This window comes from Paramisgurnus dabryanus, chromosome 10 (genome assembly GCF_030506205.2).
Source record: "Paramisgurnus dabryanus chromosome 10, PD_genome_1.1, whole genome shotgun sequence".
Classification (NCBI taxonomy): Eukaryota; Metazoa; Chordata; class Actinopteri; order Cypriniformes; family Cobitidae; genus Paramisgurnus; species Paramisgurnus dabryanus.
Genome location: NC_133346.1, coordinates 26,122,000 through 26,194,088, shown reverse-complemented (window position 1 = coordinate 26,194,088; position 72,089 = coordinate 26,122,000). Strand labels below are relative to the sequence as shown.

Sequence of the window (72,089 nt, the reverse complement as noted above, 5' to 3'; positions counted from 1 at the left end):
TGCCGACTGGGTCTGTTTGTCTCGTTGTCCTCGGGGTCGGGGACGAGACAGGGAGAGAAAAACAAAATCGTATTAGCGTAGCGGCCGTTCATATGTATTGAAGTGTCACACAGTGATGTGGTTTAACTCAGCTTAGTTCCAGACAGACTAACTATTGCGGCATAATTATATTATCCACAGTTGAGGATTTAGCAAATTGGGGGCCCAATGCGAAGGTATATATGGTAAATAAGGGTCACCTTCCGATCTTTAAGAGAAAATGAAACCTGACGACCCGTTTGACTAAGGCCTAAAGCCCCACTGTCGTCGTTAATGCAGGTTCAGTGGCAAACGGGTCTATATTGTATACCATTTACAGGACCACGAGAAAACGCCAAACATAGCAACCCAACCATACATACAACCCGTTTGACTAAGGCTGGAGGCCCCACTGTCGTCGTTAATGCAGGTTCAGTGGCAAACGGGTCTGTATGGCATACTATTCACAAGACTTACGATAGCGCCAAAATCGCAACCCGACCATACGTGCCAACCCGTTTGACTAAGGCTGGAGGCCCCACTGTTGTCGTTAATGCAGGTTCAGTGGCAAACGGGTCGGTATGGCATACTATTCACAAGACACACGAAAGCACCAAAATCGCAACCCAACCATACGTGCCAAACCGTTTGACTAAGGCCGGAGGCCCCACTGTCGTCGTTAATGCAGGTTCAGTGGCAAACGGTGGCAACTATTTAATGCAATTCATTTTAAGTGTTCATGCAGAAAAGGTTTTTATTTATTTATTTGGTTGGTCTGTGTTATGACCGTGAGTGCTTTGTTCCGTAAAATAACTATTGCGAGTTAAGTACCTTTACTAGACAAATTATGCGAATGCTTTGTTGAAGAGAAAAGTTTTAAGTCTAGATTTAAAATGATCGACTGTGTCTGATTCTCGGACATCGGTTGGTAAATCATTCCAGAGCTTAGGGGCTAAGTAGGAAAAGGATCTTCCACTTTTAGACACTTTTGATAGTCTAGGGATAATCAATAGGCCAGAATTTTGCGACCGTAGTGTGCGTGATGGATTGTATTCTGATAGTAATTCTCTAAAATATGAGGGTGCTAAGCCATTTAAAGCTTTGTAGGTGATTAGTGATATTTTAAATTGTATGCGATATTTAACTGGTAGCCAGTGTAAAGATGCCAGAATTGGGCTTATGTGGTCACACTTCTTAGATCGAGTTAGTACCCTTGCAGAAGCGTTTTGAACTAGCTGAAGCTTGTTGACCTGATTTGAATGGCATCCCCCGAGTAGCGAGTTACAATAGTCTATTCCAGAGGTCATAAAAGCATGAATAAGCTTCTCTGCGTCAGATGTAGACAGTATATGGCGTATTTTTGAGATATTTCTAAGATGGAAGAATGCTGTGCGGCAGACGTTGGCGATATGACTATCAAAGGATAAGTTGCTGTCGAACATCACACCTAAGTTCCTAACCGTGGAAGATGGCACCACAGTACAGCCATCTATGTGCAATTTGTAATCTGACATATTATGTTTGTAGCGATTTGGTTCAATAATAAGTATCTCTGTCTTATTGGAGTTGAGCTTAAGAAAGTTATGTGCCATCCAGTCACTAACATCGCTAATGCAGTCTTTTAGCTTAGAAAACGTGTGTGTTTCGCTGGGATGCGAGGAGATGTAAAGCTGGGTATCATCCGCATAGCAGTGAAAACTTATGTTATGTTTCCTGATAATGTCTCCTAGGGGTAACATGTATAACGAGAACAGGATAGGACCTAAAACTGACCCCTGCGGTACACCGTATTTAACCAGGGAGTGATATGACTCTTCCTCATTTACATAAACAAAGTGATAACGATTGGTTAGATATGACCTAAACCAGGCTAGCGCCTGACCAATGATACAAACATAGTTCCCTTTCAGTCGGTCACTAAGACGTCACGTCGTGACCGACGAATTGGGAACTCGCTTAGAGAGACCAATCTGCTTCGAATACTACTAAAACGCCAATGAACTTGGCATTGAGATATTTGCATAATGCTGGCGCCGCCCCGCCAGGTGCGTATATAAGCAGCAGGTGCAAATAGGGAAATTAGCTTTTTATCGCTTCGAAAGCCGGCAGTATCTGCTACTGAGAAGCTACTTTACTCTGTTGGGATTCGATTGCTGAAGTTGGTTGGACTAGCAGTACCACAGCGGACGCTTCGCTTAATTCCACGGCTCTACACCTGTTTGTTGTTTTGAGTTTAGTGTGTGCGTTGCCTTCCCTGTGCGCATCATCAACTGAGCATCTGAGTGAATTTCCCTAAAAGAGTGATACGAGAGAGCTTTGTGCCTTGTTAAAGGCAGCCACTCTCTCGTATATCCGGACATCAGCGTCCTTTTCAGGATGGCTTTTCGTCCGTGCGATCTTGGGTGCGGCAAATACATGGGTCCGAAGGACGGTCATGAGCGTTGTCTTTCGTGTTTGGGCATCGAGCACGCAGAGGCAGCGTTCGCTGGGGGTAAGTGTTCTCACTGCGAGAACATGTCCCTTGTGGATTTGCGCAGACGGTTGTCTTTCCTCCGGGAAAAGCGCAACCCTCGTCATGCGAGTGCTGAACGCCGCCACGGTGCGGCCGTGAAGCTCTCAAAGGACGACCTGCGCATCACTGTGCTGAGCCGGGCGGGGGATTCGTCCTCATGCTCTCAGCCTCCTCATCCACAGCCAGTTGATGTGCCGATGGAGACTTCAGCGTCGTGTTCTACGATGTCTCTAGAATCCATCGTGCCGCCCTCCGGGTCCACCGACGCCGCAGCATCCGAGGGTGGGCCTCCTCCCCCTGACGTGGACCCCGACGCCCTTCCTCCCTCTGGTCGGGTTGGGACGCCGGAGTTCGATCCAGAGATGGTGGCCGTGCTCGCTCGAGCGGCGGAGACCGTAGGGTTAGAGTGGGTTCCCCCCCCTCAGCCCGAGCCGTCCCGCCTGGATGATTGGTTCTTTGGAGCTGCCCGGGTGTCACAACCCTCTCCACCGGTGCCTTTCTTCCCCGAGGTGCACGAGGAGCTGACTAGAACCTGGAAGTCGCCGTTTTCTACGAGATTACGGCCGTTTCTGCCCTTCCCCCTCACCTCCCTCACCGGCGGAGCCGCTAAGGGTTACACGGGGATCCCTCCCGTGGAGCGCGCTGTCGCGATGCAGCTGTGTCCGGCTCACGCTCCCTCTTGGAAGGACCGCCCAACCCTCCCCTCTCGTGCCTGCAGACAGTCCTCCGGTTTAACGGGCGCTGCCCACCAGGCATGTGGAGAGGCGGCTTCAGCCCTGCACGCTATGGCGTTGCTGCAGGTTCACCAAGCGAAGGCCTTGAGGGATCTGCACGAGGGAGGACACGACTCGCCTGTCCTTTCGGAGCTCCGGGCTGCCACTGACCTGGCTCTTCGCGCTACGAAGGTGACAGCGCAGGCGATTGGTCGTGCCATGTCCACGATGGTGGTCCAGGAACGCCACTTATGGCTATGTCTGGCGGACATGTCGGATGCGGAGAAGAATAAGTTCTTGGACGCTCCAGTGTCCCAGGCTGGCCTCTTCGGTGAGTCGGTGGAGTCCTTCGCCCAGCAGTTCTCCGCCGCCCAGAAGCAGACGGAGGCGATCGATCAGATCATGCCCCGGCGCAAGCGACCTGCATCTCGCCCTCCAGCGCCGGCGGGCCCGTCTGCTCCTCGCCGAGGGCGCCCTGCGGCGGCTGCCTCCACCCCCCCCACTAGAACATCTTCCAGGCCACGGAGGGGGAACAGCCGTCGGAAGCCAGCCCCGCCCGCCCCACCCGCTTCCCGTGGTAAACGGAAATCGAAGCGGCCCTGAGACGGGCGACCTGGAATTGGATGGGATCACTCTTCGGGAGACGGTGACGGCATCGCTCCCTCCACCGGTAGAGGGCCGGATGGAGAATCCTTGGTTTCGTTTTGTTTCTGTTCCGCCGGCTTCTCAGCCGGCACCCACAAAACCACAAAAAGAGTGCATTCCTATTCCTTCTCCAGGTCTTCAGAGGATCGAGAGAGATGTGAGCGGGCATTCACATGCTCTTCCTCCCTCTCCTCTATCGCCAGCGGGTGTCCTGAGGAGTTCCAGCTCTCCGCTGAGGAGACGGGACCACCAGCACCCTCATCGGAGTCTGTGCTCTCCGCTGAGGAGACCAGACGACCGTCACCCTCAGCGGGCTCAGGTCAGTGTCACACACACACATACTGTAGATACTTATGCTGTCTCAGCAGACGTACCGGCAGTACCACCTGTCCCGCTCCGCCGCGCCCCCGCGGGTCCCCCGGTAGTGCCGTTAATTCCCCTCGTACGGTCCCTGGGGGCTTGGCTTCAGCTTCCCAGCCCGTCTCGTTGGGTTTTACGCACTGTCCGCCTCGGTTACGAAATACAATTCAGCCAGCACACACCCAAATTCTCGGGCATTCGTTTCACCACGGTGAAAGCGTCCGATGCACATGTACTGCGTGCAGAGGTCGAAGTCCTGCTGGCGAAAGACGCGATCGAGCCGGTCCCTCCAACCGAGATGAGGTCGGGCTTCTACAGCCCGTATTTTATAGTACCCAAAAAGGGCGGGGGGTTGCGACCGATCTTGGATTTGCGCGTTCTGAACAAATCTCTGCAGAGGAGGTCTTTCAGGATGATAACACCGAAGCAAATATTCAATTCAATTCGCCCCCAAGATTGGTTTGCGGCAATAGACCTGAAAGACGCGTACTTTCATGTGTCCATTCTCCCTCGTCACAGACCGTTTCTCCGGTTTGCATTCGAGGGACGGGCATACCAGTACAAAGTTTTACCGTTCGGGCTATCCCTCTCTCCCCGTGTGTTCACGAAAGTAGTGGAGGCGGCGTTAAAACCCCTCAGAGAGAGCGGCGTTCGCATATTGGCTTACCTCGACGATTGGCTTATAATAGCGCATTCTCGACGGACGCTTTGCGAGCACAGAGATTTAACGCTTCGGCATCTCGCCCGTTTGGGTCTTCGGGTCAACTGGGAAAAGAGCAAACTCTGCCCCACGCAGAGGATCTCTTTTCTCGGGATGGAACTGGACTCGATCGATTTATCGGCGCGTTTGACAGAAGAGCGCGTCCAGTCAACTCTGACTTGCCTCGGTTCATTTCGAGGGAAGAATGCGGTCCCGCTGAAACAATTTCAAAAGCTCCTGGGGCATATGGCAGCAGCAGCGGCTGTGACACCGCTCGGGCTGCTCCATATGAGATCGCTTCAGCGTTGGCTTCACGATCGAGTCCCGAGGAGAGCGTGGCGCGCCGGCATCCATCGTGTAACTATTACACCTGCATGTCGCCTAACATTTCTCGTTCTCGCGTTTCTCAGGTCCGGTGTGTCCATGAGACAGATCGCTCGGCATGCTGTTGTACATACAGATGCGTCCGACACGGGCTGGGGTGCCACGTACGACGAGCTTACAGCTTCAGGGGTGTGGACAGCACCCCAGTTGCACTGGCATATCAATTGCCGAGAGTTGTGGGCAGTATATCTGGGACTTGTACGCTTCGCTACGGAGCTGCGAGGGAAGGATGTACTAGTACGCACCGACAACACTGCGACCGTTGCGTATATCAACCGTCAAGGCGGTTTGCGCTCCCGTCACCTGTCGCATCTCGCTCATCATCTCCTCCTTTGGAGTCCGAAGCATCTGAGGTCCCTTCGTGCCATTCACATTCCGGGCTCGCTCAATACAGCAGCAGACGCGCTTTCTCGAGCTGCGCGCCCCGGCGAATGGCGACTCCACCCCCAGACGGTCCAGCTAATTTGGAAGAAGTTCGGTCGTGCGCAGATAGACCTGTTTGCGTCGCCGGACGATACCCACTGTCGCCTATTTTATTCACTAACCGAGGGCAGCCTCGGCGTGGACGCATTGCACACAGCTGGCCTCGGGGGATGCGCAAATACGCATTCCCCCCAGTGAGCTTAATCGCACAGACACTGTGCAAAGTCAGGCAGGACGAGGAGAGCCTTTTACTGATCGCCCCATATTGGACGAGCAAGAATTGGTTTCCAGAATTAATGCTCCTCGCGACAGCCCCTCCCTGGCGGATTCCCCTGAGGAAGGACCTTCTTTCTCAAGGAGGGGGCACATTATGGCACCTGCGCCCCGACCTGTGGGATCTCCATGTGTGGTCGTTGAGCGCGCGCAAGGTTTAGGTGATTTACCACAAGCGGTATCTAACACAATCGACGCGGCTCGAGCTCCGTCCACAAGACGGGCTTACGCGTTTAAATGGAACCTTTTCGTCACCTGGTGCTCTTCGCAACGCGAGGACCCCAGAGAATGCCCTATTAACATCGTGCTTTTATATCTTCAACATAGGTTAGACGGTAGGCTGTCACCCTCCACCATTAAAGTTGATATCGCTGCTATTTCAGCTCATCACTCACTTATCAACGGCAGATCAGTTGGCCAGCATGATTTGGTTATTAGATTTTTAAGAGGCGCTCGTAGGCTAAACCCCTCGCGCCCTCCTTCTATTCCTCCCTGGGACCTGTCCATGGTGCTGAAAGCCCTTCAGGCCCCCCCGTTCGAGCCTTTGCAGTCTGCGAGTCTGAAGCTTTTATCAATGAAAGCTCTGACCCTGCTAGCATTGGCCTCAGTGAAGAGAGTAGGGGATTTACATGCATTCTCTGTTGACGATTTGTGCCTTCAGTTTGGTCCTGCTGCCTCAAGCGTAACATTGAGGCCCAGACCAGGCTACGTGCCCAAAGTTCCCACCACTCCTTTCAGAGATCAAGTGGTGAGCTTGCAAGCGCTGCCCCCGGAGGACGCAGACCCAACCATGGCTTTGTTGTGCCCCGTACGCGCACTGCGACTCTACAGAGATCGCACGCAAAGCCTCAGGACCTCAGACCAGCTCTTTGTTTGTTATGGTGGCCAGCAGAAAGGGAAAGCTGTCACTAAGCAGAGGATGTCTCATTGGATAGTTGATACTATCGCCCTGGCTTATAATCTTCAGGGTATTCCTTGCCCCTTTAAATTGAGAGCGCACTCCACACGGAGTGTTGCCTCATCTTGGGCTTTAGCTCGTGGTTCCTCGCTAACAGACATCTGTAGAGCTGCTGGTTGGGCGACACCTAATACGTTCACTAGATTTTACAGTGTTCGTATCGAGCCTGTATCCTCTCGTGTTCTTTCCTCACCAGGGGGAGCACGGAGAGCAGTCTCGCAGGTCGGCTTGCAGCCTCCAACTGATGCTTCATAACTGTGTCAGTATGGAAGGCCTTCAGAACAAAAATGCGTAATGGTTTGAATTGTTCTTCCTCCGCTGCCTTGGCAGCCTTTGTTGCGGAGCATTGGCTGTCAGCCTTTCACTAGCTGTATCCTCGCGAACCTACGTGTCTGGCTCGGGCTCCACATTGTGTCCCACCGGGTTCCTTTGTGAGTATTTTTCCGTGGGGTTAATCCTACCAGCCCACGTTTCCCTTAGCAGAGCACTGCTTTGCTTACACAGCCACGGCTGTCTTTATTCCTCAACTACGGTTGACTTTCGCCCACCATTAGCCCTTAAGACGGGCGGTGGCTTCCGCAACGTTCCTATCCCGCTCAGGTAGGGCGCTTCCCAGTCGCTGGCACTTCTGTGGGGTTAAAGGAACATCTAGTGCCCGGCCTTCTGCCTTAAAACCTATCTCCTCCTCCTTAAGTGGAACCGGAGGGCTTTTACGCAGACACTGGAAGAGGTCAGCCCCTAGTGGCGTTTTGGTAGGGATTCCCAATTCGTCGGTCACGACGTGACGTCGTAGTGACCGACTGAAAGGGAACGTCTCGGTTACGGATGTAACCCTCTTCCCTGAAGGAGGGAACGGAGACGTCACGTCCCGTCGCCACAGGTGCTGCCACCTGCTGTTACGGCCGGTCACACTTTCCGGCTTTCTCAGCGAAAAAGAAGCTAATTTCCCTGATGCTGAGACATTGTAGATGATAAATTGCGAAGGGATTTTTGATATCTCGAACGCTGTTCCCATGGCAACACGTCAAACTTTACTTTCATTTTCAGGCATATTTAAGCTCTTGGCGTGCACTTTGGGTGCCTTAACATGCTCGAAAACAACGGAAATTTGGCACAGATGTCAAAGTCACGTGCCACTAGGTGAGCAGTGGCGGTTCTACACGGAGGCCAAGGGTGGCCCGTGCCTCTGTAGACATGTCCCTGGCCACCCCTGTGGCCACCCCGTGCTGACCAAATAAAAAGTATACATTTATTTAAATTTTACACGCGAGCGCCAAAAGCGGAACTAATGCGACGCAACGTTCTACACGGGCAAATTAGAGCGCCGCACCCAACCACTGTAGCCGCCTGTGGGTGCTGCTCGGCGAGTGTCTCAATTCGTTCCCAACCTCCCGATGTTGAGAATGTGTATGCAGGTTTGGGCACTGGTAAGGACTCTAGCTCACTTCACATTGGGACACTGTTCACTTGTTCTCCTGTGACGTGGCTGCGTTAAGCGTGTTGTGATCATTCACAGCTGTTACTCATCAAGAACCTGCAAAACCAACATCTCGCTTACTTTTTAAAGTTTACACATTGTAAAAAGCGCTGTAATTATGCTCTTACATATATGTGCATAAAATTGGAGGAATATAATTAAATGTTACATATAAAAATGTTTATAAAATAAATATTATTTTAAATATTGATTAGATTGTCGTCCCTAACTGTCTAGCAATGTGTGTTTATAAGTAAACTAAAACAAACGTTTGTCTTTATAAAAGTTTGCATTTCATAAAGTTTATTGTGTAGGCTTGCATGCTTTTCGGTTGGGGGGGCTTTTGAAAAGAGCCAAGCTCCCCTTTTGCACCTGCACTCACTCTTGTATTAAATAAAAAAGTATATGATCGTAAAGTAAAATAAAGTTTACGGGGTAGTTTCCCGGAAAGGGACTAGTCCTAGACTAAAATAAATGTAAGAGCTGTCCAAACTGAAAACAACTTGCAATTCCATATCTTAAAATACAGCTTTGTTTTGCTTCAAAATGCACACAAGTAATGTATAATGTATGTTAAAACTAGTTATATTTCCTAATTAAACTAAGGCCTAGTCCTATCTTAAACTAATTCCTGTAACCACCCCTATAATCTTTAAATATAATTTCTTGCCTTTTTTTATGTGCCCTTCTGGTAAAACACTCCTTGGCCCCCCTAGTGAAATTTGTCTAGAACCGCCACTGACCGTGAGAAACCCCTCGCAGATGCTGCGGATCAGATGAAAGGGCCCACTATCTCTTCCGTAGTTACCGCCGTTGATCTGAGTTCCTCTTGTGGTTGTGCGGGTGATGACGAGGATGGAGTGATGCTTCGCAATACTCCTCAGCAGTGTGCAAGGTAACCAAACTCCGAAATATTAAGAGATCTCCCGTCATTCCTCACTCATTTAACTACAGAACAGAGTTCTGACATTATTAAATTGATTTCTGATTTCCCCTGCCTCTTTGGCGATGTTCCCCGACAGACCACGGTTTAACAGCATGAAATTAATGTAAATGGTGCTCATCCTATTAAGCAGCAGGCTTATCGTGTAAATGCAATTAAAAGATCTATTATGCACCAAGAAGTAAAATCCTTACTAGACAATGGGTTAGCTAAACCAATGCCCGTGGAGTTCTCCGTGTCTTCTGGTTCCCAAACCTGACGGAACGTTCAGATTTTGCACCGATTACCTTAAGGTCAATGCGGTGACGGTGCCCGACAGCTATCCTCTTCCCCGCATGGAAGACTGTATTGACAATGTTGGATCAGCACATTTTGTTAGTAAACTGGACATGTTAAAAGGTTATTGGCAAGTTCCACTTCCAAGTCTTTAACACTTAATTTAGCCAAGTGTGAATTTGGTCAGACTACTGTTACCTATATTGGTAAGGAAGTGGGTCAGGGTCAAGTCCGCCCTGTTGCGGCCAAGGTCACGGCCATTCTGGAATTTCCCGTTCCCACCACCCGCCGTGAGTTGCGCAGATTTCTGGGCATAGCGGTGTACTATCGAAGTTTCTCCAAAAACTTTTCGACTGTTGTCCGACCTCTTACACATGGATTAAAGTGAAAAAAATTATTCTGACTGAAATTTTTTTCAGGCCAAGTCATATTCCTTGTAAATAGGCGAGACCATTAGCATTCTAAGGGGAGATGTTTTTTGCCATTAATGCCATATTAAAGTCTACTGTGGCATTTATAGGGTTGCCAACTGCTATGAAATACAGCAGCAGTGCGAGTATGTTTTTTGTGAATAAACGGTGTTAACACTTAATTACAACATATGATAGGTTTATTAATAGTTTGTTAATTTACAGCTTTACTTTTAACACAGTCCTTTAATTGAACCATTACCTTTAATATCTGTCTAAAACAAAACACTTGTGACTCCTGCACTAAGGGTTAAAAACATTATCCCAAACTAAACAAATGTATTCTGTAAGATGTAGTTTGCAGGGCATTTCAACAGCTAAATAACTCCCTATATAAAAAGAAATATGAATATCACCACCTTTAATGAATCTTAATTATTTTTTAATTGTAAATCTTATTAATTTTGGCATTTACTTATACATTTTTTTTAAATCAAGGTTGAAACTGTTAACATTAGTGAATGCACCATGAACTAACATCAATTACTTTAATAACATAAACATGAATTAATAAATGCTTATATACTCTATAATTTCCATAGTTTGTTCATGTTATATAATGCATTTAAAAATGTGAACTAATACAACTTTTTCATATCATATTCAGTACACATAAACGAATAATCCAGGTTCTGTTCTGCTCACACAACAGCTTAGAGTCACAGCTCTAATACAGTAACGTTACAGATGTGGCCTTTAAAAATGCGCGTTTTCTCCCGCGGCATTCGCCAATTCGTCTCGCAGAGTCTTGCAGCATTCTGCAAGTGCTTTCGGGGGGGCTACTTTCCATTTTCCCTTAATGTGTTTCGCTTCACAGAATATCCACCAGGTGGCGCATAAAAACATTGGATTGCCGTTGTTTCCAGAAGTTAATAAGGGCATTGCTGAATATTTTACATTGCTACTGTATTAAAACAGCAAAGTGATATGTCAACCCCTTCTTGCCAGCATAACAGCGCATACAACTATTAAGATACGTGCAATGCGAATTTATAGGAAGTGCAACAGAGAATTTAATGTTAGCCTAATAAACGCGACTCTATTAACAATGAATATCTTAATTATTTGTGTTGTCGAATTTTGTCACCGTTTCATTGTTTGTTCATAATATTTATAATTGTCACTTTTCCTAAAAGTATCAATATTTTAAAGAGATTAATGTGGTATAAAAAAGACATGTTTTAAAGTTAAAAATGTTGTAAAAAATATAGTAGTATTCTTATATTTTAAGAATAACAATATGATACATTTATACTGCGCTAAAATGCTTTACATATGGAAAGAGGAATTCTTCTCAACCACCACCAATAAAGTTGACAAATTATTCTTTAGAAAAAAGGCGTTTAAACCCATGCGGGCTGTACAGTTGGCATATGATATCTTTTTATTTCGTTTTTACATATTTATATTTATAAAATCTTTAATAATAGGCTACCTTTCTTGCGCATATGCAGTCAGTGTTTCTACGTAATTCATAATTGTAAAAAATATTATTGTAAAATAGAATATCACTAAAATAATTTATTAAAGTAACTTAATAAAATGTCTTAATGTCACTTATGTGTTTTTTTAGTTGGTCAAACCAAAATAATTGACGCGAACAGAGAAACTGTGCCTTTTGCGGACGAAAAACACCTCCGAAATGTTGAGTTTATGAATATTTACAATATGTACTTTGTGAAATGTGTGTGTAAAATAATCAATTTTATAACATGTGGCTGTAAAGACAAACACGCCGCATCGCCTTCCAGATATCTTACACGTTCGCATTCAACACTTTTCAAAACTTATTTATATTCAATCTAATTAATAATTATAAATTATGACATGAGAAAATTAGAAGTGTGCAAAAGAGCCAATTCAGATATTGTTATTTAAAGCTGTTTTATACACCTTTCTGCCTTGTTTAAATTAACAAGCATTTTATTTGCCACTGTCAACACGTTTTGTGATTGATTTAATGATTTATTACAGAAACTTATATGAAGCAAAGCTATTGTACTAAGCATCTTTATATATATACATATATATATATGTTATAAATGTTGTAAAAAATATATTAGTATTCTTATATATTAAGAATAACAATATGATACATTTATATTGCGCTAAAATGCGTTACATATGGAAAGAGGAATTATTCTCAACCACCACCAATAAAGTTTAAACATTATTCTTTAGAAAAACGCCTCCGAAGTGTTGAGTTTATGAATATTTACACTTACAATATATACTTTGTTAAATGTATATACTTTGTTAAATGTGTGTTTAAAATAATACATTTCATAACTGTAAAGACAAACACGCCGCATTGCATGATTTTATAAATACCGAGGTCCATATAAGTATTTTCCAGGGCATGCACCCCAGGAAAAAAAGCTTCTTATTTCCCTGCTCTACATATATGAATTTTAATACATCAGAAAACCAAAGAATCAAATACCTATAGATTTCAAACCATGTCAGTATGCAGAAGACTTGTGTTGGTCATTAGGAATACATTGTAATAATTATTTTACCATCCTGGGCACACTGCTGCACACTTTCTCTTCTTTTGTTATTTATTTAACTTTAATGACTTCAACAGGTACTGTTTATTAGGCTTTTAGACTGAATGCAATAAAATGTTCAAGCCAAAATATGAACATTTAAACTCCGTGCACGCGCGCTACGGGTGGATGAAGCGTTGTACCGCGCACGTGATGCATCGCGTTTTCAAGTTCAAGCTTAGCAGAAGTCCAGTGCAACACAGGGATCATTATACAGTTAAAAACATATCTTCAAGAATTAAAGGGTGGCGTTGAATGTTGTTAATAAACATGCTGAATAACGGAAAGTGAATTACTGGAGGGAGAGAAAGCAGCGCATTAAATTTGGACACCCAAGTGCTCAGCGGCATTAATGTTTCTTGTCCTGTCACCTTGACAGTCACTACGGTTTCATATTTCTCGTCAATAAACTGCTGTATAATAGTCAGCGTTTGATTACTTACATATCTCTTGCACTTCCACTAACTGCGCATCTGACCTCTGTGTTGCACCTCTGTCTGCCTGGTTTGATTTTATTGGTCATCTCGGTTTCATTTTGACTTTATCTTACTTAATAGACCCTTTAACTGTTTGTACACCATGATGACATGTCACCGTATGCGTGCGCATTTAGGCAACGGAGGTATGGCAAGAATCAGCAGTGAAGCAACCTACCCATTACACAAAAAATGCACACGGCCGCGCCGCTCTCAGTGTGTCTGCATCTATGAAAAAAATGTGCACCACCTGCATGCAGAGAGCACGCGCGCTGCCTGCACGACATCCAATCACTGCAGTCCCACGTTGGTTTGGATGTTGGGACCGTACCAGTACAGCTCAGCAGTGGTGTAGTCTACTAGGAATTGTAAAGGATTTCCATATACCCGCTAAAAATAGCGTGAGGATGCGTAACAGCATGGTTTTGTGACATTTCAAACTTTTAGTAATAGTGAAGCACTGACCATTAGCATGCTACACTTGCTACTTTAGCGGGTTGAAATGCATATACATATTAGGCTATATATTTGGTGTTTTTGACTTTCTGCCGAACTGCGCGATCCGATCGGCATATGAAATCACTATAGCGGCGCGAAAGTGACTGGGGAGCAGAGTGGTGTGGCGCTACAAAAACCCACAGGCGAGTGACAGCAAAGTACCGCGAGAGCGATTCAAAGCGGATTTATCCACGTGATAACTGGAATCGCTCTCGCGGTACTTTGACATCACCAAGAGATCTATACAGTGGTGTAGTCTACGTGATATGCAGGACTACGCTGTATACCCACTAGAAATTGTCAAGGATTTCCGTATACCCACTAAAAATAGCGCGAACAGCATGGTTTTGTGACATTTTTAAACTTTTAGTCATAATATACATGTGAAGCACTGACCATTAGCATGCTACACTTGCTACTTTAGCGGGTTGGTTGAAATACATAATAGGCTATATACTTCCTGTCGAACTGCGCGATCCGATCGGCGTATTAATTTCTATGAAATCAAATTACTATAGTGACGCGAAAGTGACTGGGGAGCAGACTGGTGTTGCGCCACAAGCGAGTGATAGCAAAGTACCGCGAGAGAGACTCCAGTTATCACATGGAGAAATCTGCTTTAAATCGCTCTCGCGGTACTTTGACATCACCAAGAGGTCTGCTTTACGCCAAATGAAGTCGAACCTGCAGTGTAGCTGCTCACGCGACACTGTAAACAAACAGTCCATGTGGAGAAGTGAACAAGTGAAGCAGTGCTGCAACATAAAATCCATAGAGTTTACAACGCACATGTGAGTAAACAACATTTAAATCATCAGTCCAGTTATTACTTTTTCTGGAGGTAAGGCTCAAAATGCAATAAAATAAGCCTGTGATTATATCCTGATGGTTTTTAGCTGCCTTCAGTTGCTCTGCATGTTTGCTTGTGCTTCACAGTGTTAAACTTCCCTTCTATGTGTTACTTTATATATCTACGTTCAAGATGTATATGCATACTTGTCAAGTTTTGGATTTGAAAATAAGGGAAATTTTCCGGCGCCCACCGCGAACAGTCCCACCACCAACCCAAACAAGCTCCAGTATTCCTTACATTTTAAGACTGGTGAGGGCCGGATAATATTTTTTAAACCTTAGTGCTGATAATTGTGTTAAAATTAACTAAACAAACTAATTCATTAGCAAGAAAACTAGTGAAACACACAGCTCTGTGAAAACTACATTTCTTAAGTCACACTCATACTGTACATACTATACACACAAATTTGCATCTGTACAAAACCCACTGGCATTAGTTTGAAAAGCCTTATTTTAACTTCTTTTGCATTATACCTTAATGCCAAAATTATTTATAAACCATTCACGTTTCTTTGTAATGAGAACAGTCATTTAGAAAATGAAAATGCTAGATGGGGCAGTGGCCCAAACCAAAAAGGGCACTACAGGGGGTGGTACTATTAGTATGGTTTTAATAAAGTATTATAAATAAATGATGTGTTACTATATTACTAGCATCAATTTAGACAAGTGATTACAAGTGATTATAATGGGAAAATATAATAACAAGAATTAAAGTGTGACAATAGATATTCAATATGATTTACCTGCTGGCTTGATGGAGCTTTGAATTAATGTTTGCAATGTTGAACTGCCTTTAGCAGCCTCTCTTTCCGTTCTCTGTCTTTATTTTGTGAAGCCATTGGTGTTTTTGGTATTTTTTGTCTACAAAGTGTGCCAACAACAGCAAATGTAGTGTTTATGTTAACTTAGATCTGACCGGGAACATTTAATGCATTGTAACGATAATAATCTGGATATTTTGTTGCTGTTTGCTTGCTAACTTGTTAGCACTTTTAGAACACCGACAGCAAATCATTAACCAAAGAAATACATAAACAAACTTCCAAATTAGTAATTCTGCGGTTTAACAACTCATATATTATGTAATAAATCTACCTGTTAATGCAACAAACTTCAGACAGAAACTGTCGTCTTCGCTCTCCAGGCAGAGAGTGCACACAGAGATGCTGCGGAGCGGGTGGGAAAACACGAAGTGGATTAGCGGAATTAGTGGATCTTTAGCGATCTGGGATTGGGAATGTTTTTTTATTACTCCGCCCGGGCATTATTATTTTTGTAATAACGCAGGTTAAAATACGGGAGATTTACGGGAAAATACTAATACGGGAGGACGGCGGGAAAGAAGGGTAAAATACGGGACTTTCCCGGCCAAAACGGGATACTTGACAGGTATGTGTATATGATCTTAAACTTCTGTGAGGAAATTCATGTCTGCGTTGGAGTTCAGTTCAGACTTGCAAATATTAGGCTAGATGGTCTTGTAATAATAATTAAGTATAAGCCTATTTTCAGTTTTAGACAATGCTTATATTATATGCAAAAGTAAGCTTTTATATCAATGAGTATGCAAATAAGAGTTAATTCATGGTCATCTTAAATGTGTATTAATTAAAAACATTTACACCATTAAATAACACATGGTAATGTTATTTATAGTTGTCAGATAATAGCTATTGAAGGAGTGGATATTGTTTTCACCTTCAATGCATGTGTTTGCCACGAATTGAAGATTGTAAACAGTTAATTTAATTTTAATTAACAGTTAAGTAACTTTTGTCCCTGAGTTAGATGTTGATTAACACTAAACCAGTCTAAAAATCAATCCAGTTTCCCCAGCTGTAAACCCATTGGCTGTTAAAGTCTTTTTTTTCTTGTAATAAACTGACATGTTGATAACACATTCAGTTTATGTGTTCATGAGTACACTTTCAGAATGCTTTTAGTTACATGAAGATCCATACTGTATGCATCTGTGAGTGTTGTGGTGCTTATGAGGTGTCGCGCTGGGACGAGTGAGCATAAGGATGAGAGGGAAACATCACAGTATACTCACTACAAAAATCTAGACTACACCACTGATCTATACCACTGCAGCTAAGTCACTACATTGACATGGCAGAAGGACAGAATGCCATTTTGTTCTGGGCACTCTTCCTTCACTCTTTCAAGTAGCCTTGGCAGTGCCTGCTTCTAGTGCTACAGTGGAGCGAGTTTTCAGCCATGGTGGCATCATGGCATATTTGATCTTTTGAAAATGCAATGCAGTATAGGGGCCTCCCTCCACCTGTCCACAGCATGCATTTTATTTCTGTGGTAAGAGGACTTGACATGACTCGAAACTAAAATGGTAGGACTTTGGACTCGACTTGAGACTTGTTGGCTTTGACTTTTGACTCGACTTGGGACTTGCCTCATCTTTGACTCGACTTGACTCGGGATGCGAGGGCAAAGACTTACTTGTGACTTGCATAAAAATGACTTTGTCCCACCTCTGCTTATAGACAGCACATGCCGATTGGTCTGCGCGGTGCAGCAAGAAGCCACACAAGCGCTGAGCGTTGAGTCAAATTATAAGACGAGCATAAGAAAATGACAGAGGTCTGGTCAGGGACTAGAAGAAAATTAAAGACTAGAAATAGATATTTGGTTTAAAATGTACATATTTTATTTGATGTATACGCCTTAATAATATAAGTATTTAATTTACAGATTATTTTAATCAATATATTTGATAATGTCAGAATTATATATTTAAGTTTTTAAACCTGTAATAATTGCTTTCTTCAAATTGATATTATTTGTATTTAACATCAACTTAAAAAAATGTACGTTTTACGCCTAACTTGAACTATGATTTACTTACTATTTTTCCATTGATATTATTTGAGTAAATGTAGGCAAAAAAATTAAATAATAAGTAGAACAAATGTTAATTTTAAAAAATCCCATATAGCCAACGGGTTTTAATCAGCAACAGAGAAACTGCGCCTTTTGCCGTTGACAAACACCTCAGAAACTCCTCGAATTGAATATTTGCACTTACAACATGATTTTATTTACTTACTACAAAATATAACACATTATACAAATTTATTCAACATCATTGCACACTTTATATCGAGTTTCATACCATGTAAAGGAAAACATGATAATATAAAAAGTACAGTAATGCAGAAAAGCGCATTACAACCATGTTCAGGCTATTAAAAACGTTCAGATGCAAAAATGAACTAAATGTACAAATAGATAAACTAGTTAATGATATTGCGCAAATGCTCTCGGTTTCTTCAAAGGTCTTCGCGAATTATTTTGTTATAAGACTCCGTTATCATCACGTCTCTTCTACTGTAAGTGTACACAAAAAAAAGACGAATGATCCGCGTTTAAGTCAGATTTTTATGAAGAATATTTGACTGTTTATGTAACTGGCAAAAGAAAACTTTGTGTCAAAAAGCTTGCATGTGACATCAAAGTACTGCCAAAGAACCGAGAATCCCTGTCATGTTACTTCAATATCATATAGTATGCTTAAAGCATAAAGTCGAGCACACATTGTCGTCAGTATGCCCTACTTGAAACACGACTGCCCTCTACAGGTTTTTTATTTCCTGCGTCCCCCACCGAATCCCCCTTCTGCGGGATCTCGCAGAATTTCGGAAGTGCTCGCGGCTTTCTGCTTTCAGAGACGCGCATTTTTAAAGGCCACATCTGTATGTATGAATATAAATGTCACGATACGTCTTAACAAAAAGAGAACCCAAACGCAGACACAACTGAAATACTAAACTGGAGGTTTATCGAACACAAAAACCCACGTGGGGGTAAAACAGGTAAATAAACACGGAACAGGAACAAAGCACTGGAACACAGAAACAGAAGTCAGAAACACGGATAACATGAAACTCTGACCTAAGACAATGAACGCGCACACGACAGACAACCAGAGGGCATTATAAAGACACGACATCAATGGGGAACAGGTGAACATAATTAATTACGTAAGACACGAGTACATAAGGGAGTAGGGTGAAAGTGACAAGACACTGGTAACACGTGACACAAATACATAATATGAAAACACGTGTTCCCACACAGAACACAATGCTGTCATAATCTTGCCCTCTGAAATAAGACCTGAATCTACACCAAGGTCTGGCAAGACCATGACAGCGACAAGACACTGGGAACACGTGGAAGCCACACATATAATATGACTCCACATGTCCCCCACACAGAACATAGTACAGTCATGGTCTTGCCAGATACACTCAAACCTGAGTCTAGTACCAAAGATCTGGCAAGCCCATGACAGTACCCCCATCTTTAATGACGGATACTAGATGTCACAAAACAAAACATTAAACACGAGGAACGAGAGACTGAACAACAGAAGACAACCATGACAAAATTACAATAAATAACAATGGTAAACAAACATAAGTGACAAACGGGTTGGTGTGATTTAACAGAAATAACAAATAAGGGAGGGGCAGTGGGGCAACAGCAGGATGGGAATAATGTCCGGGATGAAAACAATGAGTCCCAAAACTCTGCTGAAACACAGAGGGGTGACGTGGTCCGGGTTGCGCAGTTGGCTGCGCCGGCGGGTGACGTGTCTCCGTAGTGTCAGCGACTCCGAAGCACCCTTCGTCTTCCTCCTCCTCCTTCTGGAGCCCGGTAACGCGGAAGGAATCTCTGGAGCGGGCGTGGTCTCCAGCACCGGCGGGACGGGAGTCGACCTCCCTAGCCTGATCGCCCCGGTCCTAAGGCCTCTCGGGTTGGATGTGGGTGAACTGGATACGACCGTCTCGGCCGATCTCTGTGGTTGCTGTCGGCGGTCGAGACGGTCAACCAAGTCCCAATACGGCAAGTGAAGAAGTTCCCCTCGCTCCCAAATTGGCGGAGGGTCGTTCATCCCGGACACCAGGTAAGCACTGGCAAGAACCTCCGGGTAACACCCCTTACTCCAGGTAGGCTCGGTGGGCTCTATTTTTCGGTCGTTTCAATTTTACACTCTCTTACAGGCCGGGTTCCAAAAACATCAAACCCGATGCTTTATGCCGTCTTTTTGAGCGTTCCGATCGTGCTGCCACTCCCGAGCACATTTTACCAGAGACCATCATTATCTCTGCGCTCAGATGGGAGGTCGAATCGAAGGTTGTGACAGCCTTAGAAGGGGTAACTCCCCCGGCTAGTTGCCCGCCGAACCGGCTATTTGTGCCGGAGAAGTTATGGTCAGACGTTCTCCTATGGGGTCATTGCTCCAGTGTTGCTTGTCACCCAGGGGTTAGTAGAACTAGGTTCCTAGTCAAGCAACGATTTTGGTGGCCTGGTATGGCTCGTGACACCCACGATTTCATCTTGGCTTGTTCGGTTTGCGCCACTGGTAAGACTTCCAATCGACCTCCGGATGGGTTACCTTCAGGCCAAGGAAACAGCGGTAGCTGTCATTGATCACGTCTTCCGAATACATGGCCTCCCGACAGACGTGGTCTCTGACAGAGGTCCCCAATTCGTGTCCAAATTTTGGCGTGAGTTTTGCAAATTGCTAGGAGCGACTGTTAGTCTTTCCTCTGGGTTCCATCCCCAAAGCAATGGTCAAACCGAACGAGCCGTCGAGGATGTCGAAAGGGTGTTGCGATGTTAGGTCTCCAAGAATCCTTCGTCCTGGAGCCAACAACTCTCAATTGTGGAGTACGTGCACAATTCATTGCCTGTGTCATCTACGGGCATGTCTCCATTTAAGTGTAGTTTAGGTTACCAACCACCTAATTTTTCCAGTCTGGAATCCGAGGTTTCGGTCCCCTCCTCACACGCTCTAGTCCAGAGGTGTCACCTCGTAGAGCCCTGCTCCAGGTGAGGTCGCGAACCAAGGCTAAGGCCGATCGCCACCGGTCAAGGCCACCCGTCTACGTTGTCGGTCAGAAAGTGTGGCTTTCTACCCATAACATTCCGCTGCGTTCCTTTTCGAATAAGCTTGCTCCCAAATGTATTGGCCCGTTTGCTGTTACCAAGATCATTAATCCGGTAACAGTGCGTCTTAACCTCCCTCCGGCGTACAGGAGGGTTCATCCTGTGTTCCACGTTTCCAAAATTAAACCGGTGATTTTTTCCCGTCTTAATCCGCCTGCCCCGGTTCCCGCCTCGTCTCATTAATATTTTGGGGATTTCCACCTGGATTTGGCCTACCCAATTTCAAAAGCTTCTCATACCCACAAGCAGAGGTGCACATACAAAAGTTTGGTATCATTTTACAGGAAACCCTTTGAAATTACATAAAACACTGTTAAAAGTGCTCAACGTGGTTGTATGTGTTGTCAGTCCTCTAATAAACACAAAAATAAATAGGCGCTTTTTGATGTTTTTTTTCTAAAATCTGTATTTAAAAGTGTATAACTCTGGCCCTGAGTGGTAACGAAACCTGCAGACAGTTTTGTTTGATTCCAGCAATTGCTAGCTTACAGAGGAAAAAGGAATTTTTTCTCTATCATAATAAATGCAAAAGTTATTTTACTCCAACTGATGGGAGGAATAATACGCTTTTTGTATACAATTTCTGCCTAAAAACATTTGAAGTGCTCCCATAACCACATACAGTGGAATAAATGCAATATCTTTATATCATTTTGCAGAAAACCCTTTGAAGTTACATAAATTTTGTTATTTATTTTGTTATTTATGTTGTTTTTCATATGATGAAACACCAAATTTTCTTTTTAAATGTTGTAAATACTGTCTTTGATAGTGTATAACTCTGGTTCTGGGTGCTCTAGCAGACTGCAGACAGTTCTGGTTGTTACCAGCAGCAGACAGTAAACACCCAAAAAAAGAATGAACACTTTAGCATGTTGCATTCAAAAGTTATTCTTATTTTACTGAAGGGTGCGAAGATACATTTTTCATATAAATATTAATTTTTTGTTTTGCACAAATAATAAATAGCAAGGGATTAATTATGCACACAACCAAAGAAAATGCTGTGAATGGACTCATTTTTTAGAGTAGGACCTAAAATTAAAGATGGTGTATCATTTGTGGCTATATGTGCTATCTGAGGCAGTCCACACTCAAGTTTCCCATATGTTTACAAAAGACCATTTTTTACCTTATTACTCATTCAACGATTGTTGGATATGTGTTAATAATAGAGCAAAAATAATGATGGGTAACACTTTATTTTGATGGTCCCCCTATAGATAGTCTGTTGGCTATCAGTTACTTTTCAACTAACTATCTAGTTACTCTCATCAGTATAGTATCTGTAGATGGTCTATTACATGTTTCTGTAACAATCATTAAACTGTCTGTAACATGTAAACGGCTAATAAACATTTTGTCAGGAAACTGTTAGTAATGTGCTGTCAATTAAAGATGAACATGTTCAACAGCGTATTAGCAGACACGCAACAAATCTTCAGTAACTTTTCAGTAATTCAAGTACAGCAAAGAGAATTTTTGTCAATATTTAGTTAATATTCAATGTATCAACAGACTTTCAGTAAGCATTCAGTTGACTATAAGTAGCAAATCATCATTATTTTAAATTAACTTTAGGCATACTAACCAATGTATCAACAGACTTTCAGTAAGCATTCAGTTGACTATAAGTAGCAAATCATCATATTTTAAATTAACTTTAGGCATATCAGGCTGCTAAAACTCCATCTTTTGCAAGTATTTTCAGAAATGCGTTACTTACTGTTTGTTACATATAAATTACAATTCAGTAGAGAGTCATTTTACTTGGAGGTAAATTCATCTTTTCATCTCTTGCCACATTAGGCCCATCAAAATGAAGTGAAAATCTTAGGGATGCTGTTGAATGACTCTTACATCAGACAACATGGCTACTAGTCAGGGGATTTTCAGCAGACTGTCAATAGACAGTAAACATCATCACTACTAAATATCTGTTATTAGACAAGAAAAATAACAGCAAAACAGAACAAGTACATAGATGCTGAACGAGGAAAATATGCAGACTCATTTGTTTGTCCAATCAACTCCTTTTAATGACCTTTCACTTTTTTACACTGATGTATGTGCATCTGTAGTAAATCAAAATGTATGTAAAAACATGAAAATATTGTACAAGTCAAAACAACAGTTAGAGAAACACAAATTCAAACAAAAAAGAAAATAGAAAAAGTCAGTGATAAAACTGAGTAATATCATGCAAAAGCCTCCCAAGAATTCCCTGTCTATGTCTCCTGCCTAACCAATAAGTCCATTCTATATATATCAGATGGTTTTTGAGAGACTTCTCTGACCGATTTGCACGCAACCTCCACACTTCCCTTTTGAAGTTTGTCCATGCCCTTTCAATGTTTTGTGTATGTACCCCTGTCAATGGGTTTACAAAATTAATGCTGTGGTTCACTGTGTGGTGTTGATATCCTCTCTCTGGAAGACTTGAGTATGCACGCCATTCATCACTATGAATAATGCTGCCTCGTTTTACATGTTTCTCAATGATTGGTAAGAGGGTTGTCTTGTCCCGTTTGTCCACCAACCGCAGTACTGGTTTTCGGGAGGGCAAAATCTCAACCATTCCGAATACCCAGCTTTTTCTTCTCCATGCACCCCCCAAACGCCCTCTCCCATACTGAAAAAGAATAAAATAAATGTCAAACACTATTTTTTTTAGAAATCAGACGCAATAGCCTCAAATAATTCTCAAGACTTTTACTTCTGTGATAATTCAGATATTTGGTGCACAACAAGTACTGTATAGGGGTGAATAATGACCAAAATCTTATCAAAATATGTGCCATTTTATTTATTGATAATGATATCATGATATACTTATTTTTTTCTTTAAATGGGTTTATTTTTGATACCATAGAATGTCCATATCACAAAAAACTAATAGAAACCTAAAAAGACAAACTCAAGCTCACCCAAGATAAGTTAACAGTCAGTGATGAAATAAACTTTTACAAGCATTAAGATAAAAACTATAATAAACACAAAGAAGTGCTTCATTGTAAACTAATAATAAACAAGTCAAGTGCATAGTCTTCACTGAATAAATGGTACAATATGTATTTTTAATACATTGCATTTTAACTGGATGAAGAAAACACATTTTACAAGCACATATTTGGTATTTTAAGAGTTTGATTACGTGAACGGTGTCATTTTTGTCTGTAGAGTTTAGAGAGACAAAAGGTTGACCTCTGGGTCCACTCAACCCTCTATTTTTTATAGTGTCTCAGTCTACATTTCATTTGAATTTGGTCTTTTAGAAGGCCAAACAAATAATAAAATTAGGGATGCACGATATATCGACCGTCATATCGTTATCGGCCGATAACTGCTTATTTTTAATATTATCGGTTATCGGTCTGATAGCAAAATCAGGCCGATAAATGAAAGCCGATAAATTATGGATTATTTTGGTTTGTTGAACCACTTCACTTGCTCATTGCTGGCCATGTGGAGTTTTGATTGGTGCTTTCTGTGACATAGCACGAAGATGACACGTGTTGCGGGCTTAAGAAGAGTATGCTAGTCTAGCACAAAGACAAGTTTTTTATTGTGAAAATAATATGAATATTTATCGGCCTATATATATATATATATCGTTTATCGGCCCCCAAATTTAAAGAGTTATCGGTTATCGGTATCAGAAAAAATTTCCATATCGGTGCATCCCTAAATAAAATTAAAAATAATTAAATAAAATAATTATCCAATTAAGCCAAAACTTATCTCGAAACTGTTTTGCCTCTATTACTGCCTAAAAAGTGGACCATGCAACTGCATAGCTAGTTAGCCAGCTAGTCCCGATGAAAAATTAAACTTAAAACATATTTTTTCTATTGTTTTGTCCCAGTATCTAATATACTGTACACAATGACAGTTTGGAAAGTCTGCGCGTTGAAGTGATTACAGTAATGTGATATCTAGCCCCTTAATGTGAATTTAGCAGATGAACCCTGCCAAAAATTCAGATTTTATCCCCGGAACATGGAAAAAAACCCTCCAGATGTGATTGGGTTAGTTTGTGGCTAGTTTTGAGTTGTATTTAGTTGTCTCATATTTACGTATGTCGACTGCATTGTTATGGCTTAAAACGCTTGTTTAAAGTTTTTGTGACCATACATGCAGCAGAGCAAGGGATGCAACGATTACAGATTTTGTTGGTGTGATTATATTAATTAATTCATTAATTCCACAACATTCATGTATACAATCACAAACACACCTTTGAACAATTGTGAAATATATATTTTTTTCAGGTTTTTTTACATTTCTCTTGGAGTAGAGAACTTTTAATTTTGGCCTGAGAAAATGTCTCTTACTTTGGTTTGTTTTTTTAAGTGAAAATTATAAGAACCACTCAAAACTAATAATAAAACAGGGTCTGTTTTGGAAACAGCACTGTGTTGGTTTGTGGATCAGGAGTAGGCATGAGGCGGTTCCGGTTTCAAGGTATACCGGGGTTTTAAACAGTCAATGTTCTGTGTTCTAAAATGTTCTGTGATATCGTTTCCAAGGTATGAGTTGTGTTTTACAAAATTCATTAAATCCTTAAAGCATAACTAAACCCCTGGTCAGAGCCTGACTCCACCCACTGGCAATATTTGAAAAATGCAAGAAAAGTGGGCAGATCCCAACGGAGATAGAGGGGACGAACTAAGCTTGTACCAAGTGTGTGGTGAGATCGTAACAAGGGCGTGGTGAGCTTGAACCTGCTTACATCACGAGTTATTTTTTGGACTCAACATCCAATAGGAAAATTCAACTGCAGTAGCCACTGTTCAACCTGAAGCACAGACGTTTTTACACCATATATTGTAGTATTGAAACACTTAATATCCAAATGTCAAAAAACTTACTAAAATCAATGAACAGCACTAATAACGCCCCATTCTTACAAATCATTAACTAAAACAAGTTGGTTTAGGGTTTAGTTACTCTTTAAGTCATGTTACAGTAATTGATTTAATGTTTACATTTAATATCAAGGCTCCAGACTAACTTTTTCACAAGGAGCACAGTGACCGTCGTCAAATCACCGGAAGAAAAATGCACGACAACATAATTCTGAATGTTCGAAATGGGGGAGGGGTTTGAGAGTTTGATTGACAGCTGCACAGGATGAGTTAACGTTAGCCTGCTTTGCTCGTGTTCATAATAACAACAACATGATAATAACTTTCTACGTAGTATGTTTACACAGAAATAGCAACAACTAAGCCAAATTATGTTTTAGATATTTTGACCATTTTACATTACCTGAGTCCGCGGAAAAACTGGCCTGAAAACAGTACTCGAAATCTTCCTTACGAAAATGCTGGCTGCATATTCAAATTTTCGAGTAATCTGTTGTGTCAACTGAGGGTCGCATTGATGTAAACAATAAAAACTCCCGGTGGCCTGAATTTGTTGTCCTTACATCCACATACTACACAGGTTCTAGTCTTCTTTTATCTAGAGTTTTGGTAATTTCCTTTTGGTGATGTATTACAGAGACAGTAAAAGCGGAGTTACTCTATGGTGAGGTTCGTCTACCGGCTAACTTCAAGTTGACTTGAGTTGATCTGAGAGCTGGTTGAGCGGTAAAAGTTATTAGGCTTGTTTAACTTCATGTGGCGCCACAAGAATCGACAGCTGGATGATGTCAAAGTACCGCAAGTCTCACGGAACTTGGATGTCATCTGGCTGTCGGTTCTTGCGGCACCGCATGAGGTCGAACAAACCTGAAGACTGCATCGATCAGCGGTTAGAGGGTAGAGCTAATGATTCAGTTTCGTGCAGTGCATTCTGGTTAATTGAGTCCATCAAAGACCGTTACGAAAATTCAGCTGCAACACACTAATCTAATAATCAAAATTGTGCAAATTTCTTTTTTTCCCATGTAAAATCAAATGGACATAAATTACCCATGATAACAAGCTAAAATGTCTAGGGTTCAATTCCGCTTTAAGGTTATCATACCGCCAGGATCTCATACCGGCCTAGGCAGGAGGTTTTGTTTGTAGTGATGCATGGACTGATTGGAGTGTGGCTCTGTTTCACACATGCATGCACACACAAACAAGATGCACAAACCAACAACAGACGCACTTCCTATTTCACAGGGCCTTGTCATACAATGCACCAACGAGCCTGCATCAGACAAGCACACAAACACAACCGCGCCACTTGGTGGTTTATGAATCTGGTGTGTGTGCATGAAACAGAAACACACGGTTGTTACAAAGCCTTTACAATTAGTAAACATGACATTTTAAAGCGTAGTTAAAAGTAAAACCGGTTAATCGCTGCATCCCTAAGCAGAGCAACATCATGCCAGCGAGAAACCAAGTTAGGGTGCACTCAACACTATGCAAACCAAAACGCACCCCGGCACGTTTGACCCTCAAAGCCTGGTTCGTTTGACTAGTGTGATCGCTCTGTACCGCGCACAGGCACAGTTTGGTTAAATCACGCCCTGGCCGGCTTGCAGAGGTGGGCTGGAGTGCGATGGGCTAAAGCGCGGTTCAAAAGGAGAGCAGTCACTTGCACGACCACTCAACTTCATGATGCGTGCAGCAGGTTTATGTGAATGTATGAGCTACACACGTGACAGACCAACTAAGCAATATGATAGACGTGAGAGGGCTGCATGTCATCGCGCACCAAACAACTCTAGATAAAAAACACAGACTTAACATTATGATGGGTTCCAGTGTTAAGAGAGCGCTTTACTTCCTGCTTTGTTCAAAACAATCGCATCGTAATGACGAAAGCGCACCCAGGCTCGGATCAATAAAAGTACAGTGTGAGTGTGTGCTTCTGGAGGAGTACACTCGCACTTGTGTACAGTTTGGTTTGGATAGTGTGAGTGGGGCCTTAGAGACCATAGTCCAAAATCCATCTGACAAATGATCACCGGTAAATTGCCCATCCCTAAGTAGTTCACCTGCTTTCTCTGGCACAGGCAAATTGATGTCATTTAAAAACAAGTATTTTCTGGGTATTTAAATCAAGATTGTGATCTTCTTATGGTTAATCCTGTAGCTCTACCAAATGTTATTGTCTTATAAAAAGTGTCTATTTACAAACAATGCAAAAATGTGTTTCTTATATCAACACATCCACATTAGAAGAAAATAGATGTTTTCTGAATTCAAAACTTACTTTTCGTCTGTGGCGAAACTTGCTTTCATCAATGTGTACACATACATTGAGCCCACCAACTTTTTGCCCTCTTTTTTTCCTGAACCTTCGCATACTTCTCACACATACACTGCGCAATTTCATGGACATCTTGGACAGAGTTGCACTACTCTTTGAGATGTTATCTTGGATCATATCCACCTGTCTCAAATGAAGACCCTGTGAAAATCTAAACATAATGCAATGCAATATTATTGTACAAGGGCAGAATCAAAAATGTAATGTTCAGACAGTGATGGATAAAAACGCACTAGAGATAACAGACAATATAAACTTACCTGTGTATATACTTCATCCAACTAAAAAGGCTTGCATGGGATTTGGAAAAAATTGAGTTGATCCTAATGCTTTTTCTCTTTCGTCCGCATGACTTTTTGCACTGCCTGCAATTGAACAGTTTTTATATGAAGTATATTAGAGTCAGGGTAGCTTTATTGTCAACACTATAGACCCCTTCAAGGTTTGTAAACATTGAATGACTATCGGGTGCGCGCACAGCATGGGGCCAAACTGTTCATACAATCGAGGCTTTAAAATTTAATCTAACAGGGCTGAAAAATGATGACTTACCTCAAATGAAGTGAGCACTACAATCACAAGCCTCTTTGATATTTGTATTGTTCCAGTCTGCACGTTAATAGCTTGCAGCCGCAGATGTTGTATTTTTTTGTTTTTAAGATTCTGCATGAATCGCGAAAACTTAACGGAAGACCTGGCGCGATTTTCAGAGCCCACGACGTAAGTAGGCATTTTTACGATACCGAATAACACGCAACTCAATCTGCTGTAATTACTTTTCTGACCCCGACATGCGCAGTGAGAACCGCCTGTGACGTGAACTGTGAAGAGGTCTATACAACCTGTACACAGCGAAACGAAACAGTGTTCCCCTAAGGCCATGTTTACATTAATGCATTCATGTTTTAAAACGCATTACTTATTGACACGGCGCGTTTTTCCACCAAAGTTCAAATTTTTCATGCTTAGAATAGACCCTTTTACTGTTTGTACACAATGACGACATGGCAACTTATGCGCGTGCAGTTTGGCAACAGAAGTATGGCAAGAATCAGCAGTGAAACAACACAGACAGAGAAAGTTATTTTAAAAAGTTGACTTTATCAACTTTTTCAACACAGCTACCAGATCCGTGTACTATAGACCCCTTCACGGTTCACGTCACAGGCAGTTCCCACTGCGCATGTCGGGGTCAGAAAAGTCATTACAGCAGATTGAGTTGCGTATTATTCGGTATTGTCAAAAATGCCTACTTACGTCGTGGGCTGTGAAAATCGCACCAGGTCTTCCGTTAAGTTTTCGCGATTCATGCAGAATCTCAAAAACAAAAAAATACAACATCTGCATCTGCAAGCAATTAACGTGCAGACTGGGACAATGCAAATATCAAAGAGGCTTGTGTTTGTAGTGCTCACTTCATTTGAGGCAAGTCATCATTTTTCAGCCCTGTTAGATTAAATTATAAAGCCTAAATGGTATGAACAGTTTGACCCCATGCTGCGCGCACACCCGATCGTCATTCAATGTTCACAAACCTTGAAGGGGTCTATATTACCTATGCCTACAGTAAGTTATACCTACCACATAATATTACAATAGGTACACGGTAGTTATAAAATACCTCCAGTATAAATACTTTGTTCACAATATTGTTCATATTGTTAAACGTGAGTTTAACTGGTTACTTTCCACCCCTGCCAATTAGCTAAATGAATGAATTACTAAAGGAATGAACAAAGAAAATCTCATACTTACCAGATGTAACCATCTTTACAAGAAGAGATCACCATTTTCATGCGTTTCTTGCATCGCATGCATTTCGTTTTTCCTTTGAGTAATCTTTTTCTTTGCATCCACCTTATTAGTTTCAGACGTGACTTGCTCGTTTCACTAACATAAACTTTATCAATGAGTCCTCTCAATAACCTACTCATCATTACGTGTTAAAATGTAAAAGTATATACATTTATACCTTTAACTAATTTTAGTTTCTAAGCTTAATTTATTTAGCGTACTGTCTCTCTGTTGTTGACGCGCTTTCTGTTTACGCAGTACACGTCAGGCGCGAACGGACAAATCCGGAAATGGGCGGGGCGGCCCAGTTATTTTTGGATTTTTTTATAAAATAATAAACATTATACTTTTTGATTTACCTACTTTAATTGCTAATCAATTATAAGGTTTATGTCTTTTTTAAATTATTTATGAGTTTCTATCCCGACTGAACAACGCCATGGTCACGTGGTACCTGAGACAATTGTCAGCGCTGTTGTCACCACACCCAGTAGCTTACGCACACATTTTATTTAATCATTATTATTTTTGTATTTGTGTTTTGTTCGATATATTTTTTTTATTTTGTATGCTGCAACGATTATTGTTTAAAATATTAAAGGTTTTAATATTATATGCTTAGTGTCTACCTCAATTAATGATCCTTCTGAGCAGCCAAGCGCCCTCTCTCGGAAGACTACCTAGGTGCTTCAAAATTTCCGCCAATGTAGCTTCCTTAACGGACAGAAAGCCATCTTTCCTCCTGTAGTCGGTGTAACCGAACTCTCCTGACGTTTTGACAACCGTGGAAAAAGGTATTTTAGTTTTTAACTTACAGCTACTTTTGACTCAATGTACGATGTCCTGTTTCAAGTAATGTTACAGAAAAGTTATTAGCTTTTGACGGTTTCTATGAAATTGTACATCTGTACTGTACTGTGACAGGTCTTTTTGATTGTATACTCACTTGATTAAATTTATAGATGTTTAACACACATGAACTGAAACGTTTTTGTTTAGTTTACTAAATATTTAAAAGCGTAGTTAAAATAACAGTTTTTTTAAGTAAGTTACATTGAAACACGTGGACATGCGCTTGAACCCCGCAATGTACCACATAATTAATCAGAATTTTCACGTGCTTACAGTATTTGTAACAACAGAGTACCTTTTCAGTACTCATATGTATAAGAGAACAATATTTTACGTCTGGAGAATGAAAATGAAAATGACAAATTATTTACACTGTAATACAGGGTATCTATTGTAATATTACATGGTAGGTATGGCTAGGCAACAGTCTACGGATAATATAGAGGGATGATGAATTTATTATGTTTTTAATTGAGTTTTTTCATATAGGCTACTACTAACCTGATGAACATGTATGTATACAGTAGATATCTATGAGCCACTTCAGCAAATACAATTTAAAAATAACCCAGTTAGCAAGAAGGCAGATAGAAACCATTGAATCAATGTTAAAGAGGGCAACAAAGTATCACTTTAATTTACAGCCTGCAAATGTTACAATTACACCATAACTATCCCATAACTGGAACCAAAGGGTATATTTTCACAGTAATTACAATGAACAGTTGCTGTTTTTTTTATTGTACTTGCTTTGAAACACAGAAACACAATTAAATTAAACAAAATTAAGCTGCATTTTTGCTATTAAAACCATATCAGTTGTACAGTATGTTTAGGTTACATGTATTCTGAAATAAAAGGGATGTGTTATGAATATTTATTTTTTATTTGCTGATGTGGCTCGTAGACATTGACTATATACAATACACTTTCATCAGTTAAAGGCACTCTTAGCGAATTCACACGTTTTAGGCCATAATTTTTTTTGTTTAATACAGTAAACATCATCTCACTATCTGCTTGCTGCCTGTTCTTTGGACACACTGTAAAAAAATGTGCTCTCTGTAGACAGCCCAGGCTCCACAAATTGCAACAAAAACAAAGTGGTCAAACCTAACGCTAACAAAGTGTTCCAGCCAATAAACGACAAGAAGGATTTGGGGGTTGGGCGCGTTCATGACTCTTTCAGAAAGCACACAAGGGGGAGGAGTTAGCTGTGCTTTGTTTTGTTTAACAACACTTTGAACGTCAACAAGAAGTGACGTCATGCAGATTTGCTAAGAGCGCCTTTAAGTAGCTTATATGAAAACTTCCAAATAAAATCCTAACAAAAACTCAATACATAATTTGCCTATAGACCCCTTCACGGTTCATGTCACAGGCGGTTCCCATTGCGCATGTCGGGGTCAGAAAAGCCATTACAGCAGATTGAGTTGCGTATTATATTCGGTATCGTCAGAAAGGCCTACTTACGTCGTGGGCTGTGAAAATCGCAACAGGTCTTCCGTTAAGTTTTCGCGATTCATCTCAAAAACAAAAAAATACAACATCTGTGGCTGCAAGCAATTAAACGTGCAGACTGGGACAATGCAAAGATCAAAGAGGCTTGTGTTTGTAGTGCTCACTTCATTTCAGATAAGTCATAATTTTTCAGCCCTGTTAGATTAAATTATAAAGCCTCGATGGTATGAACAGTTTGGCCCCATGCTGTGCGTGCACCCGATAGTCATTCAATGTTTACAAACCTTGAAGGGGTCTGTATTACCTATGCCTACAGTAAGTTATACCTACCACATAATATTACAATAGGTACACGGTAGTTATAAAATACCTCCAGTATAAATACTTTGTTCACAATATTGTTCACTTAAACCTACGAGGTACTCTGTTACAAACATGTGTGCTGTGAATTCTATTTAATTACAACATTTCAGGCTATAATTAAAGCGTTACCATTACCAAACATTGGACAAATTTAAGATAAAAGTGTAAGAATGATACAACTTATCTAACTGGTTCATAAAGATAAGTTCTTAAAAGCCAGTCTTACCATTAAGACTTTTTATACATCTGCTCATTGATTGGATACATGCTATTGTATGTGACTTGATACAGCATATTAATGTAATAATTTTTTGATTCTTAGATGTCACATTACAACACCCGCAAAAAACGCAACTTGGAAAGTGTAGAGGGTGAATGTGAAGGTAAGCCATTTGACAACTAGTAATCATTTAGCTAAAAGCAGTTTTCGTACCACACTGGTTTCTGTAGTTTATTTGTGGCCTTAGGGAGTCTGCTATCCCCTTATATACATTTACATATTCTGTTATTTCTGTATACAATAGTGTTGACTCTGTATATAACTCTATATAAAAGGGTTTGTACTATATACAACAGTGAAATATAGCTGTCAATGTGTTTTTGTTGTTCTCTTAGCTCCAGCGAAAACAATGAAGCCAATAAAGCAAGAAATGTTGATGTGGCAGAACAGAGTAGACGTATTACAAGAAAAGGTGAATGAGTTGGAAGCCTTGAACACCGAGCTTCGGCAACAAGTAGTGGAGCTTTCAGCACAGAAAGGTAACATACTGTACCCACTGTATAAATAAAATATTAGTATATACATTGTATTTATTAGATTAGTGGTTCTCTACCTCGTTCCTGGAGCCCCCAGCACTGATAATTTTGTATATCTTCTTTGTCTGACAAACTGATTTCAGGTAGTAGAGTCTCTACTAATGAGCTGATGTCCTTATTTCCCGCAATTGACGAGTAAAACCCCCACCATTGACCTATAACAGTGTTTCCCACACAATGACTTTACTTGGGCGGGCCGCCCAGGTATATTAACAAGCGCCCAAGTAACTGGCATCAAATTTAGTCTTTTTTGTTCCTCTGTGATAATGACACTCTTTAATAATGACATTTTGTAAGCAAGCACGTCGAGTCTCTCCCGATGAGTTTGGTGTGCGTTCGCGTGCTCTCTGTTTCTCAATGAATTGGCTGCGATGCAAAGCAAGATCTGTCTCACATGATTGTATCCTTCCATGTTTCTGAACTTGAGCAGAGTTTTACCATTAGAGGTCTTTACAGAGGACGCGAGACCTATACGGTTCCGGGTTTATATTTTAAATAGTCACTCGGGACTGGGTCGGTCCTAGTTTAGTTTTTTCGGGTCCCACAAGTCTGATGAATATTTTGTGCAACCTGATCTCACGAATTTCCGTGGCATAGTCACGGAATTTTGTGCTCATTTTTCCGTGGCATTCTCACGGATCTCAGTCCGTAGCAGGGCCACGGAAAAATGCGGAGATCCGTGAGAATGCCACGGAAAAATGAGCACAAAATTCCGTGACTATCCCACGGAACTTTGTGAGATCATGTTGATTTTGTGTCAGCGAAGAATGACCGCGAGCGCTACCGTGCTAAAGCTCATGTGCAGTTTCAGTGCATCTCCGGTTTCCATGCCGATAACAACCGGCTTGTTTAGGAAGTCACGACCACGCCCTGCATTTTCTTTCTCCCATTTTTTAAAAATATTATTATTAATACTTTTCTAAAAATCTAAAAAGTTTGCACAGAGATGGTAGCAAAAAAGAAATTCTAATATCAAGCCTATTGCACTGAACGATCAAAGCTCAAGCTGACTGAAGAGCCAAAAAACGCCAAGCTGTAAGTTAATGTAAAGCCACCTGTCACCAGGACAGCAAGTAGACTTTTGAATCTGAAATAATGAGTAGATTAAGCTTTTTTAATCGGCAAGAAAGAATTAGAGCAGAAGCAGTAAAAGTGCCTCTTTTTCTATCTAATAAAAATTACAACCCTCATAACACCAGTCACACTTATAATCTATAGACCTGCACATATTATTACATATTATTGTATTCAATAGAGTTTAATAAAAGGGGTCATCTTAATGCAGTGGAAAAACAGTAAATTGTTTTTGTGGTGCTTTGACAAACAGTGTCAGCTTTGTTTATGGCAAAGAACATTTGGGATGGTTGGATTAAGGAACTATAATGTGAAATTAATATAAATGTTCAATAAATCAAAGTATTGTGTTGTGTCACACATTACTAGGAAACATTGCCCTTTTCACCGGCTATGACCACAAGTAAATTTCAGATCTGTGGGAAACACTGTGTTAACTTGTCAATGAAGAGAAAACGCTCCCCTGCTAATGATGAGTTTTTACTGCAATCCATATATCCGCTACTATCCACCAGGTGGCACTCTTACATAACTTATAAAACACTGAAGCATCCACTTCTCCAGAAAACAGTTAAAACTCTGTGTATGTTTTGATCATTGTTCAAAATCTGATCTCTAACAAAAGCCCTTTACAAAATGCAATTATCTCAGCTTGCTCAAAATTTGGTATATCATTTGGTAAGATACTACCCATAATGGAGAGCTGATAAAATGAGAATAAATGATAAAATGAGAATAAATGAAGATAGGATATATATATATATATATATATATATATATATATATATATATATATATATATATATATAAATATATATATATATATATATATATATATATATATAATTTTTTTTATTATTATTATTATTATTATTTTTTTAATATTGTATGTTTATATATTTGAATAAAAAAAATGCTGGAAGGTATTATGCTGGCTGGCAATTTCTATAAAAACGTTGGCGGAGAAATAAATAATCAATTGTGTTTGATAAAGAAGACATGTAAAATGTGCAGTGTTGAGGGGCTCAGGAATGTGGTTTAAAGAAACTCAGTTTGAACAAACAAGTGTATTTCATGCTAAAGAGTATATCAAAAACTCAGTATATATTTGTTATTATATTTCTAAGGTGTAATATTTATGAATTTAATTATGTACTTATACATTTTGTTGCCAGTGCAGTACTTGCAGAGAAAACCCTCCTACACGTCATTCTGTTTGGCTGAGGTTTTTAATTTATTTAGCTGTGTCTCGCATTAGCGTCATAGACAAACCGCTTGTCGCTCGCTTCCGCCGGTTTCATCCCGCAAGCGTGAGCAGGGTGTGAGGGGAGCTTTTGCCGCGCATGCCCATTGTGCTTTCACACTGGCTATGTTTGCAGCGCATACTGTGCAGTTTAATAACAGTATAAAAATCTCAAGTTCACATTACTTTATTTTACATGCATTTCTGAGCAAAACCTTTTCAATACGCTTCTTGACTCTCAGTGTAATTTATGATTTGTGATTTGTTTAATCCACATTGTTTTCATGCTGTTCTGGTCCGTGTTATGACAGATACACAATTATAGACATAAAAATTCCATGGCACATTATTAAATCTGTTTCTCTGAAGTTTACGATAAAAGAAAAGATTTTACTCAGTGATTGACAGCACGTGTTTCCCTTCAACAGTTTAGGCACAATATTTACAGATGTGTCTGTTTCTCTGAAGATTATTAAGCTAGATGAGGATTCATTTAGTGCTTAGCAAAGGGTGAATAACAGTGCAGTGTTCTGGCAACAGTGTGTTTTTAAATATTTCATTGCTTTCTGTTAAATTGCTCAAAGTCATGACTGTTTAAAACACACTTGGCATCACATTCATGATTTATGGTAAAGTGACACTTTTTTATGTCAATCCACGAGCATTTAAACCATAAACAATGCACTTTGAGCATGAGCAGCGCAGGAAAAAATAGAGCCGACGGAAAGGCCGTGCTGCTCATGTGTGCGGTGTGCATGCTCTAACTTGTTAATATGGGCGGTGAAAAAACATGCTAACTGGAGTTATAGCATCCTGTGTAATTAGGACACAGTGTTAGAGTGTATTTTGAACTATATATCATATCATAACGTTATCATACAATTATAATATAAGGAGATCAAAGCTGTATTGTATTTTTATTGATTTTGATTCTATATTTGTTATATTTCTTCATTCAGTTGATCCAATTCCTGGTACATCAGTGGCACATGAAGAAACTGGTGCTGTTGACCTATCTAGTGATGCGAACACATCAACTGATGTGGAGTCATCAGTCACAGAAGAATCATGTGATGAATCCTTTTCAAGTTCAAGTTCAGAGACTCATCAGAGAAGAAAAACAAAGAAAAGCAAGAAGAAAGCAGAGAGCAGGAAACACAAGAAGAACAAGAAGAAGGGGAAAAAAGATAAACATGACAAGATAAAACGAGGTAAACGCAGTTGTCATTTTATTGATTGTTGTTTTATCTCTTACGAAAAAGAAGTTTATTCAAGTTTTAGCAGTGGCGGCTGGTGACTTCTCTTCTGAGGGGCACGAATTCAAAATCTGTTCGGAGTGTTTTGTGTGTGGCTTGTCATGTCAAAATATGTAGATGTTGTGTCATGTGAAGTTATGTGCAAACACATATTTTGAAATGACGAGACACACACGACGGGCTAAATATATGTTGTTACCAGCTTCGCATCGTGTGCCCTTGAAAAAGTTAGTATTAATATAGTTCTTTTAAACTTAGAAAACTTAAAATTAGACAGTTAAAGATGCAGTTTGTATAATTTTCGCCGCTAGATGGCGCCAGATCAAACAATAACAATGATGTTGTTTACTGACGCTCTGAAGCAGCGTGGAATTATGGGATTTGTAGTCTTTAACTCAACCACTGATGGCCATCAATCAGACGCGAACGAGAAATCACGTAAGGTAATCAAGTCTTATAAATGTTGCGTTTGATGACATCGTTTATTTCATTATGTAAGTTTATATGTGATGTTCAAAACGAAATTGTTAGTCATATTGATATTACAGTATTAGTCCAAATTCGATGGTAAACACAGCACAGAATTAAGTTTTCAACTTACAATCTACAATGATTTTTCACATAATGTATTGACAGTACAAATCTTATTGTGAAGTGTCTTAAAATGACCATTTATATTGCTGTACAATACCTTTGATGTGCATATCGTCCGCGGGAAGACGCGCTGATTACAATCTACACACTAATGTTGTGATCAATATAATAGCATACGTTTTTTGAAGGGTTACGAATCAAAACAACTCACCCATCGCGTAAAACACAAGCAGGATCAGAATCTCGGTCTAGTTAAATGTTGTCGTGAAGCTCTCTCCATCCAGATAATGCAACAAATTGATCCTCCCTTGTTTTGTTCCAAACTCTTCTTGGGTCGTTTGGTTGGCCCGTACGCTTACAGGAGCTGACACAACCAGCGGCAGACGGTACAGAGATATCCATAAGTTCATAAGCAAGCGCGTAGCCCGACAGGCGCTATCGCATAGTTCCGCATTTGTCCACGACACTGGCTCGCTGCGTCCGAAAACTCAAGGCAGTGAGGACTTGTTGCCTCGCTGCCTCATGAGGCCATGACTTCGGCCTCGGAGGCCTGAAGGCCGCTCAGAGAAAGGCTTTCCGACGCACTTCAAAGGCAGCGTGTTTGAAATATAAACAGAGAGCGCCTTTGTGATAACTAATCACATATTTGAAAACTACAATACTAATTTCTCGCTAGAAATGCAATTAAAATGCTTAAAAAGTGAAAATATACGTTTATTTTCACTAAATTTGTGCTCCAGCTGATTCCTTGGCCGCCATTTTATTTGTTCGAGCTCGACCACTGTTGTCATGTGGTTTACGTCAGTAAAGGCGGTGACAAAGGGTCACATGGATAACGTCATTGACAGGAGACTGCACTGCCCCGTGTCAATGTTTTGAATGGAAATTTTCTCATGATTTACAAGTAGTTGAAAACATTACAGATATTGATAGTAATCAGCTGGACAAAATATATAACACTGGCCTAGTGGTTTTTGGACATTTTACTGCAAATATCTTACAAATTGCACCTTTAAATTTCAGTCTACTTTTTGTAGACTGTTTTAATGATATTTAAGTATACTAGACTTATACTGACAGAAAAAATATGTATATTTGGCTTATACTTTACACAAAAATCTTTTCTTTTTTTTAATGGCTAACAAAAATTAATAACAACAAAGTAATTTAAATGTTGTTTATTTATATAAAAGCAAAATAAACAACACGTAGATTACCTAGGAACCCAAAACTTTTTGTTATTTTCGACAAGGTATTTTTTCAAGAGTTCAGTTTAGCTAGTAGTCAGACAATTAAAAAACTGAAACTGGAAGTAAAGTTCAGACCAGACGCATATCGCGTCACCGCACATGCATCCGATGAAACCACCTATACCCTTGGGGGCATGCAGCAAAAGTGATCCTCACAGTAATTTGAGAAGCAGGTCACATCAGCAGCAAATTCCATTTACTTAATGAGGCTTTATCACTTAATCATTAATCAATTACAGCAGGGATGTCCAATCCTGCTCCTGGAGGGCCGGTGTCTCTGCAGAGTTTTATTCCAACCCTAATCAAACACACCTGATCCAGCTAATCAAGGTCTTACTAGGCAGACTAGATGTTTTGAGGCAGGTGTGTTGAGGGAAGTTTTAGCTAAACTCTGCAGGAGGACACCTGCCCTCCAGGACCGACTTTGGACACCCCTGAATTACAGCAATTGTAAATAGTTGAACCTTAGCAATATGTGGACACACCAAACATGCAAATTCAAACACACACATGCTCATACACGTTTTTAAATTGTACTTACATTAAAAAATACCTGCATGTACATTTGTAATATATATTTGTAATTATACTGTTGACTACTGACTCTGTTCACCAGAAATGTTTTACAATGCAACATAAACACAAAATTACTTTTTACAAGACTATTAATTGTTTTGTCGTAAGTACGTAGTAGTTAAAATGTTACCAATATTATTAGTAATTTATCATTCTTCTAAGGGAAGAGTAAAAGAAAACCCTTAGTCTTTAATCTAGTTGGATAAGATAGTTTTTAAAATAATAAACCAAATAATAAGCCAAACAATATTAAGAAAAATATCCTTATCAGTTATTTGAAGGCGGGTTTAATGTTGTTGACTACTCTTTTCAACATTTAAAAAATCACTTGGCTTTTTAACCTTTTAATTTATTGAGTTAAATCTACACTCTTGGAGCTTTCAAACAATATACAATTTGTCATGATTAGATAAGAATTCATATGCAAACATTGAAGTAAATGTAGTCGTCCTGCTGGTGGGACAGTGACATTTAGCAGAAAATAAATGTTTTGAGGCACACTCTCTTCATAAATGAATCAACCTTTCCAACGATATATAGTTTGTAGTGATAGATTAAAATTCACATCAACAATATTAATGCAAACTTAGGTGTCCCGTATTCGGGGCGGCGACGCTTAACAGTCTAATACAACAAAAGAAACATGTGGCCCCATATTATTTAAAATAAATTGATTTGGGAAGAGGTATCTCTGTCAGTGAGTTAATTAATTTGTTTGTGTTGTCTGTTTTTCAGCCAACAATGTTCGTGATGTCATAAGGCGTTATAAAAGGCTTTTGAAGCTGACAAAACGTGGAGCAACCATGACAAAAGCATTCCGAAAAGAAGGTGTGTCTCGGAATGCAGTTGCCCAGCTCGCTCCCATCGCAGAACTGTATTTTGCTGACAGAGCACAATTTAACAGCATCACCTTCACTCCAGGAAAACTAGCGGAGTTTGCACAAAAGTGCAAAGAACACATTATAGGAGATGTTCTAAGAAAGGTCCTATCAATGAAAGCGAAAGGTTCACTTTTGCCTTTTTGTCTAAATAAGTGATCTGTTAAAAAGCTTCTTAGCTATGTTCGCTGTTTACTATAAGTATGTTTAAAAAGTAGATATCATTAACAGTTAGTATTAATAACATTGTTTGAACTGAAGGGAACATATTCTTACAAACCCTTTTTGTCATTCTAGGCAGACCTTTTTGTTTCCATGTTTGATCCTCTCTCTAACCTGTTTTTTCATGAGTCCACATGAGTATTCTCATATCTTTTGATTTAAAAATGTACACATCACCATTTCATTGGATGTTATCCTTTTTGACAAGGTCATTAAAAGGAGTTGATTGGACAAACAAATGAGTCTGCATATTTTCCTCGTTCAGCATCTATGTACTTGTTCTGTTTTGCTGTTATTTTTCTTGTCTAATAACAGATATTTAGTAGTGATGATGTTTACTGTCTATTGACAGTCTGCTGAAAATCCCCTGACTAGTAGCCATGTTGTCTGATGTAAGAGTCATTCAACAGCATCCCTAAGATTTTCACTTCATTTTGATGGGCCTAATGTGGCAAGAGATGAAAAGATGAATTTACCTCCAAGTAAAATGACTCTCTACTGAAAGGTAATTTATATGTAACAAACAGTAAGTAACGCATTTCTGAAAATACTTGCAAAAGATGGAGTTTTAGCAGCCTGATATGCCTAAAGTTAATTTAAAATAATGATGATTTGCTACTTAAAGTCAACTGAATGCTTACTGAAAGTCTGTTGATACATTGGTTAGTATGCCTAAAGTTAATTTAAAATATGATGATTTGCTACTTATAGTCAACTGAATGCTTACTGAAAGTCTGTTGATACATTGGTTAGTATGCCTAAAGTTAATTTAAAATAATGATGAGTTGCTACTTATAGTCAACTGAATGCTTACTGAAAGTCTGTTGATACATTGGTTAGTATGCCTAAAGTTAATTTAAAATAATGATGAGTTGCTACTTATAGTCAACTGAATGCTTACTGAAAGTCTGTTGATACATTGGTTAGTATACTTAAAAGTTTATTTGAAAAATGTTGAATTTCTACTTATAGTCAACTGAATGCTTACTGAAAGTCTGTTGATACATTGAATATTAACTAAATATTGACAAAAATTATCTTTGCTGTACTTGAATTACTGAAGTTACTGAAGATTTGTTGCGTGTCTGCTAATACGCTGTTGAACATGTTCATCTTTAATTGACAGCACATTACTAACAGTTTCCTGACAAAATGTTTATTAGCCGTTTACATGTTACAGACAGTTTAATGATTGTTACAGAAACATGTAATAGACCATCTACAGATACTATACTGATGAGAGTAACTAGATAGTTAGTTGAAAAGTAACTGATAGCCAACAGACTATCTATAGGGGGACCATCAAAATAAAGTGTTACCCTTTCATTTGATATAAGACTTGCCCATGTTTGTCATACTTGTTGTCAAAAATATGAAATATGTGAATATTAAATCATATAATAAATTGTCGGGGGGGTGATAGTGTAAGTTAAGTGTAAATAACTTTCTTACAGTAAAACATATCTCAAAGTGATGCATATCTGCAGAAAGTAGAGAGTCTAAGCTTTCAAACAGTATCTCATATGTGGTACTGGGTCCATGACAGACCATTACAAATTAAAGGAATATTTTTTATTAAGTCAAAATAAGATAATTCTGGACCCGGTGCAGGGTCCACAGAGTCAAACAAGTTAATGGGGAACCCACGTATTCGGTAAATCGTATTCTGGACTCTAGACAGAGGGGATGCGGATTTCAGTACTTGGTGGATTGGGAAGGTTACGGTCCGGAGGAGAGAAGGTGGGTTCCTGCTCGGGACATACTGGATCATCGCCTTATTGATGATTACAATCAACAGGTAAAGCAGGCTGGGAACGTCAAGTGACGTCCTAGGGGAGGGGGTACTGTCACGGTAGGAAATCCATTGGTTCCTCCGTGTAATGTGTGTGTATGTGTGTGTGTGTGTGTGTGTGTGTGTGTGTGTGTGTGTGTGTGTGTGTGTTAGTTTACTCACCGCTCTGCCATGTGCTCATCAGACTGATGCCGCTCACCTGTGTGTTGATTGTCTCGCTCCAGCTGATCATCATTACATCTCCTCCATAAATACTCACATGACTTTCTGTTCCCTGCCAGATTCTCACTCTTTGTTCGGCTCCCATGTTGTGTGGTTTATCGTGTCGTTCTGTGTGGATTACGTGTTCTCAGTTGGATTGTTTATTGTCGTCGTCGTCTTTGTGTGGATGTTCCCGTGTACAGCTTGGATCTTCCCCACTGCTCACCACTCCACCAACGCCGCACTCAATAAACATCTTCACCAACTAACCACCGTAGTCTTCGCCACCATTGCCACCATCACCAGACATTATCTGCCTCAGCATTGACTCTGTTTCTCTCTCTTTGTTTACATTTAATAAACATTGTTATATTTTCACCTGCATTTGCTTCCGCGCATTTCGTATCATTACACTTACAGCCTTATGCAGGTCACAACTTCCCTGAACCAGCCGCTCTTCAGCCATGACACTTCACAATGAACTCAACACGTGCATTACGGAAGTTACCTGCCCAATCCTTGCTACAAGAGGATGCTAAAGGTCAACATATAACCAAAACCAATTAAGCTGAACCATTACATTATTATTAGTTTAATAATAGTAGTCAAATGGACCGGATTATTGAGGAGAGGTGTGCTATGACTTTTAAAGGGGCCCTTCCACATAAAACCGTTTTTACTTGTATTTTTTGATATTTGTTAGGTCCATTTGTGTTGTGTCGTGAATGTGAAAATTAACTTCTACTTCCTCTGTCAGCTCTAGCCAATGAAAAGAAATAAGTGGAGAAATCAGGTCAGTTAGAAAAGCTGATCAGTGTGACGTGGAATTGATCAAGGTCATTACTATTCATGAGCTCTCCAACTTGAGACAGCGCCCACATAATACGTGTAGTTCAGTGAGTTTTTAACAAGTTACAGCAAGGATGGCTGAACGTCAACCGTACCGTATTCGGGCCATTTTTTTTGTCGAGAGACATCATTCCAATCAAGCGAGGGAAGCATAACATTTGCTCTGTGTTTGGATGTTCAGATGAACGGTGTATTTGAAGAGAGACTGCGATCAAAAAGCAATGCCACTCCATTAATATTGGATCCGGACATAATGGTGCAGGTTATGCGAGTAAAACACTTTAGTACTATTTGTCACTGTCAGTGGCGGCTGGGACTTCTCTTTCGAGGGATGCAAATTCATGCTGCACACAGGTCGAAAGGGTTTATGATAAAAGACACGTGTGCGCGCACGCTGCTACACATGCATCGAAAGGGTTTATGTAAAAGGCACACTATGTCTTAAGACACTCACTTAACAGTAAATAAATTACACATGAGATTAAATAAGTATTGAAAGTTAGTTTGACTATGAAAAACTGTTATCCAATCATAGCAGTGGGCGTTTACTTCCAAGTCGTCATTGCGGCTGGCCCCTCAAAACGGATCATTTCTCGAACCAGCCTTAAGACCAGTGTACAAAATGGCCTATTACTTATTGCTTTTGATGTTTTTGGATGTAAAAACCACGCGAACGTCATGAGTAGACCTCAGACAACAGTATAACACAATAAAAACGACAGAGGAAGGGCACCTTTAAAAGCAATCGGGTGCAGGATTTTCGAAAGGGGGGGGCGAAAAAACACTCGAAAAATCCCATTGACTTAACATTGTTCCGAACTTTGACGGGTCATAGCTCTGCTCAAGGATTTTGTAGAAACATGTGGGTTACAACATATGAAGAGGGTTGGACCCAACCAACTCTATGGGAGGGTAGAACTCCCTCACATGGTACAACCCATGCAGAGGCTGCACGCTGCGGTGTCAGAATGCGGAACGTGTGTAGTGTTATTTAAGAAAAGATAAGACTCACAAAACTCTACCGCCTGCTAGCAACCTATCTCATAGACTGCCATTATAAAATGCCCAAAAGCATATCTTTGCAACACAGTGTCATAGAGACATGCGGGTGGGCTCATTTTACTCAGGCATTCAATCAGACTCTCATGGTCCTTACAGAGGTATTAAGCCACGCCCCTAGCAACCAAATATGAGCACCCTAGCAACCGGAAAAACAAATCCTTATATCTCTGCATCAGAACATTGTAGAGACATGGGGGTTGGACCGTTTTACTTGTGGCTTGGAGTTTTAACCTTAGTGGATGCCAGTTTTTTCCCTAGCAACTAAATACAGTACCCTAGTAACCAAATAAACAAAGCCTTATATCTTCGCATCAGAAAATCGTAGAGACACAGGGGGTTGGACCGTTTTACTTGTGACTCGGAGTATAATCACTAATGGATGCAAACGTTTTCCCTAGCAGCGAAATATGAACACCCTCACAACCAAATAATCAAAGCCTTTTTTTGGAATAGGTAAAGAAGACACATATGTATATGGAATACAAATATAAATTTATTTTTCCCCTATTAACAACTACTAAGGGTGGACACAAACATGTACAATCCCAACCCTCAGTGGACACCACCCCCCACTGACTGAGGAGATTAAATACATATTTAAACTGAAAAAGACAAAGATATTAATTAAAGGCGTTCTATGCGAATCTGCGAGACGTTAGTTTTTGTTGATGTTTGAATTGTTTTCAAACAGACGGAGCGTAGCTAACTCCTCCCCCTCCCTTCCGTGCTTTCATGAACTTGCCCAACCCCTATCCCCAAATCCTTCTTGTCGTTTATTGGTTGAAACACTTTGTTATGGTTTCTGTTTGTAGGGTTGGCACTATGTTGTTATTGCCGTTTGTGAAGCCGGGGCTGTCTACAGAGATCGCGTTTTTTTACAGTTTGATCAGCGGACAGGCAGCAAGCAGATAGTGAGGAGATGTTTGCTGTATGTAACAAAAAATGTTTTATGGTCTAAAACGCGTCAATTCGCTTAGATCACCTTTAACTAGAAATGCAATTCCCAAGGAATAACTAGTGCATGAAAATGCAAAAAAGTAAATAAAAAAAAGATTGACAGATGTGTAAAAGAAGTTTAGTTTAGTAGTCTACCTGGTTGTTAACATGTTTTAGTCTGAAGCTAACATGATTTAACAAAGTTACCATGATGTAATATAAAGATAAAATCATTTAGGATTAAGGTAGCATGATTTAACATGATGTTAGCATCATTTAGCATGATTTAGCATGAAGCTACATGATTCAGCATAATTTAGCATCAAGCTAACATGAAGCTAACCTGATTTAGCATAAAGCTAACATGATTTAACATGAAGCTAACATGAAGCTAGCATGATTTAACATGAAGCTAACATGATTTAACACGAAGCTAGCATGATTTACCATGAAAGTAACATGATTTAGCATGAAGTTAACATGATTTAGCACGAAGCTAGCATGATTTAGCATGAAGCTAACATGATGTTAACATAATTTAACATAAATCTAGCATGATTTACCATGAAGCTAACATGATTTAACACAATGCAAACATTATTTACCATGAAAGTAACATGATTTTGCATGAAGTTAACATGATTTGGCATGAAGCTAGCATGATTTAGCATGAAGCTTACATGATGTAAACATGATTTAACATGGAGTTAGCATGATTTAAAGTGCCCATATTATGAAAAACTCACTTTTTCTGGGTTTTGGGGTGTTATTTTGTGTCTCTGATGCTCCCACACGCATACAAACTTGGAAAAAATCCATCCATGCTGTTTTGAGTGAGATACTGGTTTCTAAATGTCCTCTGCCTTGAGTCTCAGATTGCGGCAGTTAAAACTCAGCTCCGTTGTGACGTAACAAACCGTTTCGAGCTGAAGCTATTTACATTTGAAAGTTAACAGTCAAGTAACGTAAATGTGATTAAAAAATAACATATGTTCAATAAGTGTTGAAACCCTGAGTTAGGTTGTTATTTGAAATGTTTACATGATGCTTATTGATAAATCTGTTGAATTGAATATTAATTACTGTTCTGCCTTGTGTTTTTACAAGGCTGGGTTTTTTTGTGAGAATTGCGAACATCTGTAAAGTTCTCTTGCTCCATCTTGGACACGTGAGACAATTAAGTATATACTGAAGGTGTATACAAAAAGGCGAGACAACCAGAACTGTGCTTTGAATTCATCAGAACTGGTAGGAGGATATTTTTCCTTTTTGTTTCGGACAACTACTAGGACGTGAATTCGCTGAAACTTCATTTTCCGTATTTTCTTGGATTTTCTTCAAAGGACACTTACTTTGAACTGAACTATTTAAACTATTTAAAGGAACAGTCCTTTGAACCGAGTCAATTGATTCATGGATTCAACCCAACTGAGTCATTAATTTGGATTACAAACAAAATGAAACAGTGTTACACTTTTACAAGTATTTTATTTATTTATTTATATATTTGCTCTGTAGTATATGAGAACTGATTTTCAGCTTGAGTTGAACGGTTCAATCTGCTAAACCCAGGTACCTGGTAAATTTCAAAGAGAGGAGTATTGGGATTTATTGCATATTGTTTCTTGTATTTGAGATTTATATTCCTTAAGCAAGATACAGAAAAGAGAAACACTTTCTTAAATTAATATTTTCAATATAAATCTACAAATAATCAGAAACCAAGACTCTTTTTATCAAAGTTACCGAATATATTAAGACACACGTACATTCATAGTACATCTAATCTGGATTTGTTGTAAATAAAGACTCCCGTGCATGCCTCCTCTGGTTCAGTCTGTCATCAGATCCTCGTTCACGAATCATATAATTTCGGTCATGTCGTTCAAGACTTCGTTCAGACGCAGATGACTGATTTAAGTTCGGTGAAAGGGTGGATTAAACTATATAGACATATAAAACTATATTAAACAGAAATACCAATTTTTTCAACAGTAATTACCTTGCTTATCATTTGTATTAAGGTAAATAGTCCGCCTAAACATGGTTACTATAACTTTATTAAAATAAAACCACATGATTATTTCACAAGATTGTTTACGTTGCACTCGCTATCTATACGATGTCTCTCATTCATTAGGTTGTAACCTGTACCAGTCATTCAGTTTGTTTAAGAACGCGATCTCTCTATTGGCGCTTTTCCATTGCATAGTAATGAACGAGAATCTCTCGTTCGTTCAGACTCAAAACAGCGGCTCGGTCAGTGAAGGGCGTATTCATTCAGTACGTTGAGCCAATCATATGCTCGGCCACAGCTTATACTCGATTGCCATTGGCTCGTAGTTTTGTCACTCTTTGAAGGCGGAAAGAAAGCCGCGCATCATTTGTCCGTGCTCCTCAAGAAGGGAGGGAAATTTCAGTGAACGAGAAATATGAGTCAATGGATGGCGTGAACGAGAACGATTCGTTCACATAAAAGATTCGTTCAAAAAGAACGATTCGTTCACGAACGTAACATCACTAGCTCATAAATATGTAATGACTAGCTCAAAACAGCACAATCTGAACTGCCCTGAAACAGAGGCTACTAGAGATGGGTAACAATCTTTTCCTACAAGCTATTTCGAGCAAACAACTTTTGAAACATGCTTTATGGAACTCATACACCTATATAACTTGTGGAAAAGCAGTCATAAGATGGGCACTTTAACATGAAGCTAACATGATTTAGCATAAAGCTAACATGATTTCACGGTAAGCTAAAATGAAGCTTACATGATTTAAAATGATGTTAACATGATTTAACAAGAAGCTAGTATGATTTAGCATTAAACTAGCACGATTTAACATGATGCTAGCATGATTTAGCATGAAGTTAGCGTGATTAAACATTAAGTTAGCATGATTTAACATGAAGCTAACATCAAGTTAGCATGATTTAACATGAAGCTAGCATGAGTTAACATGATGTTAACATGATGTCAGCATGATTTAACACAAAGCTAACATGAAGCTATGTTGATTTAGTGTCACGCCCCGGGGCTGGCTGCTATGTGCCTAAGCCACGCCCCTTTCCAACTTCCACCTCGAGGAGGTCCCCAAAGCCAACCCAATGACCAGACAACAACGGGTACAGGTAAGTATAAAACAAATTTTATTGAATTAAATAATTAAAATGAACTTGGGAATTGGGGAAGGGGAAATTAAAACTAGTGCTCTCGGCTCTGCCCTCCAGGTAGGCTGCGGCCAGGAAGAGTAACGAGGAAAAAGGGGGGGGACAACAGGAGTCCAAGACGCTGTGGGCCAGGGATGTAGGACTCAGGCTCCTGCCTGGTCTTGTCTACCCGTGGCATCCTCCTTTTCCTCCTGGAGGCAGAAATGAAACAAGATGAGTGTTTCGCTGATTATATTCTTCTGCGTACCTTGCTCTCCGTGCGGAGTTTCTCCTCCGTACGTACTCTGAGGGTTGCACAATGTTCCTTTGTCTCACGGGTATCTCTTTTTCTTGCAGGCTGCTGCAGAACACCAGGGGGTCAGCCCTACCAGCGGCAAAGGACCTCTTCTCGCCTTCACTCGGAGCACGGTCGGGTAAGTATAGATTCCTTTCCTCTTTCTTTTCTCCTTTCTTTCCCTCTCCACAGGCGGCGGCTGGGATACAGAGGCACAGTTACTGTACAGTAAGTACGGGTTGCACACAGTTCCTTTTCGTGTCGCTCACTCTCTTCCTCTCTCTCTTTCCACAGGCAACAGCTGGGACACAAGAGGCACAGTTACTTGGACTTGGTTTGCTCTCACCTCTCTGCTGGACACAGCGTACAGTAAGTACGGGTTTCACACAGTTCCTTTTCGTGTCGCTCACTCTCTTTCTCTCTTTCTTTCCACAGGCAGCAGCTGGGACACAAGAGGCACAGTTACTTGGACTTGGTTTGCTCTCACCTCTCTGCTGGACACAGCGTACAGTAAGTACGGGTTTCACACAGTTCCTTTTCGTGCCGCTCACTCTCTTCCTCTCTCTCTTTCCACAGGCAACAGCTGGGACACAAGAGGCACAGTTACTTGGACTTGGTTTGCTCTCACCTCTCTGCTGGACACAGCGTACAGTAAGTACGGGTTTCACACAGTTCCTTTTCGTGTCGCTCACTCTCTTTCTCTCTCTCTTTCCACAGGCAGCAGCTGGGACACAAGAGGCACAGTTACTTGGACTTGGTTTGCTCTCACCTCTCTGCTGGACACAGCGTACAGTAAGTACGGGTTTCACACAGTTCCTTTTCGTGTCGCTCACTCTCTTTCTCTCTCTCTTTCCACAGGCAGCAGCTGGGACACAAGAGGCACAGTTACTTGGACTTGGTTTGCTCTCACCTCTCTGCTGGACACAGCGTACAGTAAGTACGGGTTTCACACAGTTCCTTTTCGTGTCGCTCACTCTCTTTCTCTCTCTCTTTCCACAGGCAGCAGCTGGGACACAAGAGGCACAGTTACTTGGACTTGGTTTGCTCTTAGCTCTCTGCTGGACACAGCGTACAGTGTGTACGGATTTCACACAGTTCCTTTCCGTGGCGTTCCACTCGTTCCAACCTTGCACAGCACGTTCCTTGTTCCTAACAACAGATCCCGGAATATATTAATTTTGGTTACACAGGGTGGCGGACTTATGACACTGATGTCTTCGATGTGTCAGCTGGAGTAAGCGGTTCTCATGTGGCGTCGGGGACAAACCCTCTCGACAAGCTCGGTGGTTGCAGGGAGGGGGAAACGTCGTACTGTCTCACCGGGCCGAGCGCTGCCCTCACCCTCCTTAGGCGTTCGAATACAGGACAGGGGCGCCCTTTCGACAAGACCTCGGGACAGACCGGATTTTCCACTCCTCTCTTCTGCAACAGTAAGTATCACACAGATGACAACATCCACACTAGTGACTCGTAATCGTACTCACACAACCGTACTACTCCAGCACTTCACCGCCACTCCTAGACCCACTCCAATGTCAAGGACCGGAATCGTTCTGGACACCACACTGTTACTCTCTACCTGGGGCGTGCTCACGACATATAATTAGTGGCCACACTGAGACCGACAGCCTCTTCGTTCTCCCTCGACGAGGCGTACGAAGGCGGGGGTTTGGTCTGACAAGACACACAGCAATACACAGCAATGCACAGCACCACGTCAAAAGTGAAAATTCCACAGCACAAAGACTCACCCACCACGATCCAGTGTACACTTAAGATGCCCGCCTTTCTCCACTTCGCCGGGGTCTGTTCGGCGATGGTTAATACAGCCCAGTCGGTAGATACTTCGCCGTGGCTAGCTCCAGCCAATGTTCCTTAGGCTCTCCCACCACGCTAATTTAGGGGTAGGGCCTTCCTCCTTCACTCAGAGATAATCGCTTCACAACAAATTATCCACACAATGCGTATTCAGCTCAGTGTGTTATACTCACAGATACTATCAACCTTGGTTCCAACTGTCCTTTGTTCTAATTCACCCGGCGATCGCCTCGGTCACACACACAGGACGTCTCTTCTCCTAGCAGAGTTACACAGCAATACCATGCATCTCAATGTTCTCCATGCAGAAATACACTCACGCTTTCTCTACTTCCTCTTCGTTATTGCGTCTCAGTTTCCAATGTTTCCGATCTTGCTTCAACCCTTAAGGTGTCCAAAGTCCACACAGTCATATAAGCTCCAGCCAGAGAGAGAGATAAACAGCCCACGGCCAACGTACTAGAGGATACAAACGCAGCGCTTCACACTGGACACAACCACACCCAACTGTGTTTTTAGCTGTCCTTAAATACTGCCTTTGTTTAGTGTGTCCTCCAATCATCGACCGCTCCTCTTAAGGCGGGCGTACACGGTGCGATTTTTGCTGTCGTAGGGGCTCGCATGCGATTTTTTTCCTCGGGAGCAAATCGTTCATGCTCGTATGGTCGCGGCTCGCACCATGTGAGAGGAATTACGAGCCGAGCCGAGCAGGTTACGAGCACCTTACGACCTCCCGATAATTTTTAAACATGTCAAAAAAGTTCGGGAGCTGTCGGTATAAATTCGTAGTGTTGGTGCGGGTGTATGAGACGATCTGGCAAAGCACTTGAATTTGACCAATCAGAATGTACAAAAAGCAGAAGAAGAAAGACAAATGTAGCACTGCTACCTCAAATATTGATGACTACTCTATAGCTGGCTATGTTTCGCGCACACACACACTCCGGTTACCGGACATCATGACAAATATGACAGGTCCTTTCAGTGACGACCTCTTGATCAGCTTATTTGCCTGAAAAAACTTGTCATACGTGTTTTTGTGATGTCGGGTCACAGCTTTGGATGTGTGTGGAAACAGGAGAGAGTGTAGTTGTTTTAGGCTATACCGCTGTTCTGATAAGTGCTACCACAATGCATTAAACGAGGCTTTTTGATATTAAAACTTTTTTGTTTTACTTGTTGATTTTTCTTTACTTGTTAATATGTTTTATCATTATTTACAATGTAAACATAAAATAAGCCAACTAAATTATGTAATAAATAAATATAAAAATTATTAGACTCCGTGCAGAGACCACTGGTTTAAACAGTACAGGATGTACAAAGAATGTCGCAATTTTTGTGTAATCCAAGCTGTGCCAAAGTTGCTGTAGTTTTATAAATGATTGGATATTAAAAGGGCTGTCGCGACAGAAAAAAGCAACGGAATGTCCATGTTTAATAGGCTAAGATATGCATTTATTGAGAGAGTACATAAACATGATGATCATATGCGGAGACGATGTTTCCCATCTTATTATGGAGCTTCTGCTTTAACAAGTGAGCTTGTTCGGTATTTTTACACACACATATATATATATTTTTTACATATTTTCGACCAAAGAAACAAATGATAAAGCCCAGTGTAAGTTATATGGTAGCCTTAGCTTGTTTTGAAATGATGAGAACATTTAAAGGGGACATATTATGAGATTTTTTTAAAGATGAAAACTAAGTCTAAAATAGGTCTGAGCAAAAGTGTGCCGTTTTGGGTGTGTCATTTAAAATGCAAATGAGCGGATGAAGTGCAACCACTGATCACAATGATGGTGGTTTGTTGCAATTGAAACTCAATTGTGCTTCGAAATATTTTATCTTTCTCTTTCTCTCCATACTAAATGGTTGTGCTGTGGTTGGATAGTGCAGATAAAGGGGGCGGTATTACCTTATTCTGACATCACAATAAGGGCCAAATTACAATGACCTATTTTTCACATGCTTGCAGAAAATGGTTTACCAAAGCTAAGTTATTGGGTTGATCTTTTTAACATTTTCTAGGTTGATAGAAGCACTGGGGACACAATTATAGCAGTTAAACATGGAAAAAGTCAGATTTTCATAATATGTCCCCTTTAAATGACAAAAATGTAGGCTATCTCTGAAACTTTATTTAAATAATGATTAATTTGTTTTCATACTATATTTGTATTGCTATGTATTAATTTACATAGGCCTACTGTGAAAATGCCCTATATTAATATGCAATGCCTTCTGTATGGCATTTATTTTGTGCAGTTACAGGAGCATAAATGCTGCGGTCTCACTTTTACTTCAAGACACCGCATTGACCGAACATTTGCACATAACAAGCCTAGACAGTGTGCTTATATTAAATTAAATTATTTTCGTTTTACAAATTAATATTTGGCTATAGATGTGTTGTCTTAATAATTTAATTATAAATGGAAAGACGTGTAACGTTAGCTTGCGTTTTACCTCATTGCTCCTCATTCTGCATTAACAAATAAATAAATAGGCCCACTGAATGTGTTTTTTGAACGGTCATATTTATAAAAAAGCAACAATATATGTAACATTAATAATAGCAATATAGATATTTACTTGGCACTAAAAACATGATATATTAAAACGGTAAAACCGCATATGCGCTAGCACGAACAATCACTGCCAGAGAAATTCCTTCACCGCCACAGCAGACCTATATTGCAATTTCGGAATGCATAAATAAAAATTCTAAAGAACAGAAATTCCAGGCTGTTTTATATACTAAGCCAATATCTTTTCCCTATTCTTTTTGTTTTATTTTTTGTACATTCTGCCACAACGAAAGGTAGCCTACTTCATCCTCACAGGTGTGAAAATGCCTACGTCAGAACTCGTCAAGTCGTACAGTAAAATCTTGTCGTGTGTGACTGCGTCCGAATTATTTTCGTATAAATTCACTCGTGTCGTGTGCGAGAGCTCACGATGTTCCGACCGTCAGAATTCGCACCGTGTACGCCCAGCTTTAACCAGACACAGCTGCGCTCGATTTGTTGATTTTTCCCTCTCGCGGCGCTACCGGAAGTCCGGTTTTCCTCTTTTCCGGCCCGGTGGTGGGAAACCTTCCGGGCGGAACCAAACTTCCCTAACTTTGGTTCCGCTCCTGAAAAGATCGTCACCTTGTGACATCAGCATGAAGCTAACATGATTTAACATGAAGATAACATGATTTAGCATAAAACTAGCATGATTTAACTAGGGGTGTCCTCGACTAAGGATTTACATATTCGAATCAGAATTGTCGAATCTTTCCATAGTCGACCGATAGTCGAATCATATATGTTTGTGTGCATGGGTTGGGAGGGGGCCAGACCAGGTACAAATTGGTAACTTTTATTTTCTTTCACAAGCAGCACACATAAACAACTTTCTGATAAAGTGACCAAAACTGTCTTTCAAGTAATAAACGAAGACAAAACTGACGATGCATTTATATATATATATTAAGGTAAAATGTAAGGCAACATTTGTTTAATTATTCCTCATAACATTTTAAAGCCACGATTTACAGAACATCACACAAAAATACATTTTGATAACTAAACCTACGAAAATAACAAAGGTGATCCTGCCTTGGAAACTCCGGCTACAATTAAGTGTTTTTATTTAATTTGGAAATAGCGAGTCAAAGCAGTCATGACAAAAAAAAACAACAAATGAGAAATGACAAATAATTTGTGATTGTGACTATAAATGATAAAAACTAAGCTTTATATACAAATCATTAAACGTTAATTTATAACAAGAAAAACACTGAAATTAATGATTTTATAGACACAACGCGTTATTATTTAGCACAGAAATACCTGCTTGCTTGCTTTGACTTTGATCATCTCTATTCACTTTAGATACAGAAAAACCTGATGATATTATTTATTTCAGGAATCTCTTTGCTATCATTTGAAAGTGAACACCGACCGACCATAATATTAAATCACAAGAAAGTCATTCGTGTCAGGCAGAAATAGGTTCGGTGCAGATACTAGTTTCCGTTTCATCAACGAAAAAAAAAAAACGGCTTACCTGTTTTGTAGTGTAACTTTTGACAAGACAACCAGTCTGTTTTAAATACATTTTAAAAACTTATACTCGTCGAGAAACATCCGTTTTTTAATGTTTAGTTTGATGAACTCCTAAATATGAGACCCTAGAGTAGAGCACCTAGCCCGTTCGGCTAAATTACATGCGCAAGCATGGCCAGCACGCAATAGCGCAACATCGATACAACGATAAGCTATCCAAAATTTACATACTTAAATTAGATCACAGTTACGTTTATAATAAATACAATTTTTTTCATAAAATAAGGTCAGACGTAACAAAGTGCAGAACAAATATGCAAAATGCCTCAAGTGCACGGAAACAAAACACAAGCCAAATAGTTACTAATACTATAACTAATAGTTATAGCCAAATCAGATAACCCAAAGTGATTTATAAATAAAATAAAATATAGAAATAATTAAAAGAACGAAAGGCATAATATTATTTGCCAGCTTTGTCTTTTAAATGTAGAAACAAAGAGGCAATGGTTTATTAACATATAAACCTCTTATGGACGTGTAGACCGGTCACAGGGGTTGTTGTATTTATTAACGCATTTTAAAAAATATTTATTAAAAGCTGCTACTTCACATATTATTTGCAGCATTATCATAATATGCAGTATATTAATATATTGTGAGAAAGCTGTTATATGTGAAATCATATAATGTGTGCACCCATATACGGCCAAAATTGAATGATCCTCATTTCATAACACATCTGCGACGATTCGACTGTGAGATTGGTAGTCGAATCAGGCTTCTCCTATCGATGCATCGAATCTTCGACTATTCGGGGTCACCCCTAGATTTAACATAAAGCTAACTTGATGCTTGCATGATTTAGAATAAAACTAGCATGATTTACCATGAAGCTAACATGATTTAGCATGAAGCTAACATGATTTAACATGAAGCTACCCAGCAAACATTGGTCGGACGGCAACGTCGTCTCCCCGGCCAAAAGGGGTCGCCGCAGGACGGCACAAAAGTTGTACTATTGGTCCGAAATCAACGTCGTATCCACGTCCAAAATTAGTCGCGTCTGGACGTCACAAATGCACAACATGTCATAAAATGCATTTATATACGCTTGTATACATTTGTATATGTCTATATTTGTATACATTTGTATATGTCTAATACCATCACTTCACAGATTCTACTGAAACTGAGTCTGATCAACTGGATGAAACCCCTCATTCTTCACTAGAAACTGCATCTCTCCACAAGGACTTAGCAAGATGGGCTACATCTACAAACCAGACACACAAAGCAGTAAAATAACTTCTTTGTGTGCTCAGACGTCATGGTCACAGGCTTCCCAAAGACGTTAGAACCCTTCTTGAAACACCACAAGGAGTGCCAGTTCAAAATAAATGTAAAGGACAGTACATTTATTACGGTATTGAGTGTTACCTGCTTGAACACTTTTCAAATGAGACACAGCCAAGACAAGTTGAACTTTGTTTTAACGTGGATGGAGTGCCATTGTTTAAATCAAGTAAAATGTGTTACTGGCCCATTCTTGGTCAAATCCCAAACAGTCAGCCATTTATTGTTGCACTGTTTTATGGGTCCAGCAAACCTGACTCTGTTGAGGAATTTTTGCAAGATTTTTTGGAGGAATTGCAGCAAATACTCCAACATGGCATTTCTTCTCAGGATTTGCGTCATACAGTGACAGTCAAGGCGATTATCTGTGATGCACCAGCCAGGTCCTTTCTAAAATGCATAAAAAGTCATAATAGTTTGCACGGATGTGAGCGGTGCATTGCAGTAGCACAAATGGTGGAGGGGAGGGCAGTGTATTTGACAAAGGGTCCTTCGGAACAAAGAAAAGATGAAGTGTTCAACCAGGCTGGATACCCCGACCATCAAAAGGAATTATCGCCTCTTGTGAGAGCTGGCATTTTGTGTGTCAAACAATTTCCCCTTGACTACATGCACCTAGTTTGCCTTGGAGCTATGAAAAGACTCCTCACATACTTGTGGCGTGGGCCAAAGATCTGTCGACTGAGTAAGGCTCAGAGAAATTTGAAATGAACATAAACAGTCATTTGAAGGGTGCTTTGCCTGCTGAGTTTTCAAGGCAACCAAGAGGCATGGTAGACGTAGACAGGTGGAAAGCTACTGAGCTACGTCAGTTCATGCTTTACACAGGACCGATCATCCTAAAGGAAGTACTTCATGAAGACCAGTATCATCACTTTCTTTGTCTAAGTGTTGGCATGAACATTCTTTTGGAAGACACAGATGGAAAGAGAGAATGTTATCTAGGATATGCGTGTGACATTTTGGAGCACTTTGTAGATACATCAGTGGATTTCTATGGACCCACCTTTCCTACATATAACATTCATTCTATCAAACACTTGACCGATGATGCAGCTAACTTTCATAGCTCCTTGAACCACATATCTTGTTTTCCATTTGAGAACCACCTACAGGTTATGAAAAAACTTGTGAGAATAGGAAAACAACCACTGGTGCAAGTGACAAAAAGACTTGCAGAAAGACAATCTACTGAAACGCATGCAAGACAATTCCAAAGAAAAACAAAGATCACATCAAAGATGCCAGACAACTGTGTGCTCCTCATGGATAATGCGGTGGGATTTATTAGAGAGAAAAGAAGTGATGGAACACTAAGGATTGACATGCTCCGAGAAACTGACTGTGAAAGTGTGTTTGAAAAGCCATGCAACTCGAAGCTGTTCAACATTATGTTTGTCAGTAGTGACTTGACAGTGTCAAGGAGTATAATTCTGAGAAACAGAGAGAGTGTCTACAGAAAGGCAGTGTGTCTCCCTTACAAACAAGGATCTGCAATATTCCCTCAGGTACACCAACCACAATAGGTACAGTTGTAAACAAATATTAAGTGTGAGGTTTGGGAAAACAATTAATACAGTAACTTGTGACAACATTAAATTCACTGGGTGCTTTTAAAATTGTGATTTGCTTGCTTTGACTTGGGTGTAATTCATAGCAACAACTAAAACCACACAGCAACTAACAAATTTGCATGTACAATTAATAGCATGTGTGCAAAGAGATTACCAATTGGGTTTACGCTTGATTTTTATGTAAAAAAAAAAAAAGGTTTTAATATGTTAAACTCCATGGTGTTTTTTGTAGATGATGGACAGACAGGAAGATACAAAAAGAAAAGGGAAGAAAAAAGTGTACCATGACTTTGTTAATGGTATGTGGTGATTTTGTGCTTTAAAGGGATAGTTCGGCCAAAAACGATATTAAACCCATGATTTACTCACCCCCAAGCTGTCCGAGTTGCATATGTCCATCGTTTTTCAGACAAACACATTTTCGGATATTTTAGAAAATATTTTAGATCTTTCTGTTGATTAAATGTAATGTTACGGGGTCCAGCAATAGTCCACGACCTTCAAGTCCAAAAAAAGTGCGTCCATCCTTCACAAATTAAATCCAAACGGCTCCAGGATGATAAACAAAGGTCTTCTGAGGGTAATCCGTGCGGTGTTGTTGTAGAAATATCCATATTTAAAATGTTATTAACGTAATTAACTACCTTCCGGTTTCGCCGCCATCTTAGACTCAGGAGAGAGTATTAGCGTAGTGTACGCACTTTTCTTAGTGACGTATGACAAATTCGGAGGGCGGGGGACAGAGCAGCAACAGAGAAACCGCTGTATGCTGCGTAAGCGCTCATCCTGAATGCGGATGACTCTAAGATGGCGGCGAAACCGGAAGGTAGTTAATTACGTTAATAACATTTTAAATATGGATATTTCTACAACAACACCGCACGGATTACCCTCAGAAGACCTTTGTTTATCATCCTGGAGCCGTTTGGATTTAATTTGTGAAGGATGGACGCACTTTTTTTGTTGAATTTAACTCATTTATATTTCAGGCAAACTGCATTCCTACAGTTACAAATACTGAGTCAATCATTCCTCAGTTGTAGATCCCACCTTTACAAGAACTTATTAAATTTTAATTTATTTGATAAGTTGTCTATTGTGAATTTCTAAGGTTAAAACTTTTTAATCCTGCTTTCCATAATGTACATGATGGTCCTAAATCACAGCATTTTCCAATGTTGCATTAATTTTTTACAGGTACATTTGGGAGAGTGCACAGGAGTGATGGTATGTTAAATAAAGTTTGTTATAGCAATTGGGTTGTCCTCTCCAAAATAGAATTTGCATATTAAACACTAAATGTGAAACAGGTGACAGTGGCATCAGAGCCTCAAAAAGTGGATACCCCCTCTCAAATGAAAGTAAGAAACATACATTTTTCAATGACATCTTTGACAAATTGTATAAAAGCAAAAATTGTGTTCTAAACTATTATTATTTATTATTATTATTAGTTTCAAGATTTTGTTGACACTGATTTGGTTTTCTGACATTTCATACCGGTGTTTTTGCTTGGTGTCATTGAATTTATATAGATTGTTTTTTTTGATCTTATATGTTCAACTAACTATACTGTGTTGTTTCAATTGATCTCATTCAGAATTCCAAAGGAAACTTTTTGGATTAATTTTTGATCTAAAAGATGACATCAAAAAGTTAACTGCCATTGTTGACCCTGGGAAGTCGTCTTCATCCATTAAAAAAATGGAGTCAGAAGTAGACCTTCAGTTGTTTGAAGAATCCTTAAATGATGAGACAATGTGGCTCTATGTAAGTTCAAAATGTGACAATAAATGTGTATGACAGTATAGCTCGTCTTTCTCTCATTTTCAGTTGTTTGTTCTGTTTCTGTCTATTGAGAGATAGCAGGCAAATTTAATCATTTTATTTGTTTAATCACCTTTATTTGTCTCACATTTAGATACATCAGCTGTCCAGGGTTGGAGGATGTTCAGTGAGAGACTGTGTCAACAAACTCTTGAACAAGTAGGATTTTTTTTGCACTTTGTCCAATGCGCAGGATACAAGGAAAACACATTTCTACAACAGTAAACCCAACAAATAAATTTAAGCTGTTACACATTGTAAATTTTATTATAGATGTGCCTTTTATGTAGTGATGTTTTAAGAAAACATTGTTAAACCCATACATTATGATTAGGCCCACATGGAATCTGCATGTGCATCTATTTACTTATGTAAATGTCTAAATATATTTTTATTCAGATTTTATATTCATTTTAGCAGAATTATTTAATAATATGAAAACATTTAAATAGTTTATGTAAAATACAGTTTGTAAAATATTTTCTGTCTGTTATGAGAAATGAATTTAGTTTGCCAAACAAGTGGTTCTGATTGTATTTGCATTATAATTCTTAAAGTTTAAGGGTTTTCTTTTATTTCACGTTAAAGTTTTTAGTTACTACCCTCAAATCATTCTGCATATACAGTCGTGGCCAAAAATATTAGCACCCTTGGTAAATATGATCAAATAAGGCTGTAAAAAATTCATCTGCATTGTTAATCCTTTTCATTTTTTATTTAAAAAATTCACAAAAATGTATCCTTTCATTGGATAATAGGAATTTAAAATGGAGGGGAAATATCATTATGAAATCAATGTTTTTCTCAAATACTCGTTGGACACAATTATTAGCACCCCTAGAAATTCTTATTGGTAAAATATCTCTGAAGTATATTCCCATTCATTTTCACAATTTTCAGAACTCCAGCATGATTGTAAACACAAAATCATTCAGCTCTGGCTTCTGTTTCACAAAAATATAAAGAGGAGGGGAAACAAAGCCTAAATTCCCTTAATCATCCATCACAATGAGAAAAACCAAAGAATATATTTCTGATGTGCAGCAAAAGATAATTGATCTTCACAAATTGGTGAAGTGGCTTTAAGAAAAGAGCTAGAGCAGTGAAAATGAGCATTTCCATCATCAGGGCAATAATTAAGAATTTCCAACCATCAGAAAATGTTACAAAACTGCCTGAAAGAGAACCTATGCCTATATCGTCCTAATGTGCGGTGAGAAGGAGAGTTTGAGTAGCTAAAGACTCTCCTAGGGTCACAGCTGAAGAATTGCAGAAAATTGTTGAGCCTCTGGTTCAGAAAACCTTTTAAAAAATTGTCAAACAGAACCTACATCAACACATGTTGTTTGGGAGGGTTACAAGAAAAATTCTCCTAGCTCATTCAAAAACAAACTAAAGCATATTCAGTTATCAGTCATGACTGGAACTTTAAATGGGAATGGCTTCTATGGTCAGATGAAACAAAAAAATGAGCTTTTAGCAGCAAACACTCAAGATGGGTTTGGTAAACACAGAGAAAAAAAGTACCCCATGTGTACAATGAAATATACTGCTGTGTTTTTGATGTTGTGGGCCTATATTTCTGCTGGAGGTTCTGGACATCTTGTTAAAATACATGGCATCATGGATTCTATCAAATACCAACAGATAAAAAATCCGTAAGTGACTGACTCTGTTAGAATTCTTATAATGGGCCATGTTTGGATCCTCTAAGTGTACAATAACCAAAACACAAACCTCAAAAACAACACAAAAATGGGTCACTGAGCTCAAAACCAAGCTTCTGCTAAAGCCATTCCACTCTTCTGACCTGAACCCCACAGAAAATGAGAGGAGTGAACTGAAGAGGAGAAGCAACAACATGTAGCTGGGAATCTAAAAGGTCTGGAGTGATTCTGGATGAAGGAATGGTCTCTGATCTCTTGTTAGGTGATTTCTTACCTCATCAGGCATTATAGGAGAAAATTTAGACCTGTTAAACTGGCAAATGGAGGTTTTAAAAAGTATTGAATAAAAGGGTGCTAATAATTTTGGACAATGTGTATTAGAGAAAAACATTTATTTCATAATCATATTTCCCCCCATTTTAAATTCTTATTATCCAATAAAAGAATGCATTTTTGTGAATTTTTTTAATGAAAAATCTAAAGGATTAACAATGCAGATTAATTTTCACAGCCTTATTTGATCATATTTACCAAGGGTGCTAATATTTTTTGCCACGACTGTTTCTGTAGATTTTGTACAAAATTTTGTGCAGAAATTGCAAAAAATGTCTGCAGATTCTGTGAAGAATAAGAGCTCCTTATGACATCAAAAGGAGAGCCAATTTTCAACGACCTATTTTTTCAAGTGCTTGTAGAGAATGGTTTACCAAAACTAAGTTACTGGGTTGATCTTTTTCATATTTTCTAGGTTGATAGCAGCACTAGCGACCCAATAATAGCACTTAAACATGGAAAAAGTCAGATTTTCATGCCATGGCCCCTTTAATATGAAGGGAGGTGGACAGTTGGAGAAAAGGCCTTTCAAATCGACTGGTCTATATCAAGTTCAGCTAGGTACATTTCAAAACTTGTCTGGTCTTTTATGTGTGTATATTTTTATTGGTACACTTTATCTGTTTATTGAATATTTTATTAATAATTGACTGTCTTTTAATTGTCTGTTAATTTCCACGCACTTACACATTGTTAAGGGTCCTTCTGTAGGTACAATACTTATTAAGAGACAGCTGACTACTGATTTTACAGCAATCCACATTTTTCTGACCATCTTAACACAATTATTTTTGTTTTAAATTGCATGTAATGCAGTTATCTTCAAATCCTTCATGAAATTAAAATATTGTTTCATTGTATTTTAAGTTCTAGAATAATATGAAATTATATTCTCATCTCTTAGATGCAGTGAAAAGGTGGAACCCTGACGCCACAGATGTGCAAATCGATGCAGCAATGGCAGAGCATCTGAAGCATGCACCTGGAAGAGTTGGAGGGGGGATATAAAAAATAATTAATGTGTGTATGTATGTAAAATTGTGTTCTTAACAATCATTATTAGTTTCAAGTTTTTGGTTTTCTGTCATTTCATACCAGTGTTTTTGCTTTGTGTCATTTAAATTATATAGATTGTTTCTTTTGATCTCAAAAGGTTAACTGCCATTGTTGACCCTGGGAAAATTTCACTACTTGTAAATTATTTTGGTTAACATTATTTAAAACATTATAATACTGCTTGCATTTTTTTTGCACAATATAAAAACACTTTTTTTACTATTTTAAAATTTATTTTTATGTTTGTGTTTATTGGTTACAGTACTGTTTGCATGGGATTTGCACAATAAAAATTTTATTACAAATGTGTCAATGTTACAATTACACGTGATTACAACGTTATAAAGACGTTCAGGTCTGACTGAACCGAAATTGTGTATTTTAAGAACCTTAATAGTTGCCTATTACAACTGTACAAACTAGCCTGTTTTATATGCACGTTTAAGTGAGTATACCCCCTGAATTAAGCAGAGACTCATATTACCGTCCAGAAGAGGACATTTTTAGACGTGCACGGACCGTGCAGAAAAGACGTGTGATTCACGGTCAGATGACGTGAAAGACGTCGGTTGGATTTTCATTTTGGAACTATTTTTCAACCATGACGGGACGTGACGAACGGACGTCTTTTCAACTGTCATCACACGTCCAAATGTTTGCTGGGTAGCATGATTTAACATGAAGCCAACATGATTTAGCATAAAGCTAACATGATGTTAACATGATTTAACATGAAGCTAGTATGATTAAGCATGAAGCTAACAGGATGTTAACATGAAGTTAGCATGAAGTTAACATGATTTAACACAAAGCTCACATGAAGCTAGACTGATTTAACATGAATGATTTAGCATGAAACTAGCATGATTTAACATGATGTTAGCATGATTTAACATGAAGTTAGCGTGATTAAACATTAAGTTAGCATGATTTAACATGAAGCTAACATTAAGTTAACATGATTTAACATGAAACTAACCTGAGGCTAGCAACATGATGTAAGCATGATTTAACATGAAGTTAGCGTGATTAAACATTAAGTTAGCATGATTTAACATCCCAGCAAACATAAGGCCAGCGGACCACCAGCGGCAAAGTTGGCAGTCCACCGGCGGATGCTGCCAGCGGCTGGCCGGAGTTTTGCCCATCGTTTTTCCAGCAGACCACCAGCGGCAGCCGCTACTTTTTCGACAGAGGTCCGCTGTTGGACCGCTGGCCCAGCTAACATAAGGCCATTGGACCAGCGGCGGTCCACCGGCGGATGCCGCCAGCGGCTCGCAGGAGTTTTGCCCATCGTTTTTCCAGCAGACCACCAGCGGCAGCCGCAGAGGTCCGCTGGTTTATACCGGTAATGTTTGCTAGCTGCCCACGGTCGGTCCGTGGTTTATAATCGTTTAATCACGCTAACCAAATGTCTTTCAACACAATAATTAACAATTTACATCAGCAACTGCAAATTTATTATTGTCAGTAAACAGAATAAATATCCAAATGCATATACATTTATCAGATGCATTAAAACCAACGTGACTTACAAATAAAAACAACCAGTTTACACTTTTCTGTACCCATGCAAAGTTATCCGTGATTTTACAATCATTTGCAGTAAAACATGGTAAATATATAATCAACCATAAAGAATAAATATTCTCTTACAACAGCATAGGTTTATAGTACTACATTTAAGTAACCACAAACTTTACCATGATTTAAAAATATGTGGTTACCATGGAATATATTACATTTGCCAGTTGTGTATGTCCATCTATAGATGCCATCATATAATGTCCTTGTGAGTGTTTATGCATCTGACGTCTTCAAAAGTGAGACTGGATACAAACAGAGCCGTAAGCTCTAGTTGTGTATCCTGATGGACAAAAACAGAAAAGAAAAATGAGAAGGATTAGAATTGCTGCTGTTTATATTATTTCCAGCAAAAGCTCATTTGCACTTTTTATTATTTCATTACTGGAGAGCAAGGTCATAAGATGTTTTAGTGAATGTTTGTCTTAGAAAAAGTCTTTTTTTTGTTAAAGAGCATTTAAAGTCTGACTCACGATTTTACATTTCCTTTGGTGTGTATGTGTGTCTTAGTTAGTACATGTTAATGATATGCATAAACAATGAGTAAACAAAGAGTTATCGTTTCCAATGTAAATCTTTCTTCTTGGACTACAAAACACACACGGATCGTTAGCAACAGTTTACTGTCCAGGCTTGTTTACGTAGACAAGACCAACATTATCATAGAGACAGAGCGCAACGCGTCATAATCTGAAAACGATGCTTACCGGGAGGAAAAACAATCCAACCATCTCCATTGACTTTGGATTCTGTGAGGCTGCCTCCATGTTATTTCTGGCGGATAAGAAATACCAGAACAATGTTTTGCAGGATTTTCTCCTGCAAAAATCTGCAGGTCCAATCAGCGAACAGAGGGGGGTGGCTAAGAACGATGACGTTGAGGTCGTGCGTCAGTTTGAGTTGTAGTTCAGTAATGGCAGCGGAGAAAGACGTGAGAAAAGCCATTCGGTCCGTTGTTGCAAAACTGCCGAATATACAGAAGTTAAAGCCGGAGCAAGAACAATGTTTGCTAAGTTTTGTTGGTCTGATCATTCGGACTTGTTGTTTCCGGCCGGTTTTGGCACATGATATACGTCACGACCACACGTTAGCGATTGCCTATGGTAGATCCTGAGTGACTTTGGGCAGATCCAATAGTTTTAAACTTCAACAGAGGACCTTCCTTAACGGAAGCAACGCTTTGCAATGGAGCGTGGCCAGACTCTCTGTACAAATGAAATGAATGTACGAGAGTCTGGTTGGACCAGGCTAGAGCTAACAAGCCAAAAACCCAGAAATAAGATTTTATAAGCTGTTGACCCCAAAAAATGAGCGTTTCAAAGACACAAAACTGGATACAGGCAACTTGTTATAGTACTACTTTAATTAGAACTATGCCCAGTTGCCCACTGGAGGGAAACTTAATCAGCTATCCATTTATGTCTTCTTAAAGGCTGAGTTTTATGGCTTGGTGGTAAAAACTTATTTCTGGGTTTTTCAGCTTGTTAGCTGTCGACTCTGTCACGCAGCAGCTTTTAGGCATTGTTATGTGTTTTTGTTAGAAGCCAGAAATGCAATATAGAGTCAATAGAGAAGGTTGGATTGTTTTCCCCCGGTGGGCGTGGTTTTTAAATAATGCGCTGTCTCTATAATTCCTCCCGCTTTTACTCACAGCCTACACATTAACTCCTGTCAGCATTGCATTGTGACCAAATCTTTCAAACAGGATCGTCACATTTCCGGCTGACGTCAAAGGCATTCAGGCCAATCACAACGTACAGATTAGCTGGCCAATCAGGGACAGAACTCATCAGATCGATGAGTTCTGTACAAAATCAAAGCGTTTGAGGAAGGGAGGAAATCCAAAGCTATAAAAATGTATGTGTTTTTAACCGTGCACCACGCAAACACATTGTATTTGTATTATACCAAATACACAAAATAACGTTGTATATATTAGTTTGAGGTTGTACTTACTAGTTATGAGATTTTATAGCACCTTAGAGATGTTTTCTGACAGGTCTGCTTCAACTCTGCTGCACGGATATCAGCATGGAAAATCTACAAACATAACATGCAATTTGTCACAAAGCAATCAATATTGATTAAAAGGATGTGAAACACTGAAAAGAAAATTATAGTATACAAAATATAACAAAGTCTATGTTTTTAGGTTTACTGGTTCATTTAATAATGTTCACATGGTGCCACTCACGTTTGGATGTTAAAACCTTCCTAGAATAACTGCAATAAACGCAGAAAAATTACAAGATGCATGATAATATGTTGTGAAAAAAGTGCATATAAAGTGAGTTAATATGCTCTCAACTCGCCTGAGTTTACATCTCTGTCTGTAGCTCCCTTCAGAAAATTTTGAAATCTTCAACTTTTCTTCTATTATAGAGGTTATTTTGTCACTCCTAAAATAAAAGATCAACTTTTTGTCTATATATGTTTACGATAAAACATGTGTTTGTACTAGTTTATTCACGCTATAGGAAAGTTATTTTCACTGTTTAACTGTGTAGTACATTGCATATTTTAGGCTAAACAAATTAGCTTACTTCCAATAATGCTTTGACAACCTGAACAAAGCTATCATTTCATCAACACATGAAGTAGCTTTTTAAAAAGCCAAAACTTAATAAACAATGCAAAGGCTTTAGTTAGCCTAACATTATCACTTTTGAAAAGCGTCCACATGCTAACAGACTCTTCTCGAAGACACAAACCATTTTTATGAAGTAAATATTCAACAAAAGCGTTTCTGTTACGTGTCAATAACAGTTGGGTGTATTATTTGTGTATTTTGAGGGACTAAACTTACCTGAAAATGTCACACGGTGACGATCTTTCCAGGGGCGGAACCAAAATTAGGAGAGATTGGTTTCGCCCGGAACTTCCGGTAAGCGCAGCGAGCGGGAAAATCAGCGATTTGCACACAGGTGTGTGTAGTTAACATTAGCGGTTGATGATTGGAGTAAATGACGAGCAGGGAAGTATAAAGGATGATCCAAAACCACAGTTTGTTGTTCCGTTTTGAGTTCAGTTTGGGTTCAGTTGTTGGGCTCGTTTGGTGCTGTTGGGCTCGTTTGGTGCTGTTGGTGCTGTTGGTGCGTTTACTGCTGGGCTGTTTTTCCTCTCAGGCTGAAGCTGGTGTGGCTGTGTGGGATGAAGTAAACCATAGTGGTTGGAAGACGATTGGAGACTACTGGATACTGAAACGAAACAAAAGGAGAAGCGGAGTTAGCGTGAGTGTTGCTATATTGAGGATATTGTGATACAAGTGAAATCGCTGTGCAACCCTGTTGGGGGAAGAGACGCTCTGTGCTGTGAGGCTGGGAGTAATCGCCTGTGTATATTAAAAAGGAGAGCATCAGAGAAGATCTTACAGTGACTGTGAGTATGAAACATTGAGTTTGAGACACCCTGTATACTAACCTGTTTCGTAGCGAACGATTCCAGGAAAAAGAGGACGGCCCTACCCTTAAACAGTGTGGTGGGTGAGCCGGAGGAGGACAACTTGGGCTATCACAGCGACGTGAATGCTGACTGGGCCGTGCTAACCATCGTCTAAACGGACTCCGGTGAAGTGAAGGAAGACGGGGCGTCCTAAGTGTTCACTTTGAGTGCGGTGGGTGAATCTGTGTTGTTGTGGAAATTTCATTTTTGACGTGGTGCTGTGTACTGCTGTGTGTGTATTGTCAGAAAAACCCCCGCCTTCGCTAACCTCGCCGTGGGAGAACGAAAAGGCTGCCGGTTTCAGTTATTATTATCTGGCCTATGCTGTGAGTGAGCTCTGGATGTATAATATTACTGTGGTGTTCGTCAGCAGTCATCCTTTGTATCTGGGTTGTTCTGCAGAGTGGTGGTGAAGAGTTGGACCGTTAGAGGCTGTGTGAGTACAACTAAAGATTAATGCTGCTTGCACATACATCTACATAACGCTTACTGTTGCAGAGTGAGGTGGAGTAAATCTCGTCTGTCCCGAGGCCTCTTCAAAGGGGCGCCCCTGTCCAGTTGCTCTACAGTCTAGGAAGTGGAGAGGAGAGGGCAGTGCTCGGCTCGGTGAGACAGCGTAGCATTTCCCCTCTGAAGCCGCAGCAGCCGTTGGGAGGTTTTGCCCCAGACGCTGCCTCACCAAACAGTCCCGAAACATCTGGCGGATCGTGAGAGCCTGGTCACTGTGGGTCCGCCGCATTTCATCCAAATACTGGGTCCATGTAAGTTGACTGTTGTCTGACCGGGGGTGTTACTGTGTGGAGAGTAGGAGAGAGAAAGAGAACGAGAAAACCCTACCTGTACCGTACTTACTGTACGTCGTCTCAAGTGGAGAGGTGAGAGAAAAACCAGCAGTCTGAATAACCCACTTTTGTGTCTCGGTCCGCAGCCTGTGGAGAGAAAGAGAACGAGAAAGCCCTACCTGTACCGTACTTACTGAACGTCGTCTCAAGCGGAGAGGTGAGAGAAAACCAGCAGTCTGAATAACCCACTTTTGTGTCTCAGTCCGCAGCCTGTGGAGAGAAAGAGAGAGAAAGAGAACGAGAAAGCCCTACCTGTACCGTACTTACTGTACGTCGTCTCAAGTGGAGAGGTCAGAGAAATCTAGCAGTCTGAATAACCCACTTTGTGTCTCAGTCCGCAGCCTGTGGAGAGAGAAAGAGAACGAGAGAACCTTACCTGTACCGTACTTACTGTACATCGACCCAAGCGGAGAGGTGAGAGGAAACTAGCAGTCTGAACAACGGACTTTTGTGCCCCCGTCCGCAGCCTGTGGAGAGAAAGAGAGAGAAAGAGAGTGGAGAAAGGAACGAGCAAAACCTTACCTGTGTTGCAGATACCGTACGTCGTTCCCGGCAGAAAAGGTGAGAGGGAGTCCATCGAAATATAATAACATGTTCTTCTTTGTTCTAGCGGCCGCCCGCAAAGAGGGAGAAAGGAGACATACACATGAGTCAAAGGAACACTTACGACAACCACCTCCCAGCAACACGTACAGAAGAGACCCGGTGTCGGTCGGAAAAGGGTACGTGACGAAGGAAGTTTTAAAAAGCTCAACACTTATCTTATTGTTCACTCTGCCTCCAGGAGGAAGAGGAGGGCGCCACGGGAACCTAAAGCCAGGCGGAGGAGCCTGAGTCCCACATCCCCTGCAGTGTCTTGGATCCTGGACACATGACTCCATTGGCCCCCCCTTTTTGCACTCTTCCGTTCATGGCCCACCCTAAGGGCAGAACGAAGAAGTTTAGTTTTAAATCCCTTTCCCCTCCCCATTTCCCATATCCATTTTTAATTAATTTAAATAAAGTTTATGCTTTTATATTTACGTGCACTTGTGTTTGTCTGGTCAATGGGTTGGCTTTGGGGACCTCCTCGAGGTGGAAGTTAAGAAGGGGCGTGGCTTAGTTATAGCAGCAGCCAGTCCCGACCTGTGACAAAAACAGTAAAGAAACCCGTGAGAGAAGAGCTTCGTTGTTTGTCCCGCCTCATGGTAATCCGTGCTTGAAAAAAGGTGTGTTCGAGATCATCCGGCGCTGTGCAGACCGATCGGCGAGGTTTGCCGCTTGCAGTCGAGGGAGGAACTGAAGACGGAGCCGTCAAGCCGGACACCTGCTGCTTGCCAGTGACGTGTGCGCCGTGTTTCCTTGTTTTTAATCGCAAATGAAGTGAATTAGATGCTGAATTTGATAAAAACAAACCTTTTAATAAAAAGTTGCAACCAGAAACATTTTATATCGAATATTTTAATTGCTGCTTATACTGTATACCCGAAAATAACGGGAAACAAGTCTATATTAAAATACCAATAGAGTTTGGAATTTTTATTTTATTACACGACACAATATAACATATTTATACATAATAACGTGTTTTCCCTGTTTTAAAACATGAATTTATAATGCTTATTAGTGGAACTAAAGGTTGGATTAAACTTGAGACGCACGTGATCGTTGTCATAAGTGAGGCGACCAATCACGTAAAGCTGTGTCGTCATCACAACTCCGTGCAGCCGCTCTGGAGAGGCTGCACCTGCTGAGCTAGCCGGCTACTCTCGAAACGCTCTCGTGGTACTTAAAAACCACATGACACAGTCACGTGCCTGCAGCGCCAGCTGAAGTCGGACAAAAATACTAACCGGAATGCACTTCTTCAAGTCAGCCACCGATCGGTCTGCACAGCATGAAGTCGAACACACCTAGTGTGTGCTGTTCAACTTCCTGCGGCCCCGCTAGAACTGACAGGCGGAGGACGTTAAAGTGCCGTGAGACGAAATTACACTTCTTATGATTTCTCGAATTGTTCTCGCGGTACTTTGACGTCATCCGGCTGTCGGTTCTTGCAGCGCCGCATGAAGTCGAACAAGTAGTGTTTTAAAAAGGGCACGTGTTCAGCGCGCACAGCACACGCCTCATGGCAAAGTCACAGATTGACATAATCACTACAACAATTTAAAATCTCCTCAAATGATAATGAAATCACAAACTCGTTTTGTTGTCTTAATTCATATATGTCCAAATTACCACGTCTGCATGTGGACTATTGTATTAAACACTTATAGTGCGCTTAATTTCTGTCATTTTTTATTCCATCCTTAAAATTCTTTTAAACTGAAATATTAAAAATATGTATGTATTTCGTAAAATAAGCCCTATATGCAGTCTAATATTGTTTTTCATGTATTTTCTTAAGATTATTATAATTCTTAGTTTCAGAAACCTAGCGGCTTGCCACTGGTGTACCAACGGTGTGGCTTGCCACCCAAGAAACGCCGGCAGACCGACAGCTTCGGTTTGCCGAAGGTGCCCCGACGGTGGTCCGACCGCGTCAAGCCGCTGACTTTGTGCCGCCCAAAAACCGCCGGCGGACCGCCAGGTCATTGTTTGCTGGGATGAAACTAACCTGAGGCTAGCATGAAGCTAACATTAAGTTAACATGATTTAACATGAAACTAACCTGAGGCTAGCATGATTTAACATGATGTTAGCATGATTTAACATGAAGTTAGCGTGATTAAACATTAAGTTAGCATGATTTAACGTGAAGCTAACATTAAGTTAACATGATTTAACATGAAACTAACCTGAGGCTAGCATGATTTAACATTAAGTTTACATGATGTAAGCATGATTTAGCATGAAGTAATCATGATTTACCATGAAGCTAACATGATTTAGCATGACACTATAATGATTTAGCATGAAGTTAACATGATGTTAAAATGATTTAGCATGATTTAACACGAAGCTAACATGAAGCTAGGATGATTTAACATAAAGCCAACATGATGTTAGCATGATTTAGCATGATTTAACACAAAGCTAACTTAAAGCTAACATGATTTAACATGAAGATAGCATGATTTAGCATAAAACTAGCATGATTTAGCATAAAGCTAACTTGATGCTAACATGATTTAGAATGAAGCTGGCATGATTTACCATGAAGCTAACATGATTAAGCATGAAGCTAACATGATTTAACATGAAGTTAGTATGATTTAGCATGAAGTTCACGTGATGTTAACATGATTTAACATGAAGTTAGCATGAAGCTAACATGATTTAACGGAAAGCTCACATGAATTTAGAATGATTTAACATGAAGTTAACATGAAGTTAGCATGATGGAACATCCCAGCAAACAGGGGACGTCCTCCGGACGTTGCGAACGTCCTCTTAGTCCGCATAAGGTCCGCATTGTAACGTTCGCTGGCGGACCTTCCGGGGACGTCTGCATATGGTCCGCTAAAAAACGTTTGCTGGCGGACCTTGCGGGAACGTCCGCATATGGTCCGCTAAATAAAGTTCGCTGGCGGACCTTCCGGGAACGTCCGCATATGGTCCGCTAAATAACGTTCGCTGGCGGACCTTCTGGGAACGTCCGCATATGGTCCGCTAAATAAAGTTCGCTGGGGGACCTTCCGGGGACGTCCGCTTATGGTCCGCTAGACAACGTTCGCAGGCGGACCTTCCGGGGACGTGAAACCACTCAGTTAATATAAACCCATACTACACATTTAACCATAAGGCAGGGTTACCCTTTCATGCAGACATCAAAGTAAAAATGCTGTTTTTGCCATGACTTTACTAATGAAAATCGTGTCAAAAGGTAAGTTCAGCAGATCAGCTTATCTTTTATTGTAATATTGATACTGGTTTGAGAAAAACTAAGATTAAACAATGTACATGTTTCCAGGAAAAAGAAAAAAACATTGGAAAACAATTTCAGCCTAAGGTTTGAGAATGAAGCCAATGGTCCTCTATTAATGGCTAACTGTGTACATTGCCTTTTTGTACTGCAAGCTGAACTTACAGATTTATATGGACTTTACTTACAGGTTTTCTGGGCTACTTTTTGCTCCATTTTACAGAACAAAATAAGGCTGAGGTAGCACCATCCTTGTGGTTAGAGTGAAAGAATGTGGTAAAATTTTGTTAATGT

At 40.2% G+C, this 72,089-nt stretch overlaps 1 protein-coding gene and 2 long non-coding RNA genes across 3 annotated transcripts; 2 read left to right on the top strand and 1 right to left on the bottom strand.

The window, feature by feature from the left end:
- Positions 1-22,285: 22,285 nt before the first annotated feature.
- LOC135718299 (uncharacterized) lies at positions 22,286-29,740 on the bottom strand. Its single transcript, XR_010520720.2, has 4 exons — positions 29,477-29,740; positions 27,982-28,086; positions 27,665-27,872; positions 22,286-23,138 (listed from the first exon to the last, which is right to left on the bottom strand). It is a non-coding gene; the product is annotated as an uncharacterized lncRNA (long non-coding RNA).
- A 480-nt stretch (positions 29,741-30,220) lies between these two features.
- LOC135718298 (uncharacterized) lies at positions 30,221-40,339 on the top strand. The gene is made up of 5 exons (XM_065240642.2): positions 30,221-30,309; positions 32,514-32,574; positions 32,807-32,950; positions 36,284-36,535; positions 39,736-40,339. Exons 2-5 carry the CDS (start codon positions 32,514-32,516, stop codon positions 40,035-40,037), a joined length of 759 nt encoding a protein of 252 aa, XP_065096714.1. The 5' UTR covers positions 30,221-30,309; the 3' UTR covers positions 40,038-40,339.
- Positions 40,340-58,397: 18,058 nt separating this feature from the next.
- Positions 58,398-58,968, top strand: LOC135718516 (uncharacterized). Its single transcript, XR_010520874.1, has 3 exons — positions 58,398-58,428; positions 58,512-58,562; positions 58,802-58,968. It is a non-coding gene; the product is annotated as an uncharacterized lncRNA (long non-coding RNA).
- Positions 58,969-72,089: the final 13,121 nt, after the last annotated feature.

Excerpts from the sequence above, each read along its gene's own strand:
- LOC135718298 (XM_065240642.2), top strand. The coding sequence starts at position 32,514 with ATGTCACATTACAACACCCGCAAAAAACGCAACTTGGAAAGTGTAGAG. Across the intron at positions 32,951-36,283 it reads GGAGCTTTCAGCACAGAAAG|TTGATCCAATTCCTGGTACA; the intron begins GTAACATACTGT and ends TTCTTCATTCAG. Across the intron at positions 36,536-39,735 it reads ACATGACAAGATAAAACGAG|CCAACAATGTTCGTGATGTC; the intron begins GTAAACGCAGTT and ends TCTGTTTTTCAG.